The sequence below is a fragment of the Nicotiana sylvestris genome, chromosome 9 (genome assembly GCF_000393655.2).
Source record: "Nicotiana sylvestris chromosome 9, ASM39365v2, whole genome shotgun sequence".
Classification (NCBI taxonomy): domain Eukaryota; kingdom Viridiplantae; phylum Streptophyta; class Magnoliopsida; order Solanales; family Solanaceae; genus Nicotiana; species Nicotiana sylvestris.
This window is the reverse complement of record NC_091065.1, coordinates 30,059,283-30,131,371: the sequence shown is the minus strand read 5'-3', so window position 1 is coordinate 30,131,371 and position 72,089 is coordinate 30,059,283. Positions and strand designations below refer to the sequence as shown.

At 37.4% G+C, this 72,089-nt stretch overlaps 1 protein-coding gene across 8 annotated transcripts; it reads right to left on the bottom strand.

Annotated features, from left to right (window-relative positions):
* Positions 1-20,676: 20,676 nt before the first annotated feature.
* Positions 20,677-47,308, bottom strand: LOC104232996 (uncharacterized). 8 transcript variants are annotated; one of them, XM_070156489.1, is made up of 14 exons: positions 47,111-47,308; positions 46,901-47,013; positions 44,746-44,845; positions 39,010-39,153; positions 27,054-27,184; positions 26,033-26,260; positions 25,273-25,451; positions 24,903-25,003; positions 23,956-24,117; positions 22,771-22,820; positions 22,612-22,669; positions 21,352-21,469; positions 21,157-21,267; positions 20,677-21,077 (listed from the first exon to the last, which is right to left on the bottom strand). In XM_070156489.1, the coding sequence occupies exons 4-14, from the start codon at positions 39,130-39,132 to the stop codon at positions 20,998-21,000; spliced, it is 1,341 nt and encodes a 446-aa protein (XP_070012590.1). In that variant the 5' UTR covers positions 39,133-39,153; positions 44,746-44,845; positions 46,901-47,013; positions 47,111-47,308; the 3' UTR covers positions 20,677-20,997. The 8 variants fall into 8 exon arrangements, 7 of the variants coding, with proteins under 7 accessions (XP_070012590.1, XP_009784594.1, XP_009784593.1 ...); XM_009786292.2 differs by lacking the exon at positions 44,746-44,845 and having other exon boundaries at positions 47,098-47,308; XM_009786291.2 differs by lacking the exon at positions 44,746-44,845.
* Between the last annotated feature and the right edge of the window lie 24,781 nt (positions 47,309-72,089).

Genomic DNA, 72,089 nt, shown 5'->3' with positions numbered 1-72,089 from the left:
GAATCACAAAACGACACTAAATAAGCAAGAAATATAAGTCACTAATGGTCATTGGCCTTATTACATTCATGAAGCGACAAAGTAAATTCCTATATATTTGGTCCCAAAAGGACCTAACCTAGACTCGGTATCCTTGGCTCCTTCGAACAGCTTCCCCAATTTTCAAAGTCCCAGCAACAGGTATACTCTGGATAGATGTCCACAAAGCGGAACACGGCCCTTTCACAATCCCTAAAATAAGGTAGCAGCCTCTATTATCATGTTGTTAGACTGGATCTCCAGGAGGGATGGTAGGTTACCCAGATATTTTCTGACGAGGTTTTTGTCACTAGAATGTAAATCTTCCCAACAACTCAGCAATCTTGGGTGGATTTTGGTGACCATGTCGAATCTAAGGACTTCGTGCCTCATATTTTTGCAAGACAAACAAGGTTAGGCCCTTACCCCCACCAGACTCGACTATTTAACATCAACAATCAGTATGAAGCATTTAGTTCTCCAAATAAATGCACAGAACGTGATGATGTCCGTTTGGGTTTAGGGAAACCCAGTGGAATTTTGGACAAGGCTTTCTTAAAGGGTCATTATGTGGACAACATAACTGACCCAGCTAGGTTTGACCATGATGCATGCAATATTTAAACAGAGTAAGGTTTCTATGGGGTTTTAGACTGGTACCTGTTACGCCCCGCAATATTACGTCGATATTACGCTTTGCAGTATTAAGTTACGATGATGTTGCACCCTGTAGTATTGTACGTTAGATTTGTTGTAAGGTAATTGACATCAGTCCAAGTAAAATATTATTTGGAGATTATAAGGATTATGCTATTTATAACAAGCAATGAATAAGTGTGATGAAGGATAACGTGGTACACGGATTAACGAAAACGAGTTCCATTGGGAATGACCAATTTGGAATAAAATACGGGTCTAGCAATAATATCCGATAATTATAAATTGGTATCATGCAAAGTACCATATGACCACGGTAGTGTAATATATAAAGTATATATGAAGTATTTTAAAAATAAATAGAATTTTAAGTAATTTGTGATAATTCTTAAATTATGCGGGTAATAGATTAATTACCAGGTAATGAAACATTACCCGGTTAACTAATGAGTGGATAAATTTAAAAGAAAATCACCTCCCAAGGAGGTACGTGGCAGCCCCCTCCCTTTATCAAGGTGATTAAAGGTGTCAAAAACTTAACTTGGAAGTCTTATATGGTGAACTTTATCAAGTCAAAATGAGATAAACAAAACATTTCACGTAAAAAAGATAAAGGCCATCATTCTGTCAAGAACTAACAAAAGAAATACTTTGGCGTTTAAGCCAGGAAGTATTCCATTTCGTCCAAAATTTCTTAGGCTCATCAAAATTCTGTCGTGGATTTTAAAATCCAACAACTTCGAACAGATTGTTTTCGTCCAAATTATTTAGCCAAGGTTCGATTGGAAATTCAAAGAACAACAACAATTTTGTTCAAATAAATTCACATGTATGTTAAGGCTATCCTTTCTTTCTTTTGGCATGATCCATACGATACGAACGAAACGTGCAAATGCACAAATTCCACGAATGACTCTATTCATAGAAGTATTAGAGACATCTATGTTCTTGAATTTCCGTGTGTCATAATATTTTATCATTTGTTCATGGGTATCAGAAAAATATAAAAGTTGAAAAGAGTTTACTTTATGATATTATTCAAAGGCTAAATGGTCTTATGAAGCTCCGAAAGATTTTTTTTACGTATTTTTCATGTATTGCATTCATGTGCATTAACCCATGACCAGATGGCGTTATATACGCGTATATATGTAAATATATATATATATATATGGGATATTGGAAAACCTTACGGTGTTATATATGCACCACCACCTGATTAGCTGGTATATGATGATGATGTTGCCCATAGGGCTGAAATATGATTCAAACGGCATTATATACGCATATATATGTATGTATTCAAACGGCATTATATATGCGTATATATGTATGTATATATATGTATATGGGATATAGAAAAGGTTATGGCGTTATATACGCGCCACCACCTGATTAGCTGGTATATGTTGATGATTTTGCCCACAGTGGCAGTATGATATGATGGGATGCCCTCCGAGGCTGATAATGTTACGAGACATGTACCTATGCATGATATGACATTCATACGCATATGCATGATGCTAAAAGTATTTGATGATTTACAGAGTTATTCAGACTTACAGGTTGAGTCATGTACTCTATATGTCTTCCATGTCTCTTATGTATTTATTTATGTGCCTTAAATACTCGGTACATTATTCGTACTAACGTCCCTTTTGCCTGGGGAAGCTGTGTTTCATGCCCGCAGGTCCCGATAGACAGGTCGAGAGCCCTCCAAGTAGGCTATCAGCTCAGCGGAAGATGTTGGTACGCTCTATTTGCTTCGGAGTTGCTCGTTTGGTTAGTATGATTTAGACGTGTATTGTTTGATATGGCGAGACTCTATCCCGACCTTTATGACATTTATGTATTCTTAGAGGCTTGTAGACATATGTCTTGTACGTGAAAGATTGTACGGCCTTGTCGGCCTATGTTTTGTGTATATAAATGATTATGTTGGCCTATTAGGCCCGTATGTCACGTGTATATGATGATGTAATAAGAAAGATACATTACATTGGTACTCGATTGAGTAAGGTACCAGGTGACCGTCGCGGACCATCGGTTTGGGTTGTGACAGTACCCTTGAGCGAAAAACTCAAGGGGGAAGGCACGGAACCGTCAACTGCACCACTGATCGACTAGTTTTACCTCAAATAATCCTTTCAAAATTTAGGGGGTTAATGATATAGGAAGGGCGCAACCACTCATCAAGCGTTGTTATAGTATTTAGTTGGAACGAGTGGAGTATGATGTTGAGCATGATTATGCAATAATTAAAAGCATGTTGACATGTATTTGCACGTTAAGAAAGCGATAAATACAGCAGTTTTATAATTTAAAGCAGTTATAAAGGAAGGAAACAAGAAAGATATGTCAGTTTTGCTTTTGACGAAGAAATTAATCGATTAAAGAAATTAAACAAGTAATTGCACATCAGAGGGTAATAATTCACAAAAACGGTAAGAAATGGTAAAAGCTTAAATATCCCCAGCAGAGTCGCCATGCTGTCGTGCCCCCTTTTTCTCGTGAAATCGGGTTTATGACATTTTTGGTTGGGACAACTCTTTCCTTTTGGAAAGGGGTTTGCATTTTGAAGAGTCACCTCCTAACGATTCAAGATGCGTTAGGGCACCTATAGGGTTCATTTATAACTACGTTTTGTAACAAGAGACAAGGTAAGGGCTTGAAATTATCCTAAGGGGAAGGTGTTAGGCAACCCTCAGGATCCACTAGTGTGGTTCCCGCCCAAACAGTTTTGTGTGAATTTGTACAATTAGCAATCAACAAGTATGGCTCAAATATTAGGGGATTAAATTTAAATACACAGGATTTTGAAAAAAAAATTAAAAAAAAAGCAAGATTTTGAAAAGAATTACAATATAAGCATGTTTGGGAATGTAAAGGGGTATCCTAGGTTTGTTTGTAATATGGATCACATCAATGCAATACCCGGTATGACACTCTTCTAAGAGGGGCTACACGTGGTATTAACGCACCGGTCATTATATCCATATCTACCCTTTCCTGCCTCGTGAAGGTAGTTAAAGCGGGGGTTGGTCTCGGCCCCTATTGCATGATGTTACCCGTCCTTTCCTATAATCCTAGAGGAGTTTAGGACTTTTATCCTATGAGGGAGGTACTAGGCAGACCCTCAGGTTAAAAGGCAAAATACTAGGTGACAAATAAGAACACATAGGACTTTATTTTAGGGGGGAGGACGCAGAAAATAGATAGAAGGCTCAGATATACCTCCACAAATTATGCACATAGACAACACGACTCATACACAGATAAGGTCCACATTTGAACTCATAATCCTAAAGCATGGTATGTAAGTGATTTTAAAACATAATAGAGGCAGATTTGATCTATAATTCAGAAAAGGGGTCCCAATAAGTTTTTCCTACTGATTTAAAACCAGTTGATTATTAAGCAGCATACATAAAGAAGCATGTTTACAGTTTTGACAAATTTAGCACCTAAGGCCTGCCTAGATGTAAAACATTATTCCAGTTATCAGGGTTACTTAGAGAAGACTGTTTGAATTGTATTACTAAACATGATGTTCTAAATGTTTAGAATTCCGAAATTATTACCAGCTGGGTTAATCTATTTTTTATCAATAATTAAACTAGAGATGTCTAAGCGGATGTGAATGCAATTTTAAAGGAATGATATCTAATGCACAAAAAATGCAGAGTGATGTATAGGCAGGACCTGAGCAGGATTTTTTTCAAAATGCATAAGTGATACATACTTTCAGAATATGCATAAGATATGGAAATGACCTGTTTATTAGCGTTGTTTTTATCCTAAGGTAGGATCTCTAAGTGTACATGGCAGCGCAAAACATAATGGTAAAGTTCTAGTTATTAGTAGATTTTTACACATGATTTAATAAGGATGCACACACTGAAACAATAAACATGGGACCTAAGAGCATGATTTCTAATGCATGTGTGAATCCTAAGCATGGTTTCTATTGCAATTAGGAATATAAACCTAATAACATGTTTTTTACCCTTAACAACTATAGCATGCATATTTACCCCATCCGTTTTCACTATCCATCCCTAGAGAGTTTTTGCAATAATTATTACAAACCATTTGCAAAAATTACATAATTGAAATAATAAAAGAAGAAGTTATACTATAGGGAGCATACTGATAGGACCAGAATCTCCAGAATGCCTCAAATGCCACTGGTTTACGGCCTTTCACATGATCCAGGTGTGTCAGAGTTCCCTAAGGATCTCAAGGGATCCCGGGCAGTACTCATACCCAGATTTATAACCAAATTGAGTAAGTGCAGTGTGGAAGAGTCAGCCTTAATGTGTCAGAGTTCAGAGGGAACTCATAAGGATCCCTAAATTAAGGGGGCAGAACCTAGACTTCTAAGAGTATATGTGAGAGTGCTTGACATAGGTTTAAAAGAGTTGAGTTGGAAACAGCTTTGACAATGATTAGTTTGAAATAAGTTTTGGAAAGCAATAAAAGAGTTTGCCTTAGTGAAAACCAGTTTGAAGAAGAAATGAAACAGGACAATCAGCAACTCAAAACCAAATCCACATACATAGTTCAAACACAAATAGGGAAAGGAGGAATCGGGGACAAGTAGTTCATATGTGAAAGCATATTTGCACACAGGTTAACACCAGAGAAGTACTACAGAACTTAAATAGTCACAGCAATAGTCTATCACAAAGTGTTCATGCTAGGAACTTAACAGCATTAGATTAAGGAGTGCTAAACATAGTTACACATTAGGTTTAGGGGGAAGGGTTCAGGATCACATAGTAACTAGGTGTCACGAACATATGCTTATAATGTATTGGGTGTTAGGGGGTAGGGCAGAATAGTAGTAGAAAATGTAAGAAAGCAGTAGACATGTTGAATTACAGGGAAGGGGTAATCACATGGAAAAATAGGCATGCTAAGTGCAAGGGAGACAGCAGAACCACAAGTAGAAGCATAAGAGAAACAAAAGGAAGTGCAATACATATAGAGACATATTGTTTTGGATGATGTAAGTTAAACTGAAAACATACCAGTAAAAATGAGAGAATAAGTGCAGAGTGAGGAGTGAAGAGTAGTACAATGAAGGGAAGTAGAGCAATAGTGTGTAGAGCAGTAGAACAATAGAGCAGTAGAGGAGTAGAACAATAGAGCAGTAGAGCAATGTAATCGCTCAGTTTTGGCTTGCAGCCGACTGAGAATCAAGTAAATAGCAAGAGAGTATGTATGTTGTAAGAGAAAGTTCTGAACAATCTAATTGTTCCTCTGTTATGCTAAAGAGAGGGTAGAGTATTTATAGTTTGAGAACAGGCAAGAAAATAAGGTAATAAGTACTGACTTAGCACAATTGTAGAAATAATACAAATCAGAATCAATTAAAGACCCGGACTCCCTTCAATTAGGGAGTCATAGTTCAAATGGGTACAAGTTGTATCAAATAAGGAAAGGAATTACTTATAAGACTGATTTTACCATAATAGGAGTAGTAAAATCATGTAGCATGTAATAAAGACTAAGTACAGAATATTTTCAAGTAAGGAAAGTACACGTTAAATAACTAATAGCATATTTGTGCACATAAATAGGGTAGAGTACAATTTAATTCTGAAAGTTAGTTCAAAGGATCACGAATGAGATTGAAAATCACAGGGAATCAGCACTAACTAAGGAAAGTATCACAAAAGTAAGGAAGCAATTCGTAAAATCAGTACAGAATTACAAGGAAAATACACAAAGTCACAGATTCATGGAATATATTGCAGGTCTAACGAGATTACACAAAAATCAATTAAAATTATTATATGGACAATCAATAAATCAAATAGTCTGACCTATTAAATAATAAATAACATGTGTTAAACAAAATTAGAGAAACCCTAAGAACAAATTAGAGCAGAAAGCACAAGAGCATATAGAACATACATGAAACCTAGAATGTTCATGAGAGACATGCAAACACACTGAAAATAGACTCAAACTTCATATCAAACCCAGAAGTATTAGGGTTTCTTAACAAAAATGAATCGAGCAAAAGGAAAGACTCAGGTGATGTTTAAACATGCTAAAAATCACAAAGTAATTGCTAAAAATCAGAAAGAAATCATTTTTGCAAAAGGGTTTTGAAACCCTAGTCTTAAAATGAGGAAATCATTTGAAATCAGAGAAATATTTTGAAGAAAACAGGTGAGAACCTTAAAAAACACATAGATCCATCACAAATCTAAAAAGATCGGAGGATTTAAAGCTAGGGTTTCAAGAGAAAACCCAAAGGAGGAGAAGAGAGCTTAAACTATCACCGGCCTTTGGGCGGAAAATGTAGAGATCTTACTCAAACGGCCATAGGTGGCCGGAAAACATGGTTTGAGACCGGAGATGGGAGTGGACCACCTCAGGGTCACTTGAGAGCCTCCACCAGTGACATAGGTGTGAAAGACGGATCCATAAGGTCGATGAGAGGTGGAAACTTCATGGTTTCCTGCGAGGAGATGGCCAGAGAAGGGAGAAACAGAGCTCAGGAGACGAAGGTTCTAGAGAGAGTTGAGAGGATTCAGAGAGACGGGTGAGAAGTGAGACGAGGGAAAAATGAGAAAGGGGGTAGTCGTTTTGGGTTAATATGGTAAGTATTAATCGGGACCGTTAATTTGAATTAATCAAAGGCTCAGATCGAATGAGGGTTGGGCCGGGTAAGATTTTAAGTTTGGGTTGGGTAACTGGGCTAGTTTATTGGGTTAGGGTCTGGGTTAATTAGGCTAGAATTGAAATTTAAAAATGACTAGTTGTTAAATACCCCATAAAATAGATAAATAATTTATAAAAATGGCTAATAATGATAAAAAATGAAATTGATGCTTAATAAACTAAAAATGATTAATTAGTATTAAAAATATAAATGACTAATTATTGGGTAAAACATAGCACAAAATTTATAATTATGCCATAATTGCAAGGTCATTGCAATTATAAGCAGATAGTGCCAATCTGGCTAATTTGTGAAATATATTTGGTCTTAATAGGACCAAAAATGATATATTAAATCAATTAATGCTTTTGAAATTATTTGTAATGTAATTTATAATTAATTATTAGAGATAAAAATATTGGATAAATAAAAATGAATTAGTAAAAATATGAGGAAAATTATAGAAAAATACCAATTGTTATAAAAACCTAATTTTGATGGTCTATATGCAAATTTAAAATAATTTGAGGAAAAATTGGGTATCAACAAACTTGCAAATCAAAAAGAAAATATTATGTAAAGTGCTAGCTACCACATCTCTCAAGAACAAAGCTACTGCAACCTTAAGGACCATATCCAAAGATTGAAGATAGATCTAGAACAATCCTTTCTTGTTTTAAGATGCCAGTCTAAAAATATGTACTTGTTGACTAAAAGACTTTCGGCTTTCTAGCTTGAAGCTTAAGGGCTAAGGGAAATTGATCAACTCGTTCTGTTCCTGTGTAGAAAGGAAGTAACCCGTGGGTATCTTCTATTGATTAATGAACTGGGAATCATAGCTTACTCTTCCTTTGCTTTGGTTCTTCGATAACTGGAGCATCCATAATAAAGCGGGGTCTCTCTTGCAGCTTTGCCTTTTTTCCATATACTAAGGGCCCCCTCTTTTTCCTTATCGCTCTTAAGTCCTTAGGTTTGTTGAGTCTTTGTTATTTTATTCTTCACTTGTAATACCTACTTAGCTTAGTTAGAAGCATTGTGTAGGAAACCCTTTGTAAATCATATACCCTCGTGTTTGTGTCTTGGCTAGAGTTAGTCGAGTTGCGAAGTCTTTGTAATAGAATTATTACAAAGTGTCTTGTAATAGTATTGTTACAAGTTAGTGAGTGATTAAGTCTTTGTAATAGAGTTATTAAAAAGTGGCTTGTAATAGTGTAGTTACAAGTTAGTGATGAATTAAGAGGTTAAAATAGGTTGTAATCAAAAGATTGCTCAGTAGTGAAGTTAAAATCCTACAAGGGTAGGTCATGGTTTTTAATCCCGTTGAGCTGGGAGTTTTCCACGTAAAATTCCTCTATGTTCTTTATTTACTGTCGATTTACTGTGAAAACAAATAGAGAACCTGGTTCCCTATACTGGTTGGTTTTACAGTCTATTGCTTACGGTGGGAATTAGAGAACCTGATTTTCTATACATTTTGGTGGACGTTTAGTTTCTATCACATAGGAACCCACATCATATCGGTTTCTCACATTTTGTGTGTATGCTATCAATAGAGAAAGATGAGAGGGAGACCTTTAGGGGGTGGATCTATATCCACATATTGCACTGTATATAAAGCCTCGTGCATTGCACGGCAAAAACCTCGTGCCAAATCAATAGTAATATCATAATTATCACAATATTCGTATGGCAACGACCTCGTAGCAAATCAATAATAAAATTACACTATCCGCACAGCAAAGACCTAGAACCATATCACTAAAAAGTATCACAGCATCCGCCGGTAAAGTTCTCATACCACATCAATAACAATATCACAATATCCGCACGTCAAAGATCTCATCCCATATCAATAACAATATCATAATATCTGCATAGTAGAAACCTCGTGCCACCACCTCAGTCTATATCCGAGAACCATATGAAGTGATGTATGCCTTTGAATGAGAGATAAGAATATATGTTGCACATGGACTAAGAAAAAACCATGCATGGATTTCCGCATGTATACAAGGGATGCCCCAAATAAGTCATCCAAATAATCAGCATGCCCAAAATAAGCATTAAAAGTCATTTCATAGTCTTTAACATGGATAAGGAAACTCAAATAGTCATACATACATTTAAGGCATAATACAAGAATAACACGTACGGGTGTGTGTTGATTATATACATGTAATTACGCCTAAAATAAGTATAATAATAACCTAAAGAATAGCTCATCTTATTCAAAATAAGGTACCATTAGCATCAACATTAGATTCAGCATGGTCTATCATACTCACGTAGTCAGTTAATTGAGTAAACATAAAATCAAATAGAACACACAACCAAATAAAGCATAAAGTAGTCTAGAATCTACCCTCGATCATAAATATTCATGGCACATGTATATACATTCATCAGCTCATATATACATCATCCCCTCATGTAGCATACAATATCAATTAGTAGGAAAACCCCCCTCAACCAAAGTTAGGAAAGACACTTACCTCATCTGGGCTAGTCCAAGGCTCCAAAATCACATTTCCTTTATAAATCACTTCTAACCGGCTTAAATCTAGCCAAACATCAACCAAGGAATTCAACCAATTCCAGAGAAAATGACCCCAATCTATATAGCTTTGACTTTGAAGAATTTTTAAAAAGTCAATACGGACTCGTGTGCCCGAAAATCGGAATCAATACCAAAATTCTATGACCCATAACTTACTGAGTCTAAATATGTAATTAGATTCCAAAACTGAGTCCAAATCAGTACTCATATTTCTAAAATATACTTTTTTAAAGTGTTGGCATAACTCCAATTTCCATCTCAAAATTTCATATATTGGGTGTTAATAGTTCATGTAGATTCTAGAAATAATACAATAAATGAGTAGAAATCACTTACCCCAAAGTCTTGCATGAAAATCCCCCAAGCAAAATCTCCCCTCTCCAAGTCTAGGGCTCAAACTATGAAAGAATAGGTCAAATCCTGAAATAACATCTTAAATTAGTCTGGCCAGGGGTACCCTTCGAGATCGCGGTAGGGGCCCCGCGATTGCGAAGCACAAAAGCAACTTGTTACACTGCCACATCTTCGTGAACGTGATGACCAAGATATCTAATGCAGAGGGAACATGATATACCTTACACGAATGTGATACCCAAAGTCCCACCTTCCTACACATCTTCGCGAACGCGATCTCCTCACACGAATGCGATGTACCAGTCCTCCCAACACTACACAAATGCGTTCCACCAGACGTGAACACGAAAAACATAGCTCCTCCATCCTACTTCTTCTACGCGAATGTGAGAACTTCCTCGTGGACACGATGCATTACTTGACACCAGCAAAACCAGCAATGCAACCTCAACCGAAATGGTCTGAAACCACCCTGAATCACACCCAAACCCCTCGAGACCCTCTCCAATCATACTAACAAGTTCAAATGCATTATTCAAACTTATCCAAAAGCTCGAAACAACACAAATAATGTCAAAATTAAGAACCAAAGATCAATTCAATCACTTAACTTTTAAACATTCAAACATTCGATGAATGCGTCCGAATCACACTTAACATTCCGGATCATAATCAAACATTGCACACGAGTTACACTCAACAAAACGAGACTATACAAGGTCTTAAAATCACAAAAGGAGTCTAATAACACCGAAGTCAACTCCCGGTCAAACCTAGAAACTCTCCAATTCTTTAAATTGCCAACTTTCGACAAATAGAGTTAAAATCTTCTAGGAACATCCAAATTCAATTCCGAACATATGCTTATGCCAGTAATTACTATACAAACCTATTTAAATTATCTAATCCAGATTGCAAGGTCATTTACTCAAAAGTCAAATTTTTGTCAATTTTCCAACTTAAAGCTTCCAAACTGAAAATCACTCTACCAAATCAATCCTGGACCACTCAAAAATCAAAACTAACCATGCACGCAAGTCATAATACATTACATAAAGCCACTCGAAATGTAATAGGATTGGCCATGTCAAGTAATCGCCCATCTGTTCCCCTAGATTCCTAATGATCTTGAAGTTTCCTCCGAGGAGTTATGACTGTACAAAATAATCATACGAACCTACTGTAATCGTTAAAACAACGATCCAAGGTCATTTAAAGTTGATCTTTGTCAACTCTATCCATTTTCAAGATCAAAAATCAAGCTTTCTTAGAAAAATCACATTTAAACTTTCCGCAAAACAAAATAGACAATACACGCAAATTATAAATCATAAAATAATGCTATGTAAGGTCTCAAATCATAAAATGGGAAACTAAAACTCAAAACGACCTATCGGGTTGTTACAAATACAAACTCTTTAAAGATGTATTCAATCTATTCCAGCAACACTCACTCAAAATAAAGTAAAAATTTGACTTTTTTTTTATAAATAGTTAATTGGCTAATATTTGTAGCATTTGACTAATATTGGCACTATTTTAAGAATCGGCTAATTTTTGTACTAATTTGCTTATTTGCTAGTCCAATCACTTTAGACATGGCAAATAATGGCAGCATGGAGGGTAAATTTCACAAATGGTCATATAACTATGACTTTTTTCCACCCAAAAATCATATAACTATGACTTTTTTCCATCAACGTCACATAACTATGTTTTCTCACACAAAAATCATAAAACTTTTTCTAACTCACACAAAAATCATACTGATCGGAAAAAAAAATTAGTAGTATCTTATAGGTTTTTATTTTTTTTCAATCTAATAAATAATAATCCAGTTAAATAGAAATGATTCAACCCGACCTGGCCCGCCCGACCCAATACTCATATATATAAATTAAAATAATAGTAAATACTTCAAAACATGATACATCTATCTTTAATTTTTTTAATATTTTTATTTAAATTGATAGTTTTTTTATTTCAAGTTCTCTCTAATTATACATTTTGTTTCTTTATTTTCTTGTTAGAATCTCATGCATTTCAAACTAATTTTTTATGAGGGAAGAACTCACTTTTCGTATTATTTAAGTTACGTATATGGGTATTGGGTCATGTTAGATTGGGTTATTCGTATTTTAAGGGAAAAATATAAAATTAAACGGTTGTTCGAATTTGCTAGCCAAAATAATTATAGAATGTGTATGTCACACACACACACACACACACACACACACACACACACACACACACACACACACATATATATATATATATATATATATATATATATATATATATATATATATATATATATATATTTTATGGCTATTATTTTTAGGAGAGACCAAAAATATACTTATATTTCTTCTATTTTAATTGGGTAATTATTTATTAGACTGAAAATAAAAAATAAAAAACGTAAAATAAGAAAATACTACCGAAAAATTTATTTTCTGACCACTATGATTATCATATAAGTTAGTGAAAATTTATGATTTTTTTGTGAGAAAATAAAGTTATATGACTTTGGTGAAAAAAGTTATAGTTATATAACCATTTGTGAAATTTTTCCCAACATAGATTAACTAGTTAGAAGAGGAACAGATAGTATGATCATACATGATAGTAGACGATAATCATGCAATTTAGCTAATATTTACACTCTAATTTCATCGCACTTATCAATGTTTGATTGTAAAAATAACAAAATGCTCTAATTAAGAGTTTTATGCTTTGCAGGAGCCATTCCGAGCTAGGAGGAAGCTAAAAGAGTGTTTTGGAGTCAATATGGAGATGGAAGGCCAATCGGAGGATAACACGATCAAAAACGAGAAGAAAGAGCAAGGACCAAATCCGTCGTCAGATCCGCCGTCGCAGACAGAAGTTGTGTCAATTTCGCGGTCTATCTATGGTCCATCCGCGGCCGCGTACTGGTTGATGTGAGCCAAAAAATGCAAGGTCAATTGTGTAATTTCCAGGACAACTCTCCTTGACCTATAAGAATCCCAGCTCGCCCAAAAAGAGGAACTGGAGGTTTTTGAAGGCAAGAAGCTAGGCGAAAGATTCGGCATAGAGTTTTTACCTTTCTTCTTCTTGTTTTTATCGTTGATCATGAATTCTATCGTTATGATTGTGAAAACAATTTTGCATAGCTAAACTCCTAATCTAGGGTTTTGATGAAACCTCTTGGAGGATGAATTTCTCATTATGATAATATAGATTTTGTTTGCCGTGAAAATGGTAATAACAATTAGATTTAATTATGTGGTTCTAAAAATACGTGATCTATTTTTATGTTAGTTGTTAGGCAATGGATGCTAAGTAAAATATTAGAAAGCAAGATTATAGTTTAGAGACGATATGATAACCAAACCGGACGGCTGGAGATCGGGGCCTCGAGCTGTCGTATACGAGGCCTCGGGGTCGAGTTGGGTGACCAGCTTAGAGCGATCGAGGGAGGACTAACAATTATGAGAGATACGATAATGGATCTTTATGATAAATGATGAACAATAAATAGAACACAATGAATATAAGCAATAAATGGAAGTAATGAGATCAAGAGAATATGTTATTGAACAAAGAGAATGTTCTGGTATATTTAGTATTGAATATCAAGTATCTACAAAATGACAAGGATCTCCTTTACAGAGATATGGGGCTAGTATACCCATTTAATGCCTTGATTTGTTTTTGAACTAGTCCACTAAACTTTGTCAGCTCTATTTATGCACCTTGGGAACTCCCCAATTTTTCACCATAACCGCCGATCTATACTACCCCGAGGTCGGGCATCGATAGCCCCTCGGGGGTGAATTTAGATCATAGCCTCGAGCCTTTAAAAATGTGCTTACGAAACATTGTAATGACGGAAAATTGGACCCTCCGATTTTACCATGTACAGATAATCCTCGCGTTTCTTAGAGTGGAACGATAAGAAACGATTTTGATACCTATCTCTTCGAACTTCCAGCGATGATGTCATACTTATGACGTAGGCCTTTGCGATAACTGAGGCATCCCATCGGTTCATCTTCCCGGAATTATTCAATGCATTGCCAATTCTTATTCTCCAAAGCGATAATATCGCCGCCGGTCTAGCTTCAAAAATGCATCGATTGCACCTGCCGATACGTCTTTCAAAGAGATTGATGGCGCTGTCGGTTATGCTGTTACACTTCCTATAAATGGAAGCCTCTTGGAACCAAGTCTTCATTCAAATGTTCTTCAACAACGTTTCATCCTTTTCTTCTCGTCATCCTTATCCATTGTTATTTCCTATGTTTGAGGCTTGTGGCCTTATGGTCACATGGCGGGTTCTTATCAGTTACGTCATGGCCTTTTTCCAGGGCCTTCCCTTACCGAGCGAGATTGTACTGACTTGTTGTTGTTGTTTTTCACCTGAGATGATGAGAGAGAAATATCAAATTATCCTCGTATTAGAGGATATGTGGACTATGAACTTCCACTCATCTATCTTAACTACCCGGTGCGGCGCCTCACTCCTTTTGCTTTCCGTGGAGTGAGGTGGTACTATCTGCTAACTGTTGCATCCCACACCGGTGAAACGTCTCAAGAAGTGGCTTCACAATAGTAGTGCTGGAAAGATCCATACTCGCCAGATTTTTTGCCCAGCCACTTCTTCATCCCTCTCCGCTCCTTCATATTTTTCTTCTTCATCTTCTCCCTTGAAGATGCCATTTTGAAAGATCGAGACGGAGCCCCCGAGGAGATGGTGCTCGAAGATACTGCCGCCGAGGATGCACTCCGAGAATATATATACTTTTTTGCTTCTTTGTTTCTGTGTAAGGACCCCTCGTGGGATTTTGTAATCATATGTAAGGATCCCTTGTGGGCTTTTGTCATGATGGTTTACTAAAACAAGGATATTTCTTCGACTTGTCTCTGATTTATGTTGAATTCCCTCTTTATTTGAGTTAGTGAAAAATCTGAGCATGAGACTCTACCGGTTGGCCCAAATATCGGATCAAGGCGCATGTATTCCCTCGGTTCTTGATTGGCCGATATGGTTTTCCCTAAAACACTTTTCCGTCTCTCGGACCAAGCCCGGATTAATCTGGTATACACTTAGGCTTCCGAAACCGGCGACTTTGAATCAAGTGAGAATGAGGCCTCAATTCTTAGAACCAACATAGCTTTATTTAGATCCCATTGGTAGTTCCCGAGGGAGAATTTTCTCGAGTGTATGGGAATAAAGATAGCCCCAGGACTTTCACAGACAGTCCCCGAGTGAGATTTAGCCAAAGTTCGGAGGCCCGAAAAAACATGATTTGAACTTAGCGTGAAGGTGGCCCTACAACTTCATCAGTAATTTTTGAGTGCAAACTAGCTCGAGCTCGGGTGGCTCGATGACCAAGGAATCAGGTAAATGACCCGCATTTGCAATAGCAGAAACCCTCAAGGCAGGATGCCACCTCGAGATTGGGCTTTTATATAAGCAACTCTTTTTTATAGCTTAACTTTCATTTTTGTAGGGATCCTCGAGATCGGGCACCATCTCGAGGCCTGTAATGATATTGATAGCTCATTAGGGCCTTTCTTCTTTTTGACGGAGGTCCTCGAGATCGGTTACCATCTCGAGGCTCATAATGATATTAATGGCTTCTTGGAGCCTATCTTCTTTTTGACAGAGGTCCTCGATATCGGGTACCATCTCGAGGCTTGTAATGATATTTATGGCTTATTGGAGCCTATCTTCTTTTGGATAGAAGTCCTCGAGATCGAGTACCATCTCGAGGCTTGCAATGATATTGATGGCTCTTTAGAGCCTTTATTCTTTTTTGACGGAGGTCCTCAAGATTGGATACCATCTTGAGGCTTGTAGTGATATTAATGGCTTCTTGGAGCCTATCTTCTTCTTGACAGAAGTCCTCGAGGTCGGGTACCATCTCGAGGCTTGGTTGATGCGAGGGTCTCTGACCCCAAAACATCGTATGACAGCGTCAAGTGTATGATATGGTTATGAAATGATCGAGGCTATCCCGCTGACATATCTTCCCAAAGAGATGAAGGCTTTAGCCAGTATTTTTAATTGGCCACTGAGGCAGGCAGATAGTCGCCCATTTCTCCATATATAGGGTTGTTTTCGCCCTTTTGAAGGTTCCACTACTCTAAGTAGTTATCATCTTTTGTAGAGTTCCCCTTTCTTGCGTTAGGTCCTCAATCATTTCATTTTGATGCCCTTGCTCAAATTCTCGCTCCAGTTCTCTAGTTTTACCACAGTCATGACTGCTATGTTAGGGTCCGCTCAGCAAGAAGAAGGGAGTTCCGCCTCTGGTTCCCGCTTGCTTGGCAGTGTTCTATCGGTGCTAGGCAAGTCATCCACTACGTATTACTATCACAGACTTGGAGACAATAGTTGATGCCTTGGCCACTCAAAATGCTAAATCAGAGAAGAAAATCATGGGCTGGTTTCATGCTCTAGGGAGGGCATGTCACTTAGACCCCGGCACTATTTCTGATCAAGACTGATCTTCCAGGGAAGTTCCTTTGCCTCGCATTACTTTCTATTTTATGAAATGAGGGCATGACATCTTTTTAAGTATGGGGTGGGGGTTACCTCGTTGGTATGTTGTGTATATATAGGAATGTAGCTTGATTCTAGTTTGATTGTAGTCTTTGGTTAATTTGATTGTAGTCTTTGGTTAGTCTGATTTTGGTTTTTGGTTAGTAGTCTAAATGTGTGAATGTGTGAAAATTTTAAATTTTCGACTTGTCCCGACGACGGATATCACTCGACGGGTTTCTTGAGGGTCTAAGTCGATATAAAAAAAAGTTTTTCTTTTGTAGGTAGTGTATCAATTACCCCTTGATTTTTCTTTTGACCGCGGTTCTTTTCCAAGGGTTTTTGTTTGAACCGGGTTAGTTAGTTTTTATTTTTATTTTTAATTAGGTACTTGTGGACTAAGGGATGATATGGAAGGAGGATCCCTTAACGTCATTATGCCTTGAATATAGTAGATACTTTAGTGTGACGCTTAGGCTCAGTTGTTGATTCTTATTAGAGTTCCTTAAATTGTATGTCCTTAACTTGGCTTAAGTACTCTAACTTGAGTGTTTCGATGATCCAATCTAGAGTGAGTCATGTGCCATGTGTGTGTGAGGATTGTTGTATTATGTGCACTGCATTGGATGCTTAGAACTTACCCCATATGTTTACCAAGTAAAATAGTAGTTTGTTCAGTCTTGGAAATGATATAGGCATTTCTTTGTAAATCCAGATATATATATTTTGCCCGCCTAATTGTTATGTATCGTAGTTAACCCCTTTGAGCATGTAATTATGTTTCTTTTGACAACCACATTACAAGACTTACCCATTTGTTTGAATTAATCATCTATTTAAATCTTTTACCTCTCATGAGCACTTGAATTGGTATGAACTTTGTAAAAGCTAAAGAATGGGGTGGTTGGTTTGGATTTTGAGTAGAACTAATAAAATAAGGAGAAAGTACATTGTTTTGAGAAAGTAAGAGCCACTTGAACTGGAAAAAAATATATAGTTGAATTGTTGTGAAAAATATTCCTTGATAAGTGGTGGCTCTAATTAAGAGTTTTATGCTTTACAGGAGCCATTCCGATCTAGAAGGAAGCTAAAAGAGTGTTTTGGAGTCAATATGGAGCATGGAAGGCCAATCGGAGGATAACACGATCGAAAAGGAGAAGAAAGAGTAAGGACCAAATCCGCCGTCAGGTCCGCGGACAGAAGTTGTGTCAAATCTGCGGTTCATCCGCGGCCGCGGACGGGTTGACGTGAGCCAAAAAATGCAAGGTCAATTTTGTAATTTCCAGGATGACTCTCATTGACCTATAAGAAGCCCAGCTCGCCCAAAAAGAGGAATTGGAGGTTTTTGAAGTCAAGAAAAGGCAAGAAGCAAGGCGGAAGATTCGGCATAGAGTTTTTACCTTTCTTCTTCTTGTTTTTATCATTGATCATGAATTCTATCGTTATGATTGTAAAAATGATTTTGCATAGCTAAACTCCTAATCTAGGGTTTTGATGAAACCTCTTGGAGGATGAATTTCTCGTTATGATAGTATATAGATTTGCCATAATCTTTTCTCTATTTGTTCAACTATATTGTGATTGCTGTTGATTGAAGGGTCCTCAATTGGCTGTACCTATTTAGTATGCATTACTCGGTAGAGAGTGTATATTTAGGTAGTTTTTGAAGAACACGACTCCTAATGTATATGAGGGATCAATACGAAGGGTTTAAAGGTGGGATTAGGGATAACAAAACCTTAGGTGCAATCTAAGTGAGTTGTTACTAAAGCCAACTAGCGTAATTCAGGAGAATATGTTTAGTATATTATTATAATTACTCGCGCGAGAGTTACGACAGTCAAAGTGCTCATGATCGATAGAGAAGACTTAAGCAAATTTATAGCAAACATAACGGAAAGGATTCCGACAAGAGGGGAAATCAGAACCTTAGACCATTCCCAACCTTGTTTACAAACCGAGCTAGTTCTTAATTACTACACTTTTATTACGTAATATTTAGTTAATAAATACCAAATTTGTTACTCAAATATCTCTGAAGATGGAATACGTGAATTTCTGTGAGTCCAATAGCTGTGATTGATAGGTTAATTCCATGTGGGATTCGACTCCGGACTTGTTAACCAAAATATATTTGCAGCGACCTCTTTGTCCATTTTATATGGCTTAGTTGGGCATGATCAATACACATACACTCAAGAATGTACATTAGACAATGAGAAGTATAGCATCAATAAATTTTAGGAAATTATGAAAAGGGCTCTTGCTTCGGAGCGATATACCTCTATAAAATCTGAGAAAATATTTCATTACAGTCAGGCGATAACATATACGAATAAACAACTTAGACCATCTCCAACCCATCGAACAACACGTTGATGCGTACTTCGAGCAACGCGTTGACGCGCTGGGTATTGCTCATCCCGCCCATTATGTTATTCAAGAAAAAGAATACAATGTGGGTTATTATTTAGCTGACGGTATATATCCAAACTGGTCTATTATTGTGCAAACTATTCGTGAGGCACGTTCTCAAAAGAAGAAATATTTTACGATGAAACAAGAATCATGTCGAAAAGAGTTAAACGTGCATTCGGAGTTTTGCAATCTCGTTTTTCAATTATTGTAGGGTCGTCACGTTTTTGGAGGAAAGAAGTGTTCCATGATATATTAACTACATGTATTATACTACACAACATGATAATTGAGGATGAACGAGATCTTAATGCACCAATTCAAGATGCTTGGGAAGGTCCAACTCCAACAGTAAAAATGATAGTAAAGAAAATTACCGATTTGAACAATTTTTAGCTTGGCACAACAACAAAAATTAAGGACAAAGATACTCATTTTGCACTACGTATTGCATTAATAGAGCATTTATAGGAGCGACATACTAATCTTGTAAGTTGAATATTTATGTAAAAATTAAACTAAATTTTACCATAGTGTAATATTTATTTAATTATATCTTATCAATGATTTCATTTTTATTTGAATTATACATTAATATGTATAATGTATAATATTTGCTTATAATCTATATTTATTTAAAAATTAAAGGTATAAAATAATCTTATATTAAATGTTTATATAAGAAAGAAATATGAATTATATGGGATAATATGTAAAAAAAAAAGAAAAAAAAAGGATTTTGTTTTATAAGAAAATAATATAATATAGAAGAGAGAGAAGAATATAAAAGAAATATTTTTTTTTAGTGTAAAAAATAGTGTAATTAGTTGGAGTTAGCACCATTTTGATGTTTACATTATTTTGGTGTAAAAAATGATGCAATGGTTGGAGGTACCCTTACAAAAAAATCTCCGTACGCAAAACCCACTAAGTTTTGGACAATCAACACCTAAAATTTACTTTTTGTTTTTTTCATCTCACTTGGCCCTTCAATTAACTTCTAAAATGCACTCATTTAGACACTTTGATTAAAACCCATTGATATAAATTGGTGCAAAGGTGCATAAAATCCTTTTTACTCGTAAGAGAAGTGAACATTTAACAAACTTTTTAAACTATTCCGTACTGCTCCCGCGTTGACTCAACTTTTTTTCCTTCATCTTTTTTTTTTCTTCTCAAATATAGTCCTCCAACCTAAACTATCACAAAAAGTGAACGCTAAACGAGTTTTTGGCAAAAATCATCCTTAAACTATGGCTCAAACCAAGGGTACATCCTTGTCTTATCCTAGTAAACAAAAAACATCCTTATACTATTTAAAAAGTTGCAAGAATCATCATTCCGTTAAATTTTATCACAAAAACTAACAGCATCGTCAAAAAGACCATGTCCATCACGTGCCAATAATGCTTATAAGCCAACATATACAGCTGCATTTCCAGAAGATATATGATCAGCCAAAGCAACTAAAACAAATTAATCTAATAAACAAATCCGGTAAAACTCTGCTTCAGTTACAACCTACAATCCTGGATTTTTAAAGTTCTAGACGCCTACTCTTCTGTTACATAATATGAGAAGGAAGAAAGTCATTGAGGCAAGCCCAATTCAGTCTCAGCTCCTAATTTCAGCTATAGTCAATTTCATTAATGTCGACGAGCTTCCGTATTCTGTTTGTCAGTTTCCATTCATCTCAGGTGTACGCTGTGCATCCATTCAAAACCAGCTGATAGTCATATGTGCAAACTTCTAAAAATTCCAAGTAAGAAACCACCAAGAACACATGCCTCAAGGCCAGTCCATGAAAAACAACCCTTCTTCAGATCCAAGCCATGCACCTTGCTTATGTCTCCCCACTCCCTGGAGACCTGTCAGAAATTGGACATTTGCTATCATGGGAAAAGAGATGTATTGTTGGAGGGATATGGACGCAAAGACTGGTAATACCTTCAGTGTTTGGCCAGCATACGACTGAGGGAATCGTATCCATGAATTTATCTTCGAATAGCAATTCACCAGATTTGATACTCCATAGCCGCAAATGATAGTCCTCTCCACCTAACAAGAATATCTTCAGAAAGTAGTTCACATTTTTCTCGTACACTGAGAAATAAAATACAAGAGTCATAAAGCCATAGCTACCTGACATGACAATTGTCTCCGATGGGTCAACCCCAACCTGTATTCTACTATGAGAATTTTTATTTCCCTCATAAGATTGAATGGCTCCCCTCATTAGACGATGATCATAAAGCTTTATCTGGACATATGCCAATGTTACAAAATAACCACACATGCAAGACAGACTAATTAAGTGATCCATTACTCATTGCCAAATCACTCAATTTAAATGCACCAAGGCATTGACACGTAGTCGCATAACACACTCTCCTCCTATAATAATCCATTCAGCTTTTGACAAGATATTCAAGTTCTCGCACAAGCAGGAAGTAAATAATATCAATGTTTTAGCAGGAAATGCAACAAAGGAGAGAATTTCTGAAGGAAAACCAAAAAGAGTCAAACAACCACTCAAAGAAAGTCTAAATATAGAACTACTAGGTAAATACTAGCACACCGGGATCCATGACCAGTAGTCTCTCTCTGTCTCTGTCTCTACCTCTAGAGAAACTAAAGAATAATGGATAATAATCATAAGCTTCTTGGCACCTAAGGAAATGTGATAATTTACGATTCAGGAGTGCACAACTACATTATGTGCAAAGAGACTAACTAGTTTCCTGGTATTACCTTATATAAAAAGATCAATTCTTCTGGAGCCCTTTAACACAAACATTTAAGCGACAGGCTTGTGTGGGATTTCAGGCCATCAAGGTACTGAGGAAACCCTTCAAGGATGGTTTCTTAATTCTTCACATATTGCATTAAAGTATGTTTTATTTCACTCATCTGGAGAAAAATTCTGAACCTAGTCAATTCTCTAGTCACACAAATATCAGGAGAAACAATGTCTAATATTACTCCCTCCGTTTCAATTTAGATGAGATAGTTTGACTCGGCACAGAGTTTAAGAAACAAAAAAAGATGACTTTTGAAGCTTGTGATCTTAAAAGCTTAAGCGGTAAAAGCTTTGTGGGGCCATGATATTTGTGTGGTTATAAAGCTTCTCATTAAGGGTAAAATAGGTAAAATGAAGAGTTTAAAGTTAAATTATTTCCAAATTCAGAAATGTGTCATTTATTTTGGAACAGACTAAAAAGGTACCTCATCTAATTTAAAACGGAGTGTTTTTTTTTTACAGTTTGAAAGAGCTAAGGTTGATAGAGAGCAGCAAACTAGATGGGCTCTGGCACTGGAGGATAACAATCAAGTTAAGGATTGGAAAGACAGCCCAGAGAACGAACAAGTACATGGTCAAAGGAATCATGCTAAGACACTAACCGATCCGTCCATAGAGCTTGCCAGGAAACATTGATCATAAAGTTTCAAAGATGCCAAACTGCAACATCAGAAAAGGGACAAATATCAAGAAACGTTGTGAACGAATTAAACAAAGAAATTACAGATGCTCATGTAATATTGCAAAGAAAGCTCACTAACCAACAGACAGATGAAGGCATAGATATTGTGTTGTACATCTTCCCTTTGATCTGCACAGACAAAGATATCCACCAATTTGTATAAGCGTTCATTTACAAAATATGGTGCTTTCGTAAATTCATCAAACATGAAAATCTAAGTGGGCGTTTGGACATAAGAATTGTAAAATTTCAAAATAGGGTGAAAAAAATTTTCAAGTGAAAATGATATTTGAAATTCAGAGTTGTGTTTGGACATGAATATATTTTGAGTTGTTTTTGAAGTTTTATGAGTGATTTGGGTGAAATTTTTGAAAATTAATTTTTTGGAGTTTTACAAATTTTCGAAAATTTCCAAAATGCATCTTCAAGCGAAAATTGAAAATTTTTATGAACAAACGCTGATTTCGAAAAAAAGTGAAATTTTTTGGAAAAAAGGGAAATTTTCTTATGTCCAAACGGGCTCTAAGATTATAGCAAAATACTCATAGCCTATGAGGCCCTTCCTAAATGAAACTGATATTAATACAGGAGTCTTCTTGAAGTAACTGAACAATTCTCCTGTTGAGTACTACCATTACTGCAACATTTGAGAAAACCAATGCAATGACGATGAGTTTGACATGTACAAATGATATAAGCTTTCATGTCACTGCTCGAAGAGTTGGAATATGGATTCATAGACCACAAGGCCCTACCTAAATGAGAACTGATATTAATACCAGGAAGTGATTGGTATCTTGTTGAACTAACTGAATAATTCTCCCCTTGAATACTTCCTTTGCTGCAACATTAGGGACACTTATACCAATTTCTATAATCAAGTATGTTCAAATGATATAAGCTCCTAGTGATGCCTTTACTTTTTTACTTTGTCTTACATTAAGCATTGTAATTTGCTTTGGTTGTCTTGACTTGATATCCCCTTAAAATGACTTTGTTATTTCTCAATGAATGATTGATCACCCAATTATAAAGTGGGATTTAACTTCATGCTTCAGAATTAAACTCGAAACATCCCAACAATTGTGTCCTGTTTCAAAAGGAACTCTCAAAATGCTCATCTTCAAGTGTTAATATAACTTGAACCATGTCCATAACTTGAAACAGGTGATGTTCATCATTGCTCTGGCAAATGTGGAGGGCTGGAAGGCAGTTCACAGAAAGAAAAGAATGTACACACTCTCCTGACAAAAGCATTTGATACCTGGAAGGGATCTCTAGCAGAGCTTCTACCCATAGTAGAATGCCCCTCAGGATGGGACGGAATTCTATTTTGTGGAAGTCTACCAGAAAAATCTCCTGGTTTTTGACGGGTGTCGACGGCCAAAATCGTTCCATTTCTTAGCCCACATAAAACAACATTTTCCTGAAAAAGAAAAGAAATATCCTGAAAACACGATGTAAAAAACATCACCTCCATGATGCATAAGAAATGTCACAGCTGATTCCAAGGGACACTTCTGACAAATTTCACAAAATTCATAAAGTGAATGGCTTGTTGCAGACGACTGACATGTTTGAAGAATCTAGGCATATAACACATTCATAACCGCGGGTACCACAAAAGGAAGGTCATCATAGCCTTACTAATCACGAGTATCCAAGAAGAAGAAAAGGACCTTATTTTCTTTTCAAAGAAAAAGGACGACAGCCAGAGATCCCGAGTCCCCCCCACCCCCACCCCCACCCCCACCCCCAAAAAATAAAAAGAAAAAGAATTTACCTCACTAAGAGGTAAACAGAAAAGAAAAGATAAGGCACTGAAACTGTATGTTTGAAAATCCCTACAATAACCTTGTTCTGAAAGCGACATTCCTTTCTTACTAACTACATTTTCTTAGTGGTTTCTCTATGAAAATACGACAATTTAGTTTCCAACAGATACATAAATGAATGTGACAATGTGCATAGCTATGCATTGACTAATTATGTAACTCTACTCTAGCAACTAAAGTTAATCAGAATTACCTATTTGGATTACTAATTCACTAACAAACAAAAAATTTACGTATCTTCATGTATTTAAAATTTTCTCAAGCGTTTGTCAATATGAAGGTTCGCAAGATTATAACTTCTGTTTTACAACTTATTGCACTTTACGTTGTAATAATAAGTACTTAAAGCACAAAGGATGAAGTCTGAGACATTTACCGAATTATCAAATCGTATGGAGAAAACGTCGCTTTTAGACCGACAAACCCAGGATTTCACTACTGTTTCTATGTCCAATATTGCAGCTCCTCTATTGGTTCCTATATAACATTTAGCAAGATATAAGAAAGTACCTTTTTTTCCTGGAACTTCAAAAAACAAAGCGGGACAAATAAAATAAACAGACACAGCTCATAGTTCTATCTAAAAGTACTACTTTAAATGAGAGAAAAGCATGGTAAACCACGTAAATAGTAAACATGAGAATCGCATTATGAAGACCAATCCTTCTCAAAGTTGGATTTCTGTATTAGCAATGGGGCTTAATAAAGTACTTGCAAAAGAAGGAATAACAAAGTACAGAACTTGCCTACTACTGCTCGTTTCTGATCATGACTACAATCTGCTGTCCAAACTGTATGGTCAAATGAAGTAATCTCAGAAATTCTTCTTCTAAAAGTTGGTATGGTTGAACTAAAATCTAGTGGTTCACTAAGGTTCAGAATGTAGACTGTTCCACCAGATGCTTCAGCTCCCAGCGTAGTTATACTGAGCTCTAGCATTAAGTCTCACAAGTGTGACAAGAACAAATTATTGTTACCTTTCTCCGAAAAAAGAAATAAAATAAGAAAAAAGAAACAGTAACAAGAACATAAGATGTCCATCCCATTTTAGTTGTCCGCACAAATAGGTTGTCTTACTTTGAAAAGGTATGGACTTTAGAACTACTTTAGTACTGCAATATACAAGATGTGACAAAAAGTAAATGGAAAAAATAATATTTATAGAGAGTGAACAACATTTCAAAACAACTCAAAAGGTAAGTAGATAACAACCATCTTTTTGCCGGCCCGAGTATTAAAAAAATGGATCAAAGAAAGATGAAATAAATGCTTTGCACCAGCAAACATTAAAGTACCTTTATTAAATCTACACAAACAGGCAAGTAAAATCTTATATACCCGACTTCAAAGAGTAGATAAACAAATGTGTTTGTATGAGTCACCAAAGACTAAAATCAGACCATCCTACTTACTTTATTATTATTGAAGACGACAATATAACAATGAGCAACCAAACATATTTTATGCGGCTATGTATTATTAATTGCTAAACCCGCAAAAGGATACAAAACATTCTTTGAAGAAGTTTCACTGAAGGATGCAGGATGCTTTTGAGACATCTTTATACAAGATACATTCGATGGCATATGTATAAAAGCTCCTGGAGGTCTCCAGAGATGTCCTGGTGAGTCACAGTATCCTTCTCGGTATCCGACTTTTAGAGGCCAAACACGATCCGGCAAGCATTTTACCCCTTGATTAAATCCTTGTTCAACCTTTCCAACTTCAAATATACTGTGAAAGCACCGGACTTCAAAACAACGCATTGGAAAATATGTTCCATACTTTTTATGAATTTTCAAATAGAAATTATCTATAGAGTAGTGGTTAGAAGTCATGCTCCAAAAGAAACTGCAATCACAAACTTTAACGTACATATCTCATTGTAAAACACTTGGCATGAGAAATTGAACATTATAATTTGGTAAAAGATGCAAGATCGACTTATCAACTGAAGTTGAGTACAGATTTTGCTTTATCATGAGCCACATTTAAGTACTTTATATGCTAATGCATAATCTAGAACATACTGTAAACCTCCCTATGCAAATAATCACTTGTCATAAGGACATCCAGCTTTAAAAAGTCCACTAATTTATATGGGACAACTCAAAGAAATGAAGAAGTGCACAAAGATGGAAAGTATGTGAATGGGAACCCCATTACTAAACGTGAATCATGAACCTTCCAAATTAATTCGACATCAATGTTGATCCAATTAACTAAAAATAAATTTTAAGGCATCACCACTTCCCTGACAAAAGGTGATATTCACATGCAAATCCAGCTCCGTAGCAATTCTTTAATTCTTAGTACAATGCAGCAGCTCAGAAAAAGCATGAAACCTTTTACATATCCTGAACAAGGAAACTGAGAATACGCTATTAGACTCTTCACTCTTCAGACTGATGCATGGTATTATTCAATTATAAAGCAACTCTAAACTATTGGATCCATACTCCTAAATAATACGCATCCAACTCCATTCGGATTACTCTCTTAGCTTCAATCATAACAGAAGACATACCACAATGAGCCATTCATGCCACCTGTCAACAGAATATCAGTGTTCAACAGGCCCTCTGCCAAGTTTATATCAACAGTCAGGTTCTCCAAAGCACTGTCAACTACTCTTTGAGTCCCATCATACTTCGAAATCTGAATGCATAACACATATTTTTAGATAAAAATTGACTGCAGTGCATTATAGCGCATTAATAAACCGAAGACAAGGACAATGAGCAGTTGGAAAAGCGCACGGATACAATATATTTCCCTTACTATTGATTGGCTTAATTTTTAGAAGATTTTTCATTTTGTTTAATAGTTTGGTTATAGGGATTTGATAGTTGTTTTTTTTTTTTGGATGAAGTAAGGTGTTATCATTAAGAAGGCATCAAGAAGACGCATAAGCAAACAAAAGTTACAAAGAGAGGTGATTGTTAGCTCTATAAGTACAAAAAACTATGCTAGGATCAGAGAGCTAACAAAGTCCAAAAAGTGATCAGTGCTATTTACAGGGGTCATGAAGTTACAGCTAAAAAGACTAACCAAACATCTAGCCTTCATGAAGCATGCTGGAGTTAAGACACCATCAAAACATCTGCGATTTCTCTCTGTCCAAATACACCAAAAAATAGTTGCTAGGGTCATTTTCCATATCCTTCTGATGGCCTTATCAGCTTTCCACAAAAACCAGCTATCATAGGCTTCGTTGACTGACTGAGGGGTGACCCAGGATAATCCAAATATGGAATAAAAGAAATTTCATAAGTCAGTTGCAACTGGACAATGAAGGAATAGGTGGTTTATGCTTTCTGCGTTATGGAGACACATGTAGCATCTATTAACTAGTATAATGTTTCTCCTGGTTAGATTATCCTGAGTGAGACATGCCCCTTTCAATGCTGTCCATGTGAAACATATTACCTTAGTAGGCAGTCTGGTCTTCCATATGTGCTTCCAAGGCCAATTCTGTAATATCCCATTTTGAGAGCAAATGAGATTGTAACCGGCTTTGACCGTGTATTTGCCTTCCTTCGAGCTTCCCCGAGTGATTTTGTCTGGTTGTTGTTCTTCAATGTTGTAGCCTTCTAAAGCTTCAAAGAGTGCCAGTAGATCATTGATTTCCCAATACATCTTTCCTTCCAGGATTTCACATGCATTACATTGCCAACTTTAAAAATTACATTCTCAAAGAACTCACTCCAATTTCTGCTAATATTTTTCCATAGGCCAACCCCATGGGGGGTTGAGCTATTTTTGGTACACCAATGGCTTTGCATTCCATACTTGGCATCAATGACATCTTTCCAAAACCCATTCTCCGGCTGACCATACCTCCATAACCATTTCCAGAGCATACATGTGTCGTGAGCTTTTAGGTCCCTGATGCCCAAACCTCCTTGTGACTTTGGTTGAGTGACCTTCGACCACTTAACCAAGGAAATTTTATGGGTTAGGCTATTCCCTTCCCATAAGAATCTCCTTCTGAGTCTATCTAATTGCTTTAAAACTGAGCATGGGATAGGGAATAATGACATGTAGTATATTGGGATGCTATCAAGAACACTATTTATTAATGTGAGCCTGCCACCCATGGAAAGGTACTGCATCTGCCAGGAAGAGAGCCTTTTCTCAAACCTTTTTATTACTCCATTCCATATGCCAACTGACTTGTGTTTAGCTCCCAATGGAAGGCCTAGGTAGGTTGTAGGGAAAGTGCCCGTCTTGCAGCCAAGAATCTCAGCCAGTTCAGCTAGATTGGAGACCTCATTAACCGGATATATGACGCTTTTCAACATGTTAATGTGTAGGCCAGATAAAACTTCAAAGATGAGCAAAGTAAGGTTGAGGTTGAGAACCTGTGACTTCTCTGCCCCACAAAATATTAAGGTATCATCTGCAAACAATAAATGTGAGACTATCACTGAGTTTTCTAAGGTCCTTCCCACTTGAAAACCTTGTATCCATTGCAGCTGCTTTGCTTTTTCAAGCATTTTAGTTAGTCCTTCCATAGCCAATATAAAAAGGAAAGGGGAGAGAGGGTCTCCCTGCCTGAGGCCTTTTTGTGGAGAAAAAAATCCAACAGGACTCCTATTAACCAAAACAGAGTATTTCACAGTGGTAATGCTGAATTTAATCCACCTTTCACTAAACCCCATTCTCCTCAATATGTTGATTAGATAGGGCCAGTTTAATTGATCAAATGCTTTCTCAATGTCTAGCTTGCAAAGAATACTCGTGCCTCCATTTTTGATTCTCCAATCCAAGGTTTCATTAGCAATTAAGGATGCATCCATGATCTGCCTGTTTCTGATAAAAGCATTTTGTTGGCCTGAAACTAGCTTGCCAATAACCTTCTTGAGTCTCTCAGCCAGTATTTTAGAAGTTAGCTTATAAACACTGCTTATTAAGCTAATAGGCCTGTAATCTCTTAACTCAATTGCACCTTTCTTTTTAGGGATAAGTGCAATGAAGGAAGCATTGCAAGACTTCACCATATGGCAATTCTGGTGGAAGTGGCTAAGAGCATCCATAACTTCTAACTTGAGGAAATTCCAAGCTTTTTGGAAGAAGGCCATTGTGAAGCCATCTGGCCCAGGTGCCTTGTTAGGACCACAAGTGTTCAGGGCTGCTAGCACCTCTTGTTCTTCAAAGGGTGATTCTAGCCGATCTTTCTCCTCCTCGTTTAAAGAAGCCAGGTCTTCAAAGTCTGCAGTAGGTCTCCAGGGTTCAAACTCAGTATACAGGTTTTGGTAGTATTCCAGAATTTCTTTTTTGATGACCAATTTGTCTTCAGTAATCTCCTCCCCTATCATGAGTCTATCAATGCTACTTTTCCTCCTGTTTGAACTTGCCATTTATTGAACTTGCCATTTTCTGGAAAAACTTTGTGTTCCGATCCTTTCTTTTAACCATAAGCATCGTGAATTTTGCCGCCAAGAAGTTTCTTCAACAATGGCAATTTGTTCTAGCTCAAGCCTTAGATTGAAGGTCCTTAGTTTCTCAGCTGGGGATTGAGCTCTAGCTGGGGATTGAGCTCTGTTCTCAGCAGCCTGTTCTAGTGCTTGCAGTTCCTCAAGAGCAATGTTTCTCTTTGCTTCCATTTTGCCAAAGGTCTCCCTGTTCCAAGTTGTAATATCCTTCTTCAGCTTCCTTAACTTCTGAGTTAGTATGAAATCAGGAGTGCCCACTACCGTATAAGACTGCCACCATTGTTTAACCATCTCCATAAAACCCTGTACTTGGAGCCACATATTTTCAAATTTGAAATATGATGTGGCTGGCTCCCAATCTCCACATTCTAAGAGAATTGGTTTGTGATCTGACACTGCTCTTGGAAGTGCAATTTGCTTCACATTCTTGAAAGCATCATTCAATTCTGGGGATATTAAGAACCTGTCTATTCTGGAGGTTTGGAAAGGGTCCACCCCTCTTGACCATGTGTATTGTGCACCATGAAGTGGGAGGTCAACAAGTTCCAAATCTTGTATAAAATCTGAAAAACCATTCATAGCCCTGGATATCCTTGAGCAGTTTAATCTTTCATTGACAAATCTACATACATTAAAATCACCACCAATCACCCATTGCTCTGACCATAACCCTCTAATTGCAGCCAATTCCTGCCAAAGTTCGGCTCTTTCTGGATTGGTATGAGGTCCATATACTCCAGTGAAGACAAATTTAAAGTCTTCATGGAGATGCTCAAATCTGCAAGAGATAGAAAAGGTGCCAACTTGAACATCAACACAACTCCGGAACCTTTTGTCCCATAGAACTAATATTCCTCCGCTGCTTCCACATGATTGTAGTTCAGCCCATGAACCCCATCTATTCCCCCATATTTGTCTGTGTAAAGTGACATTCCAATTTTCAATCTTTGTCTCCTGTAGACAATTTATATCCGCGCCCCATTTGCGAATAAGAGATTTGATAGTGCTTCTTTTCTTTCTCCTGTTGAGACCCTGTACATTCCAACTCAAGATCTTGACTTTCATTCAGAAACTGACTTGTGATACCTGCCCCTTTCTTTTCCCTCACTGAGTCCCCATTCTAGCTTTTTGAGTTCGGATTCCCCCTTGTTTTTGGATTTCTTTTGCGCCGGGCTTGCCAATTTTTGCTGCCGTAATTGCAATTGCCTTTTCTGCTCCATTCTTAGGATAATACCCAGGATTTCATGCTCGAACCCCATTGCGTCTACCCCAAAAGCTTTGCATGCCTTGCCCCATGCTATTTTTGTCCATCTGGAGGTCTCATACACAGTGGGTATGTCTACCACTCGTACCTTGAGATCATCTCTGCCATGTCATGGTAGAGGGAGAAAGTCATTCATTGACTGAGAAGAAAAATCAGATTCCGATTCGTTAGCAATTGATGATGTCCGAGGCCCTAAAGAAATCAGAGAAGGAATGTGGCTGTGGGTGGAGGGCTCTACTTCATCATCGGCGTCTGAAAATTCTCTTGAGGGCCCTTCTTTTGCTGGTTGTGCTTTGTAACCCTGTGCTATAATTTCCTCCGAGACTGGGTCAAAATCGTGGACATGTCTGGGTGGTGAAACAGGTTTATTAAGGCATGGATCGATAAATACATTCACCTTTTTCCACTGGGATGTCAATTTGGGCCCCTTCTTTTTGTTCTTTTTTGGGCCTTTGTAATAGAAATTTGACTCTGGGCCCAATATTGCTTTGCCCTTATTACGAGTAGTAGGTTGTGGTTGGATCTAGGCCTGGCCCAACTGCTCCCCCGTTACATTTGAATTAAAGGCTATACCCCCCACGTGCCTATCCTCTGAACGACTGGCAGATGCGACAAGAGATTGTTTCGCTATGTTCGAGGTCTCCGGCAGCTTCCCTCCTACGGTAACGATCCCTGTTCCATCTCCGGTAGGTTTTGGAGCACTTTGAATTTCTGATCTCCGATAGGGATTTGATAGTTGTACTGATTGTACTAATTTATATTGTTACCTTAATTAGCAAATAGGAGTTTATATAAATTCCCTGGCTCATGGGATGTAACATCATACTAAAATACGAGAAGCCTTTTCTTTTTCCTAAAAATCTTCATGGTATCAAAGCCATTACCACCTTTGGAGGTCACTTTTTCTCCCCTTTCACCACTAGCATTTCTTTTTTCGGAAAGAGGTTCAGTTTTTCTCCCTCACTCGAAGCTGTCCGCATTGGTATATTATATTTTGTCAGTGTTATAAAGAAGCTAATACCACCACAAAGTTCCATCTGACGACAGCGACCAAACCTCAGCAAGCCACTGCCTGAAACCACCTCGGATGCGCATTCACGGGCCACTAGAAGCTTTGCTCTGGCGACGCATCACTGTCACTTCCGGCAAAAAAGTTTCAAGATTTCTTCTTGCTTAGGGCTCGCCTACCTGTTCCGAGCATACCCATCCCAGTTCCAACATTTATTTAGCACAAGAAGTGAGATTCCCGTGCGTCAGTCCTTCTAGTCCCCTTTTCCAACGAAGGAATGTTTCTTTCTCCTTTTTGAAGTGAGCTTGCTATTTTTTCTCATCTCGGAAAGTCCAGGTTCAAAAAAGCATTTTCCGAATTTGAAAAAATTATTCTTGACTAGTATTTATTCAATGGGGGACACAAAGGCAATAGATAATACTTCAATCTCAAAAATGTGCTGTAAAATTAGAATAGGCTGGTATGTATCTTGCTTGGTCAAGATTTTATTTGTTTTTTTTATCAAGTCTAGAATGTTAATTGGTTGTATTTCCAGGGAAAAGAAAGCTAAGCACCTGTTGTGACTGGTTAATGGAATTATGATAATTCCCTATCATGACATAGCTTTTGAATTCTATGCACCCTCGAATTTCTAAACAACATTTAATGCTTCATACTACTAAAAAATCACGAATTCAACTAAGCGCACTTACTGTCATAAGGAAAAAGATGCCTAGATCTTTGAAATTCAAAATAAAATTCATGCTACTACGCAAGGTGAGTTGACTATCATAGATTATTATTCTGAGTTGAGTGAGTTATGGCAGGAGATAGACTACTATCAGTTTGGTTGAAAAGGAAAGGGTCTATGATTTTATAGCCTGTTTGAACCTAGAGTATGATAAAATTAAGGTTCAAGTTCTCTGTAAAATTCCCTTGAGGATACATACTCTTATGTTCAAGTGGAAGAGAGCCGACAAGAGGTCATGCTTTATTCAGCACGAACCAAAAAATATGGGTTAACCGTGTCTCATGAGCAACCTAGGGCAATCACTTCTAATAAAGATCAACTGCACTGTGATTATTGTGGGAATGCAAGGAATACAACGGAGACATGCTGCAAATTACATGATAGACCAACTAGAGGTCACAGAGGAAAACATGTAGGTCCCATCAAAGGGTCTGGCTATAGTTCGTTATCTTTGGATGAAGTTCAGCATCTTCAGCGTCTCCTAAACAAACTTAACTCTTCTTTATCTAATTTTGTCTTTAATTTCCAAAATTGGAGGAAAGCTTTTGCATATCCTAAATGGAAGCAAAGCTATAATTGAAAGGCCTTATCAAAAAATGAGACTTGACAACTTGTTACTTCACCATTGTATAAGAAGTTGGTTGGTTGTAAATGGGTCTTCAATGTGAAAGACAAAGCTGATGGTTCGATTGAAAGATTCAAAGGAAGATTGGTGGCTAAGGGATTCACTCAAACTTATGGAGTGGATTATCAAGAAACATTTGTCATTGTTGCTAAAATGAGCACAGTTAGAAGACTTTAGTCATGTGCAACAAATCTTGATTGGGACTTACAATAGCTTGACGTGAAGGAAAGGTGTGCAAACTTAAAGCTTGACGTGAAGAAAGCATTTCTTCACGAAGACTTAGAAGAAGAAGTGTATAAGGAGATTCCTCCTGGATTTGACACCGAAAAAAGTCAAGGAAAGGTGTGCAAACTTAAAGCTTTGTACGGGCTAAGGCAATTCCCTAGAGCATGATTTGACAAATTCTGCAAAGTAATTATCTCTTTTGGTTACCAACAAAGCAATGTCGATCTTACTCTCTTCATAAGACACCAATGTTGATGACATAGTAATGACACGAGATGACAAACAGGAGAATGTCTGACTAAAGAAGCGGTTGGCCCAAGAATTTGAGATTAAGGATCTTGAAAAATTCCAGTACTTCTTAGAAATTGAGGTAGCCAAAAATAAATTTAAAAAAGGAATCTTTATTTCTCAAAGAAAGTATATTCTAGATCTCTTCTAAAAAAATGGTATGACAAGTTGCAAACAAACAGAATCGTCTCCTGTGAATCACAAGTTACAACCAAGAGTTGGAGAGTATTGATAAGGTGAGATACCAAAGGTTGATTGGAAGACTCATTTATCTCTCCCCACACTATACCAGATATAGCCCATTCAGTCAGCTTGGTGAGTCAGTTCATGCAAGATCTTTAGATAAAAGAAGATCTACATCCAGTTACTATACACTCATAGAAAGGAACTTAGTTACTTGAAAAAGCAAGAAGCAAAGTAGTTGCAAGTGAAGGAGCAAAATATAGAATTATGGCACAGGTTATTTGCGAACTTCTTTGGTTACAAAAGTTACTAGAAGAATTGAGATTGTCTGGAAAAAAAAGGAGACTTTCCTTATACTATGACAATAAGTATAGCTCATAGTAATCCTCCAGCATGATCGAACAAAGCATATTGAAATTGATCGACACTTCATCAAAGAAAAAGTTAGGAGTAGTGTCTTGAATTTGTTTCATATGTCATTAGAAAAATAATTAGCTAATGTGTTTATCATAAGGTGTCAACAAACGGACTATTCATACACTAGTTTGCAAGTTGGGCATATGTGACATCTTTGCACCAACTTGACTGGAGTGTTTATCGGCTTTACTTTTTTTAGGAAGACTTTATTTTATTTAATAGCCTGGTTACAGGGTTTGATAGTTATATTGATTGTACTAAAAAAATTGTTTATTTAATTAGCAATGGAAGTTTTGTATAAATTTCATTGCTCATGGTTGTAACTCATAAAGAAACACAAGAAGCCTTCCTTCTTCCTAGAAATCTTCACTTATTTATCAAGAAGGAAATAAATGCCACCCAATGGCCCACCTATGGTGACGGTTAGTACTGAATATAATTCCCATGTTCCCAATCATAATAGAATGGATACAGATCCTATATATCAAAACGAAACTAATGAGAGAATTAATTTCACCCCTACTTCATCAAAAAAAAAAAAATCACCCCTGAAGATGGAAATTTGGCAGGTAAACTCACTCCACTCTACCATCCATCCAACACCAAGCCCAAACAATCAAATATTGTGAAAGAATAAGTTAGAACTTGGAAAAGCAACTGATTAGATAACCCGAAAAAATAAAATTATTTATATTCATGGGATGAAGACATTTTCGGTAGGGAAAGGACAAAAGGCAATTCCTTTCTTATAAAAAAGGGATAAAAGGTAATTGAAATTGTTGAATGCTATGAAGGTGACAAAGCCCCAGGTCCAATGGCTTCACATTGATTCCTTTTCTCCAAATATCAATAGTGAAGCAGGACATACTCAAAACCATGAATCACTATCAACCATTTAAAAATATTAAAGGCACGCGGAAACACACACACACAAAAAGCATACTCATATGTGTATGTGTGCATATATATATATATATATATATATATATAACATGCTAGGTCTGGAAACAGCCTCTCTATCCTCACAAGGTAAGAGTAAGGTCTGCGTACACACTACCCTCCCCAGACCCCATGGTGTGAGATAATACTGGGTATGTTGTTGTTGTTGTTGTTGCTACATGAAGGTAGGATGTTAGCAATGTACCAAATTTTTTAGTTCTCTAAAATGCCCTCGTTGTTTCTTGCCAACATTCAATGCAAACATTCAATGCAGGGATATTTTAGTCCTTTCTCCAAAATTCCTCTAAACCCAACTTATTTCGAAACTCCATTCCCTCTCCGCAACTCGTCCCTCTCTCTAATTGCCTCTGTCGTCCCTCTCTCTTTCCTTCTCTCAATAACGACAAAGATTTGAGAAGTTGAAAGTGAAGGAATATTTCTTCACAATTTTCCACCCATCATACACTGCCTTCCTACCCAAACGCCCCAAAAAAAATGTCTCTGCATTTTGCTCCTAAAGATACCCGTTCTTCTTTCTCCAATTCCAAGAACTTGTGGCTAGGAACAAGGAGCATTATGGTTTTGCAGTATCAATCAAAGCTTCAAAGAAATTAGTCTTTCTTAACAAGGAAAGAATGAGGAAAACATGGACAAATTGATTTACTTTCAAAAAAGACTACTGAAGACAATATTTCATTTCTTCACTTCGGGATGAACAGTAGGGTGGGGATCGGTCGGTTCGGTTCGGTTGTGAATGTTACCAGTTCGACATATTCGTTGTCAGTTTATAAATATGCTAAATTGATAACTGAACTAAATCGGTTCAGTTATCGGTTAACCTGATAAGATAACTTAATTTAGAGGGAAAAGCATAGTGCATAACGCTAATTGATCTTATAACCTTGATCCTTTTCAATTATGTTCTAAAGAGTGAACAAAAGTTTTATGGACACATGTCTACCCTCATCAAAAAGTTTGTTCAATTGCCTACAACAAAATTTGCTCAAATGTACTTCATATATTCATACGAATGGACATAATGAGATTATGAAATGAACGAGAATGACTTCACAATATTAACTTGCATCCTACCAAGACAGTGACGAAAGAACTCAATATTAATTTTTTCATCTAATGCAACAATGTTCTATTGTTTAAGAGCGAAATATCAGATATACTGATACAGTGAAATGCACTTATCCAGCAATTGTAGCAAGAGCAACAACATATTAAAGAAAGGTGGCACACGTGCGCCAGGCTATTCGGGAGGATCAATTAGCAAAATATATCAAGCATTGGAAATACTAGAGGACCATAATTACAAAAGTTGCTTTCATATCAGGAATTTAGAGATTTGCTCAAGTCCACTTGTCCAAACACGGTTGAAACAACACAAAATAGTAGCAATTATACCTTGAAAATTAAGAAGTCCAAACATAGTACTAATAGAGAATGAAGTTCTAAGGTGGTTTTATATACCTAAGATTAAAATTATAATTTTGATAATACTCATTGGATTATCGGTTAAACCGTTAATAAAATTGGGCAAACCGAGACCCGAACCGATAATCCAATAATCAAATAACACAAAACCTTAACCGAATCATTAACCTAATAATCCAATATCGGTAACCCAATAAACTTTTTTCGTTCGGGCTATCAGTTTTACGCGAAATATACCCAGCCCAACAGATACATACTCTTCTCTTTTAGACTGAAAAAGAAAATCAAATTAACTAAACACATTATAATAAGTTATAATTGACATATATCTTTAAAATTCAATCCAGACAGTATATCTTGATTCTTGACTGCAGTTATTACTTGTTTAATGGGGAAAGAGGCCCAGAAGAGTTTTCTGGCAGTGGAGGGAGGAAATGGGATGTGTGGAGTGAAAATTGTAGAGAAGAAATGGGTGGGTTAAAGGACAAAACTGCCCTTGCCTTGGCAAGAAATAGTAAGGGCAAGTATGTTGGTTAACAAGACCATATATATATATACACACACATACCAAAGGGTGTGCCCTAGTGGTCAAAAAAGTGGGTTGAGAACCATGAGGTCTCAGGTTCAAATCTCTACAAAGGCAAAAACACTAAGTGATTTTTTTCCCACTTGTCCAAGCCTTGGTAGACAGAGTTACCTGGTACCTGTTGCTGGTGGGAGGTGGCATGTATCCCGAGGAATTAGTCGAGGTGCGTGCAAGCTAGTCCAGACACCACAGTATATATATATATATATATATATATATATATATATATATATATAAAAGTGGATTTTCTCAAATCTCCTTGGAAAATATAGGAGAAGATCTTTGTAACTCTCCTTAGGACCTTGGTGCTGTTTCTGTCTTTCTGTTCGGTGATTACTGATTAGCAGTAAAACCTTATCTTACTTGTCAAGAAACGATTATCTCTAGAGACAATTATAAGAAATAATGACTTGAATTTGAAAAAACCTAACCTTCTATTTTGGTATTGCAAGTTAGGGAGCTGGGTGATATGGATCTGCACGTGATATCAACCTTTTTGATCTAGCAAATGCAGGAAATCTGTTTATTCTCTTCAGTGAAGCCTGACTTTTATGATATTCAACAAGAGCGCTCCAGTTTTCTAGATTAAATTTTATGCACCAGTTATTCTAGGAAATTGATACAGTGCACTGTCAAACTGTCACCCATCTAATTAACCGAGAGTAGATAGCAGTCACGGCTAGTTTATAAAATAATTAGATCAAAAAGAAAAAGAAGGCAGAACACATCAACTAGTAATACTGTCACTCTTAACTGGAGATGATAACAGTTGCATGGCTTTCAACCTTCAACATTAGGAACATTATAGTTCTGAAGATGAAATGACAATTTTGTCGAACTGAGGGATTGGCAGTGCCAAGAAAGGGAAAAATCAACAGTGAAGTCCCTTGAGAATCAACCAAACAACTCATATTGGGGCTCAATTATGATTTTCTCTGAAGTCAAGTTCCAAATGTTGAACTAAATTGAATGACAGCATTTTTGCTATCTTCATAAATATGAGGACTTGAATATTTTGTTGGACTGTTGATCTGGAAATCTGATTCACGATTTTCAGGTTTGGTTTTTGTATCAAATTCAATATGATCTTTGTTTTATGCTCGAAGGTTAAGGGTGAATAACAAAATGTCCATGACCAACTTACAGAAAACTGAACCAAACCCACTTTTCTCAGCCTTTATTTGTCAATTTTCATGTACAGAAATTCAACTACTGAACCAAAATATAATAACCAGTAAAATGGAAGCTCAACTACGGAGTATTTCCAGACTTATATACAATGTCAAGGACATGCAAAATGAAGTCAACACAAAGATTAAAGATACAGGGAGCATACCAGAGGGTATGATGCTTGTTTCTTCAGGAATTCCCTTTGAAAATTTAATTTCCCTTTTCTGGATGCAATGACTTTACCGCACAACTCCCTAATATGGAGTAACTTATCGCTCCTCGATTTCATGAATTTCCCTTTGTCTTTCTCCTAGCGTGTAAGAAAGGATTGAGTTGATTAGCTAACCAATTTGACAACAGAATTAAACAAATAGAAAGTGCAGGAAGATAGATAGATATATAATTATAAAGAAAGCATAGAATACAATAGAAGAAGAAACTAGTAGAACCACGTAATATACACTTAAACCCACTAATTAGCAATTCTTCTGCAAGAAAATCAATCCAAGGGGAAAGATAAATTGAACTCGTACATGAATCCTTACTAGAAAAATCTAAGAGACATTCAATTGAAGAGGTAAAGGATATTCCCACAAAGGGAGGCTCTCTCAAGAGAATTCTTCATCGGCAACTCATTATAAATTAATGTAAAAACCCTACATTACTCCTATTTATACCACAAGCTAAATAATAGGCTTGGGCCCAAGTCCAAGTGCTTTAAAATAATAAACGTCCTAACATAACTTTAGCAGTTGTGAGGCTAGTGGGGTGTGTGTGACGGTCATCCCAGAAACCATAATGGTGGTCAAGTCTTGGACAACTCGTGGTCAACATTGGTCAAACCTGTGATCAACACTGGTCAAACTTAGTCAACTCTCGATTAACCTTTCATAAAGCCTTTCAGTCTTCTTAATGATATAAGTTCGTCGTCATGTTTCCTCCCCTTCTTATTACCTAACCCAGTTAAGTTTGGGCGGGTTACACAGAATCACATATATAGGTTAAGCCACTTCTACTTCACTCAATCTTCAAATGTACTTCTAGCCCTTATGCTTCTATTTCAGATGTAAGTCAGAACGAGCTTCATCCCCTTCTGATGAAATCTTAGGGGTCGTTTGGTAGCTCATTACGGAGTAAGTTATTCCTGTATTAGAATTAGCATAACTAATACTATGTTTGGTAGCCTTTAGTTGTTGTGTATAAAAATCAGCACAACAAATACAATGTTTGGTTGGCATCTTATAATTCCACATAAATAAAACATGTTTTCTCTGAAACGCTCTCAGCCCAACGGTCAAAAACCACCCCCACACCCCACCCCCCCCCCCCCCAAAGACCCAGACCCAGATCCAGCCGGCGACTTCCCCACGCCGGCGACCACCTCCTCCAACAGGTATCTGACAGTCGTAGCCTTCTCATTTTCCATCTATTCTTACCGTATACATGCCGGATATTCTGTATCTGTCGGTTTGAAATAGTACGAATTTGTAACGATATGCTGTTTGTGCAATTTTTAGTTTTGCTGCACTAGTGCGTTCTTTTTGGATTTTTCTCTCTTCTGCTCTATGTTCATTACTCCAATTTTCTCTGATTTTTCAATTGGGATATTCACAGCTACATTTTTGTTGCTTCTTTAAGCTTTGACAATCATACAAAATCATCAACATAGTTTAATTAAGATATAGACATTTAATTATTGTTACTATCTGTTTTTTATTATTTGGTTTTGGTTTTGGATCTTATTGTTACTATCTTAATATTTTGCTATCTCCAGCTTCTTGTAATTACCTCTTATATACTTGTATTAGACATTTTATTGTCTTCTGAAGTTTTCTTCTCTTACTTACTTTCTCACTCTATATTTTCCTCCTGATTCGTTACTTTGTTAGCTTCCTTTTTCTTGTACAGACTCATTCTATCTTTTCTCCCTGATTCTTCTCTTCCTTTTATTCATTATTGACTGTCTTTAAATCAACATAAGGTTTTATTTCATCCCTTTTTGCGCTCCTTTGCTACGGGTAGGGCCTCACCGGTGGTAGCGGTGACAACCCCTCCCTCCTTTGTTTGGCTTCGTGGTGTTGTGTGTGTATTCCAGGTTAGGGCCTGTGGCTATTAGCGGCGAACGGGACGTGCATGTGCAAACATTAAAGAACAGCCCGAGCGAGTGTCAGCAAGGGGACGGCAGGAGTTGGAAGCAAACGTGCTAGGCTGTCGCAACATCGTCGTATATACCAAGACAATTCCAGGTTCTACTCGCGGGAGTTGGTACCTCCCGTTTTCCTGTTTCCCTTTGTTGTGTTAGTTAAAATGCTGCCATCTTAGTTCATATTAATCTATTCACAGTATTAGTATGCTTGTAGTTGCAGCTTGTCTTCTTCTAGTTTGGTCTGTTGCCTTTTGTGTGTTAGTGATTCCCAGTAGTCTGCCATAGGTATAGTGGTTGTGGTCTGGGATGGTCGAGTGAGGTCATGTCCTCGGGGGGAGCGGGGGATGGGCGGGAGGTAGGGCAGGGGTTAGGGGTTGGGTCAGGAGGCAAGGGAGGTAAAGGGGACAAGGGTGTCTATAGGTTGAGAATTGGGTCATCGAACGTAGGTACATTGACGGGTAAGTCTATAGAGTTGGCGAAGATCCTCCAAAAGAGGAGAATCAATATAGCGTGTGTCCAGGAGACAAGGTGGGTAGGGTCGAGGGCAAAAGGATGCGGACGGGTATAAGCTTCGGTACTCAGGAGTCGAGAAAGGTAAGAATGGAGTGGGTATCTTGGTGGATAGGGGACTTAGAGAGTCTGTGGTTGAGGTTAGACGAGTGAATGATAGATTGATGATTATTAAGTTAGTAGTTGGTAAGTGCACCCTAAACGTCGTTAGCGCCTATGCGCCGCATGCGAGACTGGCTGAGGAGGTTAACTGGCGCTTCTGGGAGGGGTTAGATGAGATTGTACGCCAGGTTCCGCCTGCTGAGAAGCTATTCATAGGAGGGGATTTCAATGGTCATATCGGGTCGAACGCAAGTGGTTATGGCGAGGTGCATGGAGGCTTCGGTTTCGGGGAGAGGATCGGAGGAGGTACCTCGCTGTTGGACTTCGCTAAGGCTTTTAGGTTGGTGATTGTGAACTCTAGCTTTCCGAAGATAGAGAAGCATTTGGTTACTTTTCAAAATGCGGCGGTGAAGACTCAGATTAACTATCTCCTCCTCAGGAGGTGTGACAGAGGGTTGTGCAATGATTGCAAGGTGATTCCGGGTGAGATACTCGCGACGTAACACAGGCTCTTGGTGATGGACGTTCGTATTATGTTAAAGAGGAGGAAGGTCTGCTCGAGGAAGACCGAGAATCAGGTGGGGAACCTTAACTAAACTAAGGATAAAGTCCAAGAGCTAGAAGGGCGGTTATCGGCTATGGGAGCTTGGAGGAGCAGTGGTAACGCGAGCACTATGTGGTCAGCGATAGCAAACTGTATAAGGGAGGCTGCGAGAGAGGTGTTAGGGGTCTCGACGGGCGTCTTTGGTGGGCACAAAGGAGACTGGTGGTGGAGTGAAGTGGTCCAAGGTAAAGTGGAAGCGAAGAATGCGGCGTACCTCAAGTTAGTGGGGAGCATAGGTGAGGAGGAGAGGCGAGCGTACATGGAGAGGTATAAGGTAGGTAGGAAGGAAGCTAAGATGGCGGTCACGGAGGCTAAGATTGCGGCTTATGGTCGTATGTACGAGGAACTGGGGAAAAAAGGTGGGGAGAAGAAGTTATTCAGGCTAGCCAAGTTAAGAGAGAGAAAGGCTCGGGATTTGGACCAAGTGAGATGCATCAAGGATGAAGACGGTAGAGTATTGATGGAAGATGCCCAGTTTAAGAGGAGATGACAGACTTACTTTCATAAACTTCTGAATGAAGAAGGGGATCGAGATATTGTTCTAGGCAAATTGGAGCATCCCAAGAGTCACCGGGACTCTGGGTACTGCAGGCGTATCAAGGTTGAGGAGGTCGTGGGAGCTATACGTAAGATGAGTAGGGGCAGAGCAACCGGGCCAGACGAGATTCCGGTGGAATTTTGGAAGTGTGTGGGGAGAGCAGGTTTGGAGTGGTTGACTAGGTTGTTTAATGTTATTTTTAAGGCGAAGAGGATGTCGGATGAGTGGAGGTGGAGTACGGTGGTCCCATTGTATAAGAACAAAGGTGATATCCAAAGTTGTACCAATTATAGGGGTATCAAATTACCGAGGCATACCATGAAAGCGTGGGAGAGGGTGGTTGAAGCGAGGGTGAGGATGACAGTGTTGATATCCGACAACCAGTTTGGGTTCATTCCGGATCGTTCTACTACAGAAGTTATACATCTTATTAGGAGGTTGGTGGAACTGTACAGAGAGAGGAAGAAGGATCTGCACATGGTGTTTATTGACCTAGAGAAAGCATATGACAAGGTTCCTAGAGAAGTTCTCTGGAGATGTTTGGAGGCAAAAGGGGTGTCGGTTCCCTACATTATGGCGATTAAGGATATGTATGATGTGGCTAAGACTCGGGTTAGGACAGTTGGAGGCGACTCTAACCATTTTCCGGTTGTAATGGGGTTGCACCAAAGTTCTGCGCTCAGTCCGTTCTTATTCGCCCTAGTGATAGACGCGTTAACACACCATATTCAAGGGGAGGTGCCATGGTGCATGGTATTCACCGATGACATAGTTCTGATTGATGAGTCGTGAGCCGGTGTTAACTAGAGACTGGAGGTTTGGAGATAGGCTCTTGAGTCTAAGGGTTTCAAGCTGAGCAGGACGAAGACGGAATACCTGGAGTGTAAATTCAGCGCTAAGCCGGGAAGTGGACGTGGATGTGAGGCTTGAATCACATGCCATCCCAAGTAGAGGCAGCTTCAAGTACCTTGGGTCGGTTATTCGAGGGGTGGATCGACGAGGATGTCACACACCGTATTAGGGTAGGATGGATGAAGTGGAGGTTAGCATCTGGAGTTTGTGCCACCGATACTCAAAGGTAAGTTTTATAAAGCGGTGATTAGACCGGCCATGATGTATGGGGCTGAGTGTTGGCTTGTTAAGAACTCACATATCTAGAAGATGAAAGTAGCAGAAATGAAGATGTTGAAGTGGATGTGCGGGCACACTAGGATGGATAAGATTAGAAATGATGATATTTAGGAGAAGGTGTGCGTGGCTCCCATTGATGACAAGATGCGGAAAGCGAGGCTCAAATGGTTCGGGCATGTTCAGATGAGAAGCCCAGATGCCCCGGTAAGGAGGTGTGAGCGGCTGGTTGTGGAGGGCACGAGAATAAGTAGAGGGCGGCCTAAGAAGTATTGGGGAGAGGTGATAAGGCAGGATATGGCGAGGCTTCAGATTTCCGAGGACATGACACTTGATAGGAAAATGTGGAGGTCGAGTATTAGGGTTGTAGGTTAGGAGGTAGTTGAGTCTTGCCTTACTTCATACCTTTATGAGACTAGTCCGGTAGGATTTTTGTCTAAGATAGCTATTGGCAATATTGTGTCTTACTATTACGTTTTTCAATGCATGGCCTATTTACTACCTGTCGCTTTTGCTTTGCATCTTTCTTCTAAATTTAATATTGTTCTTATTTTTCCTATGATTTATGTGGTGATACTAATATTGTCTCCCTTCTGTCTTTTTGTTTTCTTGAGCCGAGGGTCTTTCGGAAACAGCCTCACTACTCCTTCGTGATAGGGGTAAGGTCTGCGTACATACTACCCTCCCCAGACCCCACTAATGGGATTTTACTTGACTGTTGTTGTTGTATAAGTTATGAGTCAATTTATGTATTATTTTATGCAGGTAAGAAGATGGAATACATAATTCATGTATACACAATTCATTCCACATACATAGATAAAATTACTGAAATGACAAATTTACCCTCTATCACTCCACACTTAAATCTTACCTTTTCAGAAAAACTATCAGATTCATCTATACACAATTCATTGCAGAGCAAGCACGGAGATGCTGATGTTGCTCCCCGTTAGGCTCTTTCTCTTCTCAATCTATTAAACAAAAATTTTATTTTAAAAATTATATAACATATATTAATTTCTAATGTAACAAATCAAAAATCCAAAGAAATAATTCTTGCATTGTAATCTCTACATAACTTATCCCTGCATTACTTATTTCTGCATAACTAAACCTTACATAAGTAATACATGCATTACTAGTACCTGCATAACTCTAACCAGTAACCAAAAGACCCCTTAATGATTGAAAGCTATGAGTCTACTTTTTCAGCCCCCTGCCTGCTTTCCAGATTCTATCATCGGAAACCCCAACAAGGAATCTTCTTTGTGAAAAGTTGTTAGTATATATGATTACTCCATTATCCCTTCTAGTTCTTGTCTATGGAAATCTATAAGGAAAAGTTATGCCTCAACAAAATTAAATGTTTCTCCCCGACAGTTGCAAAAGGAAAATGTCTTACTCTTGATAATCTCCAAAAAAGACACTTATCATATGCAATAGATGATCTCTTTGCAGAAGAAGATAAGGAGGATGTTAATCAGCTATTTCTCCCAAATTCTACTGTTGGATTTTTTCTTGATAAATTCATTGGGCATTTGTTGGTGTATGCCAAATATATGGTGGATTTCTTTCTCTCTATCCTTGTTGCGGTTTGTTGGGTTAATTCGAGAGAAATGGTAGAGTTTTCAAAGACAAAGGACAACCTTGTTAATCTCACACTCAAGTATATTTTGCATAGTTTTTTGTGCAACCTAGTCACAGTAAATGTGTTAAGAGCCGGATGCCATTGTTGACTTTCTCAGTAGTCAAGTTCCTTTCTGAATGTACTTTCCACTAGCATTCCCTTTATTAGCTACCTAAAAAAGTTCACATTTTGCCCTTAATGCCATACTCTTGTAAAAATGACATGGCATATTGAAGACCACAATTACATCAATATATTTAGCTTATGTGTCCGACAACTTTATTTTTTCCGTAAGCCATGTGCCCAACCAAACACTGTCATATAAAATGAAATGGAGAAAGTATGCATCAAATAAACATCTTTAACTCCATACCTAATCAAATAGCAGAAGCAACCTGACAAATCTCTATTCTAGTATAATTAAACAATTGCAATGACCAATTCCAGAAAGACACAATTAAAGGACTTTTAACAACTTCTGCTCTCTCTATATTCCCAAAGATAGCTTTCTTCTCATAACAAATTAGAAACTAAAGCAAAACCAAAACACGTGGTATGTCTAGTTTACATAAGAATGAAGCGAACAACAACTATGCTTTAATCCCACGCAAATTGAGGTTGACTACATGAATCATCAGTGACCAAGTTTCTCACAATCAAGCAAAATACAAGAAAATGGTAGTACTTGAGTTACATTCTGCCATATAACACAACAAAACTCAAATAATGATTGCCCAAGCAAATTTGCATTCTCCCAGTAATAGTATTTGTTTTCAACTTTCTCTGCCTGACAAATTGCTGTTACTGCACTATTATTGCAAATATTAATTGCACCATAATTACATAATCTTTATCACTGGCAATTAAAAGCAAGCCCCTTTTGCCCTTTTACATATATATTAAATACTCCTGCAGCTGTGACATAAACCAGTGTCTGATTTCTTAACTTTTGTCTCTTTTTTTTCCTTTTCCAAATGCAATGCAATATAAGCTAACATCAGCTCTCAATATGACACAAATTGAGTTTGCTGTATTATGCAAATATTGCCGTCCATATTAAGTAAATTCAGGTCATCAAACAGCTCAAACTCTTACAATTTTATTTGGTTTACTTTTTTATAACAGTAGTTAGTAGTGGCACAGTGTCTGTGCCAGCTTCTGCTCACCATCAGGTAAACTCTTCCCACCTGCTGCACTCAAAACAGATGGGAAGAGCATAATTTTTTGTCTTAGTTGAGATTTGAACCGTAGTTTCACATATTCCAAATTCCATCTTAACGAGAGTATCATTACCACCGGAAAAGGAATCTCAATTTGATTTTAGAACAAAATGTAAAGCAAACTACGGGTCTAAAACCCCATAAGAGTTAAAAAAAAAAAAAATAGCGGTAGTAATTACCGTATTGGAGAGAATAGGCCGAGGCGATTTCCGTTTCCTAGAAGAGCCAGGAATTGGACCCTTCATAGGGAAATATCTGTTCTTCCCCGTATCATAGTAAAACCCAGGAAGCTCTGAAAATTTCACATGCAAGTTTGATAAATCAAAAAATCAATTTGTATTAATTAAAACTTAGTAACGGTGAAAAGGGGATTAACTGAAGACATAAACCTTTGGGCATCTCTTATCCACAACAATAGGAACCAATGCACAGAATACGTTATTCTTCAGCTCTGTAACTAACGGTGTTGCCGCCGAATTCTCCAACAGATGTCTACTTTTTGCCACCGGAGGCGAAAGAACAAAGAGCGTGAAAGAGCATCGCGGGTGGGGCAGTTCCGTTACACTGTGTTATGTAAGAATCTAATATAGGTCTAATTTATCTTCTACTTCCTAAAATATTTTATAATTTTACATTTAACATACTTTATACTATTAGAACAAAACACCCCTACTGTTAACAAATTTATCACTAATGCCCCTATCGCCAATGGAACGTCCATCTCCACCTTCCAATTCTTCTCCATCTTAGATTTTATTCCATGCAAATAAGATTTGAGAATTTTTAAAGCTTCGGTTGATTCTCCATTTGAGTTTTTATGGTGTACTAGTTTTTAGTGTACGTGCGTTGCACGTGTCTATCGTGTTAATCAATAAAATATATATAAAAAGAACAAATTTATTCTGCATGTACCCTATACACTCCTATAATTTAGGTAAACCGATCTGTATTTCAGTCATCTTCGTAGGCCGTCAGTCACACACTCCCAATTTAATCCCCTTTTTTGAATCTTATATTTCTTCTCATCTCAAAGATTTTTATTTAACTCTAACTTATGCACCACATGAAAAAGTAGGAACACTCCAAAAGAACTCATTCCACCCAATCCCTTCCTAAATAATTATATATTCAAAGTAAATATATAACATTTCAAAATTTAGCATGTAAATAGAAAAGTTTTTTTTTAAAAAAGGAATAAAGGATTCTACTTTTTGTTTGACAAAGTTCCGAAAAATTGCTCATAAAAAAAGTAGCTAAGAGTTTCCTTTTAATGTATTGTCCTTTTCTATTTGTGCATAGGAAAAAATAGAATTTAAAATAATTTGATTCCTTCTTGAAATATATATTTTCTTTTAATTAACTTAAGATTTTAGGAATCGAAGATACTTTAATTCCTTCTTTAAAACGTACTTTTCTCATTTACTTATGGTAGGAATTTTAGGAACGTGTTTTTCACTTTTCTAAATCAAGGTCCTAAATAAGAAAGTAATTAAATGACTATTTCTAAATATTAGGAAAGTAAATTGAATGATTAATACTATATAAAGAAAAATAATAAAATGACTATTTTGTCAAGTGTGAACTCTATTTTAAAGAGGTAAATAAGACGAACGATATTTCGCTTAGGGTCTTCGTGCTTTTAATATAATATAGATATGGTCAAAATCGGACTTGTGCGGGCCAAGGTTCGACCCCATGTTATATGGGGTTTTGACATAGTTACCCACAAAAATAAAATTATTTACACTTGTGTACCCATTTATTTTTCTACCCATAAACTAATTACATTTCCTACCCATAATAGTTTTTGTGAAAAATTTTCTTTATTCTCCAATTCTTTTTTATTTCTATGCTTCTTTCCTTTTCTTTTTTTTTCTCCTTTTCTTTTTCCTCGTTTTCTTCTTAGTTTTTTCTTTTTTTCCTTTTCTAATTTCATTTAACTTCTTTTTTTATATTTTTTTCTCTTCATAATATAATTGTTTTCACTATTTATTACTAAAGAAAAAATAAATTGTGTACCAATGAAATGTAGCTAATACAATCAAAAAATATTAACTAACATATGATACCAATATAGTATATAGCTATACCAACAGGATATACAATTGTACGCAAAGAGTTAAAAAAAAATAATTCAATTATTAAACTGAAATAATATCAGTTGTCAATAAAATTTTCAAAAAATTCTAAAAGGATCTAATTGTAAGAGTATACCGTTACATTATATAGCATAATATAATATTATTATTATTTTGCATTTTCAATTTGCCTCTCACGCTGGGTAAAAGCTAAAAGCAAATTAAAAGGGAAAAGACAAGTGAATTTACGGGTAATAAGTATACTATTATAGCATATTGTATACTGTTACAGCATATTGTTACAGTATGTTGCATATTATTACAATATACTATAACAATATATTGTATATTATAATAGTATATTGTTGCAGTATAATTATATACTCTATAGTATATTGTATATTGTAGCGGTATATTGCTAGGTAACTGTGTTCTTTTTCGATTATTACAATATACCGTTGTAGTATATTGTAAACTATAATAGTATACTGTTGCAGTATAGCTATATACTCCTACAACGTATTGTATACCGTAGCAGTATACTATTATGTAGTTGTGTTTTTCTTCGATTTTCAACTGAAAAATTCGATCTCAATCACCTCAAATTAGCTCCAAATGCTACCAAATTTCAGTATGAACTTCCAAAAGGTATTATAAGCAATATTTAACAGCACCCAATTTGAATATTCAAATACACATAAAAATTTTGATGGGGAGGATCGACAACACAAGTTTAAAAGGTTTATATTTGTAGCATTTATCTTCAGTAAAAAAATTCTCTCATAGTTCAATTAGATCATAGTTGGTTCTGGAAAATTTTGTCCTCTGACTTGTGCATTTAACTAGTTCTTTTCTTTCTTTTTTTAATTTATAAATTCTTAGTAATCCTTAATGGGAAGATTCTCAAAGGATGATATTAGCATGGGACCATGCAAATCAATTGGTTAGCTCAAAAAAAAGTTAATTAATTTGTCTCTGCGTTTGGGGTTGAGTCAAAAACCCATGTAGAGTTTTTTTTCCCAGAAAGTCGATAAAGAGGATGATTGCCTCTAACTATTCTGTTGTTGACTTAGTAGCATCTGGTTCTTCAGGGTCGCTAATTATATGTGGATTCTTGGAGTCTTCCTATTTCGTTTTATTTAGTTTTTCATCAACTGAGGGGTTTGGATTGCAAATGAACCTTATTGCTTTAATATTATTCATTGTTTCCATCTTTGGCCAAGCAGCGACTGGAATTAGCAGGTAAATAGTTTCGGCCCCATGGGTAGGAGTAGAAAATAGTTTGGACATGGGCATTGAAGGGTAAATAGTTTGGAATTAATGCGTATAAAGTGAGATTTCTTATGTTATATCGGACTGTGGTGTAAAGATAGATTGCCGAGCTCGTGACGCAAAGATTGATCGAGATCGAGGTCGGCCAAGATCGAAACCTGACAAGATAGAGATCGAGCAAAATCGAGGGAAGTTTACCGAGCCAAATAACAGAAAGCTGAAATATCTGCAATCGGACGAGGATCACAACAGAAATCTCGGCACGTATTAAGAAGAAGTCGATTAATTAGCTAATCATGGGATTTCTTACTGTATTTAGAATTGTATCAAGGATAGGACCCCCTACTATAAAAGGGGAGCTGATCATTTGTAAAAGGCATCACATTTACGCAATACAAAGCAATATACTATCTTTCTCCTAAGCTCTCAATATTCTATTACTTTGTTCATATTTTTTCCAATAGAATACTCATTGATTCAAGGGCGGCCTAGCTCGAGGGCCAAAGATATACATTTTCTTTGGTTTGTTTTTATTTCTATTTACAGTTAATATCAATTTACGTATTTTCTCTGTTTGTTCCAAGTAAAATCAGTTGTCCTTAAAACCACGTATAAATTCAATTGTTATCCGTTTTTAGGGTAAACAGTTTGGCGCCCACCATGGGGCTAAGGATAATAGTGATTGCCTGGTACTAACTTTCACGTACTACTTTATACTTGTTCTTGTGAGTATCTTTGATTCCAGGATCAGCATTTCAAATTCTCAAGTAGCACCCACAAACATAGTCCATGGTCTCCATGACGAAAACAACAACATAGCCCCAGGAATGAAGTGCCTCTAGTTGACCTCTATGGAGCCTCGGTCGTTGACCCAATCCATGTCAGTTCCCATGTTGCCATTAATGTAAATTTGGCGGTCGATCCTAAGAGTAGCGTTCGCAGAGACGTTCGATCAGCCGGTTAGAATGCACATGGCGGTAAAGAAGGCGGGATCACTTCTTATACATGTGCGATTAAGAGGAATAATTTGGAGGACGATGAGATCAAGTCCATATTGTTGAATAAATTCGAGGAGACCCTATCGAATGGAGCGATGATATGGTACTATAACTTGCCACCCAACTCCATTAATTCTTTTGCCATTCTTGCAGATTCCTTCGTTAAAGCACACGCCGGAGCTATAAAGGCCGAGACTAGGAAGTCGGACCTCTTCAAGGTAAAGAAGAAAGATACCGAGATACTTAGAGAATTTGTGTCTCGATTACAAATGGAACATATGGATCTATCACCGATCGTCGATGATTGGGCCATTCAGGACTTCACGCAAGGACTAAACATACGAAGCTCGGTGGTTTCACAACAGCTAAAGCAGAACTTTATCGAATACCCAGTTGTTGCCTGGGCTGATGTGCATAATCGGTACCAATCAAAGATTAGGGTCGAAGACGATTAGTTGGGGACTCCTCCAGGTCTGTTTATTATATCAGGCCCATCGACAGAGTCAAAAGGGACATCGACCGAGAACCATGATCGAACAGGGATCGCTACAGCCATACAATAGAGATCGAAGAGGCAACGAACCTGGGCGCAACCTTATTCAAGGTGAAAGGAGAAATGATCGAGTTCGGAACTCTCGGGGGCTCATGAGCAAGAATGGTTTCGACAGGGATGTCGGGCCCAAAAAAGCACATGATCATTGGAGGGGAGATATTCCTCAAGGACCTGTTTTAAAACGCACCAAGGTGTCAATCACAAGGGAGAAGAGAACTCGGGATTACGTACCAGAAGGAACCTTGTCTTTCAATGACGAGGATGCAGAAGGGACCGTACAACCCCATAACGACGCACTGATAATATCTGTACTTATGAATAAGACTCAAGTTAAATATGTTTTAATTGATTCAGGTACCTCGTCCAACATCATTTGATCGAGGGTCATAAAATAGCTCGGCCAACAAGATCAGGTTGTACCCGCGACCCGAGTGCTTAATGGCTTCAACAAGGCATGTGAAACCACCAAATGCGAGATAACTTTGCTAGTGAACGTGGCTGGGACCATCCAAGAAACGAAGTTCCATGTGATCGAGGGCGATACGAGGTATAATGCCCTATTCGGAAGGCCGTGGATCCACAACATGATGGCAATGCCCTCGACCCTTCACCAGGTTCTAAAATTCCCAACACCAGAAGGAGTCAAAATAGTCTACGGGGAGCAACCCACCGCCAAGGAAATGTTTTCCATCGATGAAGTGATACCGATATCGGCGCTCTTATCAACGAAAGGGTCAAATTTGAAGGAGGTCAAATAGCAACAACAGACACTGGCCTCGACCCAATCTGAGAAGTTGGGGACTAATGAGGATGATGACTACGGGGTTCCTCGATCCTTCATAGACCCCGATGATTTCGATGCCACCAAATCAATGGTCGAAGAGCTAGAACAAATCATACTGGCCGAACATCAGCCCGAACGAAAGGTATACCGTGGCACAACGCTAGCCCCCGAGCTCAGGAGAAAACTTATTCAATTCCTTAAAACTAATATGGATTGTTTTGCTTGGTCCCATCTCGATATGACAGGGATCCCACTGGAAATCCCCACTTATAAACTAAGCCTGGACTCGAAGTTTCGTCCGATGAAGCAAAAAAGAAGACCCCAGTTCGAGGTCAAACACACTTTCATCAAAGAAGAGGTAACCAAACTTCTCAAATAGGGTCCATCCGGGAAGTAAAATATCCCGAATGGTTAGCGAATGTAGTAGTAGTCCCTAAGAAGGGAAATATGCTTAGAATGTATGTAGATTACAAAGACCTAAATAAAGCATGCCCCTAGGATTCTTTTCTTTTGCCTAATATCGATCGCATGATCGATGCCACGACCGGCCACGAGATCCTATTCCGGGCACAACCAAGTACGGATGAACCCAGAAGACTAGGAAAAGACCTTGTTCTTTACTAAGTATGGTACCTACTGCTATAATATAATGCCATTCAGATTAAACATTGCTGGTGCAACCTATCAACACCCAGTAAGAATGTTTGAAGAACAAACAGGGAAATCTATGGAAGTTTATATTGACGACATGCTAGTTAAGTCCCTGCGAGTAGAGTACCATTTGAAGTGTTTGCAATAAAATTTCAGTATACTGAAGAAATACAACATAAAGCTTGTAGACATGTGATTTTTGACCCTCCCCAAGATTTTTTATATTTTAGCATGTAAATATTTAGTTTAGACCTAATATCTTTATTTCAAATAATTTTGACTCTTTTACTTTATTTTATCACAAAAAATGAAAATTACAAAAATATTTTAGTTTACGTATCTTTCATAAATTTAAATAAAAAAATACAAAAATAGTACCTTATTTTTATCTTTATATAATCTTGAAAATAAAAAAAATATAATAGTTTTATGTTTTAATATAGTTTAGATTTAATTAATTAGGATTAGTTTTTGCATTGTGTAGTATTTTTATCTTATATTAAAAGGAGTCAATTAAGGTGTTAGACCACAATTTTAAGAGTTTTAGAGCACAATTCTTGGCCCAATTCGAATTAGTCCATTAATCCCAATACCCAATACCCATTAAGCTAACCCTAGGGGCACTTCTAGACTCTTCCTTGGAATAAAAAATAAATAAAAAAACCCTAAGGACCTAAGAGCAATCAGAAAAAGAATACACAAAAATATAAATCTAGATTCTAGACTCCAAAAAGGAGGGGCAACAACAGCGCCGCATAACACAAAAAAAACGACTCCCCTGAACTGTTCTTCCTCTTCGTTACCCCCCATCAAAATACCAGCGCGAGAAACCAAGAACCCCCCACCAAACGATCTCATCTTCTTCATGAAGATTTAATACCACAAAACCATAGAATCTAGCTCCATCTCCATATCAGTCGTCGTCGCCTTCACTACTACTGCCGACAACCACTCAAGTTTGCCGGCATCCTCCTCGTAGAGACTTCTTCCTCTCGAACTCAAACACACGCACACGCTGAAGCAATAAAGAAGCAAAGATAGTGAAAAAAGGGCTAAAAACATTGAGGATCCCAAAAGCTCGTTTAACATTCTTTTCCGGCGAGTCTCGAGTTTTTCTGGCTGAGTTTCGATGACTGAGCTTCAATGACTATTCTACTGGTTCCTTGTCAAGGTTGAATCCATCTTGGAGCTCGTTTGTGGCATTTGTTCGGCGCTAGATATTGAAGTTTCTCAGTTCGTCGAGGTCCGATGCGTCAAGGTCGTCAACCGTAGCTCTGGCAGGATTTTTCTTGTTCATTGTTTTCAAAAAAATATTGCTATATAAAGGTCCATCTCTCTTCTTTTTGTGTTACTAATTTAGTTGACTTAGAGTGATCTTTCCTTTATGGTTGAATATGTTCAATTTATGGTATTGTCACCTAAATCTATCAGATTTTGATGTGAATAACTGAAATTTTTTTTGGTTGCATGATCGTTTCATTGATCTTAGACTATTGCTGTCTCTATTCTCTGTTTGTTCCCCTCTGAAACTTGGAGCTTATTCCCTTTAGCTTGCCTTGTGGTGAGAAAGAGCTTGAACTAATGTTTTGGTGAAATAAAAATTGTTCTTCTGAAATATGGGAAAAGGGATATTCAGTTCATTGTCCTAGATAGTCATGTGGGGCATTTTGAACATATCTTTTAGTGAGATAGTATTCACATTCAGAAACACATAAGGATACTATTGTTTTTATGTCACTACTTTATTAGTTGGTCCGCTAGTAGCATGCTTAGGCCGTCGGCACGCGGGCAGGCAAACTTTTAGGCACGTAATAAAATCATCGCAACTACGAGTATGGTTCCCGTGGAGTAGTTGTGATAACTAATTAGTTTTAAATATAAACATCCATAGTTGAATGCTTTTTCCTTTAATAAATTGAGGTGTGCCATCCAACCACCTAGTATATGGCCCTCATATCGATATCTTAACTAGTGTAAAATGCCATGAACTCTCATAGTTTTCTTGAGGCACGTTACTTAAATAAATTGTCATAGCTACGGGTACGGTTCCCGTGACATAGTTGTGATCCTTAATTTCTAAAATTCATGGGTACATTCATGTGACCCGACCACAATTTAAGTTTTATAAAATAAACACGTTGAGGATCATGGGTACGGTTCCCGTGACATGATTCACAAATGTGTAATCAATAATTAGTTGTACAATAATTGGACTATTAAAAGCGGTTTTTAAAAAAGAGTTTAAAATGCACATAGGTCTCGAAGATGTTTTAAAATCAAATAAATAGGCCAATAATAACAGTTTTTTTAGCGACCGTGCTAAAACCACAGAACTCGGGAATTCCTAACACCTTCTCCCGAGTTAACAGAGTTCCTTACCCCGATTTCTGTATTTCGCGGACTGTAAAATAGTGTCAATCTTTCCTCAATTCGGGATTTAAACTAGTGACTTGGGACACTATAAATTATCCCAAGTGATGATTCTGAATCATAAATAAAATAATCTCGTTTCGATTGTCACTTAAATTGGAAAAACTCCATTATACCCTTACGAGTGTAGTAAAAAGGAGGTATGACAGCTCTGGCGACTCTGTTGGGGAATAAGAACCCAGAACTTCTGGTTCAGGGTTCAAGAATTCGAGCTTAGAATAATTGTTATATTTGGCTTTATTTATTATATGATTTTTATTTACATGATTGGGCCTAATGTGCTAAATGTTGCTTTTTACCGCTCTGATATTGTTGAACTGTATATAAATTATCGCGAAACCCTCCTCTCTCTGAGTCCTCTAAATCATCTAAGAAGGGTGCACTTCGTGTAGCTTCTCTTCTGTTAGAGTCATATCCCAGTTTTAGAATGAGGTTCAGACAAGTTGCAAAGCCGGTGAAGCTTTTGTATTCCCGGTACGCTGCCCCTCCTCCCCTGGCTCGAGCTGTCCGCTCAGGTAAGCCAGGTCTAGAAGAAATAAACCCAGGTTTTCAAACCTAGTATAACATAGCCTCATGCCGGATCCCTAGTAGGAACGCTTGTTTGCATCACGTGCATTTGACTTAGGGGACTCAACACAGGGGTTGGGTCCGTCTAGGACATGTGTACCCAAAAATAAAAGACCATCCTGATGCATCCTAATGTGCTACATGTTGCAATCTTCAAGGGTGAAAGGGGTCATTTGGCGGACCAATGAGGTTTGAGGGTAAATGAGAAAGAAAAGAGGTTGAAGTATAAAAGCGAAGCAAGTGGGGCCCAGTTACAATTTTCTTTCACACTTTTCAAGGGAAAAAATAAAAAAATCCAAAAAAAGAGTTTGCACTTTCCTCGTCATTTATTTAAAAAAAAATTCAAAAAAAGAGGAAAAAGAAAATCCAAAAGATTTTACATGTTTCATCATTTTCAAGGAAAATATAAAAAAAATTCTCTAAATTAGTTTTTTTTTATTTCTCGCCTGTATCCAATCTGTCCGAACTACGCATACCTGATTCTCATCTTTCGGAGCGTGATACGTAGGCAACCCACATAGGGTCCGGTCTTCCTAGTGAGTTTAGGTTCTGGGCTTCGCGGGGTCTTAGCCAAATCTTGCATTTTTAGCCACTTTTAGCCACATAGATTAATTTTAGAAAAATAGTCACAACCATGTCTTGCATGTGTCTAGTAGGGAATATTATTGTCTCACATAGTGTTGGTTTCAATTTTATCATATAAGTGTGGATCTACTTACCGGAGATTGGGCATGACAGACCCCTTAGGACCATCCAGTCAAGATCGATCATTTAGGAGTTGCTTTAGGAGATTTTTTATTTTTATTTTTTATGTTTTGAGTATGTTTTTCCTTCTTATGTCGCCTTTTACTTTCTAGTTTTGTACAGTAATGTCGAGTTTTTGTTATTGCACTTTCTATTTTGTATTTGAAAAAGTGTGGTGTAACTCAAAAATCCAAAAAAAAAGAAAGATATTTCCATTAGAAATTTTCTTTAGAGTACTAATTCTAGAAATGAAAAAATATTTTTGAGGTGGTTTTTCCTTTAGGAAATTAATATCTAGAACTCAAAATAAAAAAAAAATTGCTTTTATATTTCCTTTAGTATATTAAGACTAAAAATCCAAAAAAAAAAGAATTTTTTTAGTACCTCTTCCAAAGTTTTCTTTTAAGATATTAATTCCAAAATCCAAAAAAGATTTTCTTTTGAGATTCTTCTTTGGGAAATTAACGAAAAAAATGAAAAAAAAATTCTTTTATTTTCACTAGAACTGTAGGATATTGTATATAGAAGGAAAAAAAACACACACTTTATCTTTTGTTTATCTTTAAAGTTTCTTCCTTAGGTAATCAAAAACTGAAATCCAACAACATTTTTTTATCTTGTTCATTTCTTATTTCGAAATCTTCTTCAGGGATATCAAATGAAAATTCAAAATATTTTTCTTTGGTTTATTGTTTAGATTTCCTCCCTACAAAAAAAAAAAGAATCAAAAAAATATTTTTCTCTTGTAGGATTTTTTCCTTAATAACCTCCCATAGAGTGTTTGTTTCAAAAAAAAAAACAAAATGCTCGTTAAGCTTGAGTTTAGAGTAGGTTATAGAACATTAAGTTTAGAAAATTCAAAAAAAAAAAGGATTTGCTTCTTTTATTTCTCTTTTCTCATCAGAGTAGTCATTAAAGTAAAAAAAAAAAAAGAGAACGTTAGTTTGTTTACTTTATTCTTGATCTTCCCGAACCACGCAAAGATCTGATTCATGTTGCGTCATGATACGTAGGCAACCTATATAGGGTTCGATCGAATCATTTTTTATTTATTAAAAGAAAAAGAAAAAAAGAAAAAGAAAAAAAAAAGAAAAAGAAAAAAAAAAGAAAAAAAAGAAAAAGAAAAAAAAGAGAATAAGTTATGGGATGTGAGAAATGAAAGGAAGGAAAAGAGTGATAACTAGAAAAAAAAGGGAGGAAAATGAGCAAGCCAATGAGTGCTAGAAAAGAAAGAAAAGAGAAGATTGAAATGACACAAAATTGGGATGATGCCAAGTGACCTTGTGACCCTGGAAGTCATTCTAGAACCGTTAATTGTTGCTAGGTGCATTGCACGCAATGTGATATTTTTAGTTGTTAAATGCCCTAATGCTAACAAGATGACCCCATTTTTGTTCCTTTTGTTATCTTCATTCAGCAGAAGGGTGGTTGGTTTATGGTTTTTAAGTAATTCGTTCATATAACACAAGATCAAAGAGCAAGGTAGTCATGGCTAGCAAAGAGTTGGACAGAAGGGTTATTGATCCACCTAAGGAATTTGTTGAATCAGAATCTGAGTTGAAAGAAGAGATCTTGAAGTTGAAAGGATAGATGTCCGAAATATACCAAGCCCGGATTAGTGGGCACCCTCCACCATCAGTTCCCACTAACTACACTGAAAGCTTTGTCACCATTCCGCCACTATCACAAGTCCAGATTCCTACTGCTGCTAATATATCCCCACAACCTTTTCACACTCCACTCGCCAGAACCACCTCATATCCCGTTCCTTTGACCACTCATGTTTTTGTAGCTCATCCACCTCCTATTTTTCCTCGATCCTCTAGCGAGACTGTGTTCAAAATCCTCGATGCCTAACACTGTGCTCTAGAACCAACTTTCAAGGGCTCGGTTCCATACTCTTACACTCCTCATTTTGAGCCTCCCGGTGAGATTGCAAAGCCTGCTAAGACAGTGGAGCAAGATGAGATATCCAGAAAGCTGAAAGGGTTTAAGATGCCAAAGTTTAATTTGTATGATGGGCGTGGAGATTCAGAAGCCCATTTGAGGGGTTATTGCAATGAAATGAGAAATGTTGGCGGGAAAGATGAGTTGCTAATGGCGTATGTTATTGAGAGCCTGACTGGGGCAGCTTTGAAATGACATACTCATCAAGATGTCGGTAAGTGGCATACATGGGATGACATGGCTCAAGATTTTGTGCGACACTTTTAGTACAATATAGGCATTGTCCCAGACTGCTCCTCCCTATCTCAGTTGGAAAAGAAACCCAAGGAAAGTTTTAAGGAATTTTGGTTCAGATGGAATGAACAAGTTGCTCGGGACAGTCCTCTCATTGATAGAAAAGATGTTGCTGAACCTCGCTAATGACAAGATCCAGTGGGCATTCCTGCTAAACGCTTTCAGCCTCAATACCGATCCCATGAACATCCCCAAATTCCATATAATCCACCCCAGTATTATCCTCTAAACAATGTCCGACCATCTGTCCAACCACTGGGTCATTCCTCATGGCGAGCGCCAGCACCACGTAATGCACTTTTGCCTCCGCAGCATTTTCAAGCATCCAACAACCCTAGAAAACTGGGGCATGGAGGGAAACAAAGGCAAAAAGATAATTTCACGCCCATTGAAGAATCCTACACAAACTTGTTTGAAAAGTTAAAACATTCTGGCCTGATTGAGCCGCTCCTCGGCTATATGCCGGACCCATATGCAAAAGGATTTGATTCTACTGTACGGTGCATGTACCACTCTAATGTCCAAGGGCATAACATTGAAGATTGTCGTGCTTTGAAAAGGGAAATTTAAAGAATGATTCAAGAATGAATAATTATCCAAGGTAGTAATACCCCAAGTGTCACACATAATCATTTACAGGTACATGACAACACACAGATTGTTGGGATGGTTTGCAATGACGAAGGGTTGGTCAAAGGAGTCAATGAGCCACTTGGTGAAGTTAATGATATTGAAATTGGTAATGGTCTTGGTAATTTTAATGTGGAACTTAGTGGCTAAGATGCCGAGCTTGGTAATTGGAAAGACGCTCCTTTCTTGGTTAGCCGGGGAGGAGTCTTGGTGGTTCATTTTGTTGTCATTTTTGTTGTCCGGGTTATTTCAGTGTTGTAATCCGGATATTGTCTTGTGACTCAAACCCTTCTATCCTTTTATTTTGCCTAGTTCTTTTAGTCATAGTAACTCATTTAGTGTTATCTAGGTTTGTTCCAGGGTTGTACCCCAGTTTATTTCTCTTGTTTTGTTGTCCAAATCCTTTCACTGTCTGTCTAATGCAATTTTCTATTTTCTATTATTTCTAGTCATTTTTGTTTAGTTCTCTTCTCCTTTTATAGTTCTTTTCATGATGGTTCTAGCGACATGACATGCACATATAATTCTAGGCATGGTCTTAAAGTTAACCTAATCATGAATCAATGAAACAATTTTGAAGATGATAGGGACATTTGTGGGAAGTAAGTAAAGAGATTTTGAGATCTTAAAACCCGAATTGTGTGAAACTGGGGCAGATAATTTGGAAAGTTAATAGGGTGACAAGAATTCATTAAAGGAGAGTGCATCCCGGATAATTTGAAGCAAGCAACTTTGAGCTCAAGTGCATCTCAAGTTACAAGATAAAGTCAAGAAACTTTTCTCAGAATTGACGGAGGGTATCCATTGTGAAGAAGAAATCACTCAAAGAGAGTTCTATACTTGACATGGCGCTAAAAAAAAGTGGAAAGCATATCAGTGATATCATTGCCGAAGCTGTAAAAGAAATGTTGTGTGTGTTGTTCGTTTTTTCATTTCAAGTTGCATGTGTTGTACTCGGCACTTTTAGAGATTGGGAGGCCCTCTTTCAGCTATCCAAGCACTTTATACCATTTGGAATCCCTTTTGAGCCAGCACCGATTTCTTTGACCTCCCCTCTTTTGGAATCAAGTTAGAGTCATACGAAAAAAAACTATTCATGTCCCCATAGGTTTATTTTAGAAAGTTCATTCCAAAAGAAAAATTCAAAAAAAGAAGAAGAGAAAAAATAGAGATAAAAAAAAGAAGGGAAAAGATAAAAAAAAAAAGAAAAAAGAAAAGAAAGAAAAAGAAAAAAAAGAAAAAAAAAGAGAAAAATAAAAATAGCAACAACAAAACGTATCTTTGTGAACTACGTTTGACCTGATTCTTGTCACCACAAGATACATAGGCAGCCTTATGGTTCGGTCATACCAAATAAAATATTTTGTAATCCCACGAAGTCGAGAGTGGAAAATTCCAAAAAAAAGAGAGGGAAAAATAGATTCAAATTCCCCTGTTTTAGAAATTAGGGCAAAGTTTTTAGAATGAATTCCAAAAGTTGTAAATAAATTAACCTCATTGTCATAGTTACTTTGAGCCTTTATGATATCCTTTCTTTCTAATCCTGTCCAAAAGCCATATTACATTCCAAAAAAGACCTCCCAGATAATCTTTGAGAGTGCTGAGTTTAGACATGCCAAGGGTATATAATGTTTTTACCATGGTTAATGCCTTGTCATCTGCAAAATCAGAAGAAATAAGAAGAAAAGAACAAATTGAGAGTCTTATTGGTGAAACCTTCACAGGCGCCATAAGGCGATGGTGAGTTGAGAGAAAGAACAAAATGAGAGAGGATTGATAATAAAAACCATTCAGGCACTACAAGTCGAATAAGGATCGCAAATCAGAGTGGATAATCGGAGCATTGAAGCCCAGTTTCACGATTTAGGGGTATAACAAGAGTTGAACATCAGACTTGCTTGACAGATTAGGCCACATGTGCATGTCATGATCATTAGAGTTGGTATCCATATCTGATAAGTTTTTACTTTGTAGTTTTCTTGTTAGGAATCATCTCTTTCCATTTTCTTTTTACTCAGTTCCTTTTATCTTGTTCACTTCCTCTTCCTGAGTTTGTTTGGTCAGAATAAGTGAGAAATGACTTCAAAATTTGCCACCAGCTTTCCAATTGCACAAAACGGGATCTAGCTATCACATCAAAGTGGCATAAGTCAGGAAAGAACAGCGTGCGCACTGAGTTGGTAACAGTCAACGTGCTTTGGGATTCATGTGAACTACAAAGGTTTAGTATATGTTAGTTCATGAACAATGAAACAGTTACAGGTTGTTGGGTTTGAACGGATTAAAGGTATTTTCTGTGATAAGGTTGATAGAGAAAGTGGTTAACCAATAACAAGCAGGGTCTTCCAAGTGGAAATCAAAGTTATCATGGCAAGTGAAGGAGCAATAGACCTCAAGGCCAAGGCCAGTGGCATACGTCTGGAAAGATCATCAAGCACACTAAGTGGTGGCAATTGACGTGCTTTAGGATTCATGTGAAACACAAAGGTTCGGTATATGTCAATTCATGAGCACAATGCAACAGATAGAGGGCTTGGGTTTGAACGAATCAGAGGTATTTTCTATGATAAGGGTGACAGAGAAAGTGGTCAGTCAATAAACAAGTAAGGTCTTTCAATGTTGAAATCGAAGTTATCATGGGAAGTGAAAGAGCAATCGCCCTCAATGTCAAGGCTACAAACCAACCACCATGTTTAAACTCACAAGTTTTCTTTGATTGAAACAGAGCCAGAAAATTTCGTTTGTTTCGGAGAAACCCTCCGTAAGGAAATAAAGCGCCAAACAGGCTCGGCAAAAGTGCAAGTACCCTCCTAGATAACAGGATTTAGTAAGCTTTGAGGCCCTCGTAAATGACAAGGTCTAACGAGAGGTCTACTTTTGGGAAGTGAAATTTGGCATTTAAGTTTTTCACCCTTGAGATGAAGCTTGGTTTGAAATTTTCAGGATAAAAGAATTTAGTTTAGAATTTATTTTGATAACAATAATCAGTTAACACTCACAGATGTTCCCAATATCAAACTGGAGCAGAAAAATTTCTTCGTTTGTCTGTTTTGTTGAAATTAGGCACCCACTTGGAGTACAAAGGGAAAGCAACAATGTTCAAAGGAAGACAAGAATCAGGAGCCCACTTGGAGAACAAAGAGAAACAGTTCAAGTCCCAAGGAAAAATAGTGCAGGTGTTGGAAATCAGGCGCCCACCTGGAGAACTAAGGGAAAACAGCAATGTTCAAAGGAAGATAACAATCAGGAGCCCACCTGGAGAACAAAGGAAAAGCAACAATGTTCAAAGGAGTTAAGCAATCAGGAGCCCACCTGGAGAACAAAGGGAAACGGCTCAAGTCCCAAGGAAAAACAGTGCAAATGTTGGTAATCAGGCACCCACCTTGAGAACAAAGGGAAATCAACAATGTTCAAAGGAAGACAACAATCAGGAGCCCACCTGGAGAACAAAAGGAAACGGTTCAAGTCTTAAGGAAAAACAGTGTAGGTGTTGGAAATCAGGCGCCCACCTGGGGAACAAAGGGAAAACAATAATGTTCAAAGAAATACGGTTCAAGTTCAGCAATCAGGCGCCCACCTGGAAAACAAAGGGGAAAAAATTCAAGTTTCAGATGGAAGGAATACAATTCAAATGTTGGTAATCAAGCGTCCACCTGGAGAACAAAGGGAAAGAAACAATGTTCAAAGGAAGACAGTTCAAGTTCAGCAATCAGGCTCCCACCTAGAAAACAAAGGGAAAACAATTCAAGTTTCATAGGAAAGGAAGAGAATTCAAATGTTGGCAATCAGGTGCCCACCTAGAGAACAAGGAAAGCAGTTCAAATTTCAAAGGAAGACAACACATGTTTCAAGGGAAAATAGGTCAAGTTTCGAGGAAAAGCAGTTCAAGTTTTGCCAATCAGGCACCCACCTGAAGAACAAGGAAGGCAGTTCAATGTTCAAGGAAAAACAGTTCAAGGTCAACAATTAGATGCCCACCTGGAGAACAAGGGAAGATAGTCCATGTTTCGAAGGAAGACAGTTCGAGTATGGGCAATCAGGCGCCTACCTGGAGAATAAAGGAATTCACTTCAGAATACAATTCAAGTCAGCAACAAAAGAAGCTCGCGGCAAGAATGCGAGTCAATAGTCCGAGATGATCAACAAAAGTTAGTCACAATCTAGAATAAAAAAAAATAAAGGCAAGAAGTGAATCCAAATACAGAAGTTGATGAGAGATGTCAGCTGCTTAAGACATGACTAAAGTCACAAGCATGGTATGTTCGATTTTGATCCGAAAAGCTGAAGAAGAATGAACTAGCACCTGCAATTAGCAATCGTCAGGGTTCAAATCCAAAGTCTGTATGAAGAACCATTCAAGACTCAAGATCAAGCTTTAGAAGACTTATAGATAAGAATCTTGTAACTGTAGTTGACAGGCTTAGCTAGTCTTTTTTATTTTTTGATTTTTGATGTAATAATAGGACCGTAGACCGGAACCTTGGCGGAATGGAACCTCGACCGGCTCTCCACCTCAGTATACTCCATCACTATTTCTACTTCTGAACTACACGTGGCCTGATTCCTTTATAGCCAAGGATATGTAGGCAGCTCAGATACCAGGGCTCAGTCACATTTCCTTTTCTCTTAGTTTTGGTCTCCCTAAATAAGGGTGTGACCAAAAAACCTGTCTAGTCGTTCTTTGTCTAAAATACTTTATATTTTCAGTCAAAGAGGGACAGTTGTAGACATGTGATTTTTGACCCTCCCCAAGATTTTTCATATTTTTGCACGTAAATATTTAATTTAGGTCTAATATAGCTATCTCAACTAATTTCGACTCTTTTACTTTATTTTATTACAAGAAAATGAAAATTACAAAAAATAGTTTCATTAGTGTTTTGTAGTCATTTTTATTCTTGAAAAATACCAAAAATAGTTTTGTTTTAACGGTCAGTCTTATTTTAATAGTTATTTTACTTAAGTAGATTAATTAATAAATGAGATCGTATTTTTAGTCTCGTTCGTGGGAAAAGAATAAAATTTGGGCTCAAACAACCCATTTTTAAGCCTAATTTTCGGACCTAGTCCATAATTCCCAAGCCCATAATTCTTAGGCCCATACCCCCTAACCTTAAAAAACCCTATAAAACAAACAATACACAAGACCCTAAGAGAAAAATAGACAAACAATAACGTCTAAGAGGACCTAAGACCACAATCAGCCGTTTTGACAAAAAAATGAGGACACAAAAATTCTGACCTCGAGCCTAGACATATACACAAAAAGCAGTGCCGTTCACAAGGAACCCCACTCCCCTGATCGATCATTTTCTTCTATAAAGAAGAAGTAGCCATTTTCGATGGTGGCTGCTGAAGCAAAAACAGCAGCCTTCATCACCAAAACCATCCGTAAACAGTGGCTCAAACACTACTTTTTTCGCCGAGAAACAGTCTTGAAGCAGTCCCAAAAAATAGTTCAGCCGAGATTTGAGGTTGTTGGCGAGGGTGCCATTTGTAGTTTTCTGTCAGAGTTCCTATTGCAATGCTTGTTTTCAGTTTGGAGTCGACTGGGAGGAGTTCGTCGTTGTACTGGTTTACATCAATTTTTAGTTAAACTGAGGTCCAATTTCTCTTCCTTCTTACAAACTTGTTTTCCTTAGTTTGCTGCAGAGTGAAGGACTTTATGAAAGGTTCTGTTGTTTGATTTTATTGTTTGCGTGTTAATATATTCTTAATAGAGTAGTTGCTATGTTGAATCAATGTTTCTTTAATTTAGAACGTGAAAATGAATTGGTTTGAGTTGCTGTGTTTAGTTAGAATAATTAACATCAAAACAATACTTCAATCTTCTTCTTTCCTTTTTTTTCCACGGTGATGTGCATGTTTGCTTTCCTTTATTAATTAATTATTATGGAGATTGACTGTTAGTTAAAGTTGATATCTAATATAGCATGTTATGAATCAATGTTTTTTAAAAAAAAATTAAATTTGTGTTTTATGCACTGTTAGCCTAAACATCCGTTATTGTTAAAATTGGCAATTAATTTATTATGATGTGTTAAGTTGTATTGACAGTATAGTGCCCCATAATCACAGGCCTTTAAGGCATAATCTCAAAAGTAGTTTAGTAAAATTCATAAACCTCGTAGTTTGCTTTAGGCGCGCTATAATAAAATATTATAGCTATGGGTACGGTTCCCGTGACGTAGTTGCGATTTGTAATTACTAAAATCCGGGTGTACATTTCATATGACCCGATTCTAATTTTTAACAAGGTTAAATAGAACGTGTTGTAAACCGTGGGTGCATTTCATGTAGCGTGGCTGACGATGTGTTCTAAATAACCTTGAATTTTCCTAAAGAATATTAAAAGCGGTTTTAAAGTTAAAATATGCACATAGGCTCAAAAGTGTTCTAAAATCAGATAATTAGGCCAATAATAATAGTTGAGCGACCCTGCTAGAACCCGGGAATACCTAACACCTTCTCCCGGTTTAACAAAATTCCTTACCCGGATTTCTATATTCGTAGACCGTAATTAGAGTCAATCTTCCTCGATTCAGGGTTTTAAACCGGTGACTTGGGATACCATAAATTATCCCAAGTGGCGATTCTGAATTTTAAATAAAATAATCCCGTATTGACTATCACTTAAATTGGAAAAAACTCCCTTATACCCTTGTGGTGTAGTAAAAAGGAGCCCACCTGGAGAACAAAGGGAAACATCTCAAGTATCAAGGAAAAATAGTGCGAATGTTGGTAATCAAGCACCCACTTGGAGAATAAAGGGAAAACAACAATATTCAAAGGAAGACAACAATAGGAGCCCACCTGGAGAACAAAGGGAAACAGTTCAAGTCTCAAGGAAAAACAGTGCGAATGTTGGTAATCATGCACCCACATGGAGAACAAAGGGAAATCAACAATGTTCAAAGGAAGATAGTAATCAGGAGCCCACCTGGAGAACAAAGGGAAACAATTCAAGTCTCAAGGAAAAATAGTGCGAATGTTGGTAATTAGGCACCCACCTGGAGAACAAAGGGAAATCAACAATGTTCAAAGGAAGACATCAATCAGGAGCCCTCCTGGAGAACAAAGGGAAACAGTTCAAGTCTCAAGGAAAAACAGTGCGAATGTTGGTAATCAAGCACCCACTTGGAGAACAAAGGGAAAGCAGCAATGTTCAAAGGAAGACAGCAATCAGGAGCCTACCTGGAGAACAAAGAACAACAGTTCAAGTCTTAAGGAAAACAGTGACAATGTTGGTAATCGGTCACCCACCTGGAGAACAAAGGAAAAACAGCAATGTTCAAAGGAAGACAGCAATCAGGAGTCCACTTGGAGAACAAAGGGAAACAATTCAAGTCTCAAGTAAAATCAGTGTGAATGTTGGTAATCATGCACCCATATGGAGAACAAAGGGAAAACAACAATGTTCAAAGGAATACATCAATCAGGAGCTCACCTAGAGAACAAAGGGAAACAATTCAAGTCTCAAGAAAAAATAGTGCGAATATTGGTAATCAGGCACCCACCTGGAGAAAAAAGGAAGAGTAGCAATGTTCAAAGTAAGACAACAATCAGGAGCCCACCTAGAGAACAAAGGGAAACAATTCAAGTCTTAAGGAAAAACAGTGCGAATGTCGGTAATCAGGCACCCACCTGAAGAACAAAGGGAAAACAACAATGTTTAAAGGAAGACAATAATCAGGAGCCCACTTGGAGAACAAAGGGAAACAGTTCAAGTCTCAAGGAAAAACAATGCGAATGTTGGTAATCAGGCACCCACATGGAGAACAAAGGAAAAGAAACAATGTTCAAAGGAAGATAGCAATCAGGAGCCCACCTGGAGAACAAAGGAAAACAGTTCAAGTGTCAAGGAAAAATAGTGCGAATGTTGGTAATTAGGCACCCACCTGGAGAACAAAGGGAAAGCAACAATGTTCAAAGGAAGACAACAATCAGGAGCCCACCTGGAGAACAAAGGGAAACAGTTCAAGTCTCAAGGAAAAACAATGCGAATGTTGGTAATTAGGCACCCACCTGGAGAACAAAGGGAAAGCAGCAATGTTCAAAGGAAGACAGCATTCAGGAGCCTACCTGGAGAACAAAGGGCAACAGTTCTGGTCTTAAGGAAAACAGTGAGAATGTTGGTAATCGGTCACCCACCTGGAGAACAAAGGAAAAACATCAATGTTCAAAGGAAGACAATAATCAGGAGCCCACCTGGAGAACAAAGGGAAATAATTCAAGTCTCAAGGAAAAACAGTGTGAATATTGGTAATCATGCACCCATCTGGAGAACAAAGGGAAAACAACAATGTTCAAAGGAAGACATCAATCAGGAGCCTACCTGAAGAACAAAGGGAAATGATTCAAGTCTCAAGGAAAAACAGTGAGAATATTGGTAATCAAGCACTCACCTGGAGAACAAAGGGAAAGTAACAATGTTCAAAGTAAGACAACAATCAGGAGCCCACCTAGAGAACAAAGGGAAACAATTCAAGTCTCAAGGAAAAACAGTGCGAATGTCGGTAATCAGGCACCCACCTGGAGAACAAAGGGAAAGAAACAATGTTCAAGTGAAGACAACAATCAGGAGCCCACCCGGAGAACAAAGGGAAACAGTTCAAGTCTCAAGGAAAAATAGTGCGAATGTTGGTAATCAGGCACCCAACTGGAGAACAAAGGGAAAGCGGCAATGTTCAAAGGAAGACACCAATAAGGAGCCCACCTGGAGAACAAAGGGAAGCAGTTCATGTCTCAAGGAAAAATAGTGCGAATGTTGGTAATTGGTCACCCACCTGGAGAACAAAGGAAAAGCAGCAATGTTCAAAGGAAGACAACAATCAGGAGCCTACCTAGAGAACAAAGGGAAACAGTTCAAGTCTCAAGGAAAAATAGTGCAAATGTGGTAATCAGGCACCCACCTGGAGAACAAAGGGAAAGCAGCAATGTTCAAAGGAAGACAACAACCAGGAGTCCACCTGGAGAAAAAAGGGAAACTATTCAAGTCTCAAGGAAAAACAATGCGAATGTTGGTAATCAGACACCCACCTGGAGAACAAAGGGAAATCAGCAAAGTTCAAAGAAAGACGATTCAAGTTCAGCAATTAGGCGTCCACCTGAAAAACAAAGGGAAACAAGTCAAGTTTTGAGAAAAAGCAGTGCAAGTGTTGGGAATCAGGCACCCACCTGGAGAACAAAGGGAAAGCAGCAATGTTAAAAGGAAGATGGTTCAAGTTCAGCAATCAAGCGTCCACCTAGAGAACAAGGAAAGCAGTTCAAATTTCATAGGAAGGCAAGAGAAACAGTTCAAGGTTAGCAATCAGGCGCCCACCTGGAGAATAAGGGAAATTAGTCCAAGTTTCAAAGGAAGATAGTTTGAGTATTGGCAATCAGGCGCCTACTTGGAGAATAAGGGAATTCACTTCAGAATGCAATTCAAGTCAACAACAAAAGAAGCTCGTGGCAAGAATGCCAGTCGACAGTCTGAGATGATCAACAGAAGTTAGTCACAATCCAAAAAAAAAGAAAAAGAATAAATGAATCCAAACGCAGAAGTTGATGAAAGATGTGAGGAACTCAAGACATGGCTGAGGTCACAAGCACTGCATGTCTGATCTTGATCCGAAAAAGCTGAAGAAGAATAAACTAGCCCTACAGCTAGCAAGCATCAATGTGCAAATCTAAAGTCTGCATGAAGAACCATTCAAGACTCAAGATCAAGCTTCAGAAGACTTATAGATAGGAATCTTGTAACTCATAGTTAACAGGCTTAGTTAGTCTTTTTCATTTTGATTTTGATGTAATAACAGGACCGCAGACCGGAATCTCGACGGAACAGCACCTCGATCGACTCTCCACCTCGGCATACTCCATTATCTCACTCACTTCTTAACTACACGTGGCCTGATTCCTTTATAGAAAAGGATATGTAGGCAGCTCAGATACCAGGGCTCGGTCACATTCCCCTTTCTTTTAGCTTTTGGTCTCTTTAAATAAGGGTCGGGGTCAAAAAGCCCGTCTAGTCGTTCTTTGTCTCAAAATACTTCGTGTTTCCAGTCAAAGAGGGGCAGCTGTAGACATGTGATTTTTGACCCTCCCCAAGATTTTTTATATTTTAGCATGTAAATATTTAGTTTAGACCTAATATCTTTATTTCAAATAATTTTGACTCTATTACTTTATTTCGTCACAAAAAAATAAAAATTACAAAAATATTTTAGTTTACATATCTTTCATAAATTTAATTAAAAAAATACAAAAATAGTACCTCATTTTTATCTTTATATAATCTGGAAAATAAAAAATATAATAGTTTTATGTTTTAATATAGTTTAGTTTAATTAATTAGGATTAGTTTTTGCATTGTGTAGTATTTTTATTTTATATGAAAGAGAGTTAATTAAGGTGTTAAACCACAATTTTAAGAGTTTTAGAGCTCAATTCTTGGCTCAATTCGGATTAGCCCATTAAGCCCAATACCCAATACCCATTAAGCTAACCCTAGGGACCCTTCTAGACTCTTCTTTGGAATAAAAAATAAATAAAAAGATCCTAAGGACCTAAGAGCAATTAGAAAAAGAATACACAAAAATATAAACCTAGATTCTAGACTCCAAAAAGGAGGGGCATCAGCAGCGCCACATAACAAAAAAAAAAAACCCCTTGAACTGGTCTTCTTCTTCGCCCCCCATCAAAAGACCAGAGCAAGAAACCAAGAACCCCCCAACGATCTCATCTTTTTCATGAAGATTTAACATCACAAAACCCTAGAATCTAGCTCTATCTCCATATCAGTCGCTGCCGCCTTCACTCCTACTGTCTACGACCACTCAAGTTCGCCGACATCCTCCCCGTCGAGACTTCTTCCTCTCGAACTAAAACACACGCACACGCCGAAGCAACATAGAAGCAAATACAGTGAACAAAAAAAGGGTTGAAAACAGTGAGGAGCCCAAAAGCTCGTTTAACATTCTTTTTCAGCGAGTCTCGAGTTTTTTTGGCTGAGTTTCGGTGACTGAGCTTCGATGACTGTTCTGCTGGTTCCTTCTCAAGGTTGAATCCATCTTGGAGCTCATTTGTGAGATCTGTTCGGTGCTAGATATTGAAATTTCTGAGTTCGTCGAGGTCCGGTGCGTCGAGGTCGTCTACTGTAGCTCTGGCCGGATTTTTCTTGTTCATTGTTTTCAAAAACATATTGCTATATAAAGGTCCATCTCTCTTCTCTTTGTCTTACTGATTTAGTTGACTTAGAGTGATCTTTCCTTTATGGTTGAATATGTTCAATTTATGGTATTGTCACCTAAATCTATCCGATTTTGATGTGAATAACTGAAATTTTATTTGGTTTCGTGATCGTTTCATTGATCTTACACTATTGCTGTCTCTATTCTCTTTTTGTTCCCCTTCAAAACTTGGAGCTTATTCCCTTTAGCTTGCCTTGTGGTGAGAAAGAGCTTGAACTAATGTTTTGGTGAAATGAAAATTGTTCTTCTGAAATATGGGAAAAGGGATATTCAGTTCATTGTCCTAGATAGTCATGTGAGACATTTTGAACGTATCTTTTATTGACATAGTATTCACATTCAGAAACACATAAGGATACTATTGTTTTTATGTCACTGCTTTATTATTTGGTCCGCTAGTAGCATGCCTAGGCCGTCAGCACGTGGGCAGGCAAATGTTTAGGCACGTAATTAAATCATCGCAGCTGCGAGCATGGTTCCCGTAGCGTAGTTTTGATACCTAATTAGTTTTAAATATAGACATCCTTAGTTGAATGCTTTTTCCTTTAATAAATTGAGGTGTGCCATCCAACCACTTAGTCTATGGCCCTCACATTGATATCTTAACTAGTGTAAAATGCCTTGAACTCTCGTAGTTTACTTTAGGTGCATTAATTAAATAAATTGTCATAGCTATGAGTATGGTTCCCGTGACGTAGTTGTGATGCTTAATTTCTAAAATCCAGGGGTACATTTATGTGACTCGACCACAATTTAAGTTTCATAAATAAACACATTGAGGATCGTGGGTACGGTTCCTGTAACATGATTTGCAAATGTGTCATCAATAATTAGTTGTACAACAATTGGATTATTAAAAGCGGGTTTTTAAAAAAAGTTTAAAAATGTACATAGGTCTCAAAGATGTTTTAAAATCAAATAAATAGGCCAATAATAACAATTGAGCAACCGTGCTAAAACCACGGAACTCGGGAATGGCTAACACCTTCTCTCGGGTTAACAGAATTCCTTACCCGGATTTCTATGTTTCGCGGACTATAAAACTGAGTCAATCTTTCCTCGATTTGTGATTTAAACTGGTGACTTGGGACACCATAAATTACCCCAAGTTGTGACTATGAATTTTAAATAAAATAATTCCGTTTTGATTGTCACTTAAATTGGAAAAAACTCCCTTATACCCCTT

What these genes read in the sequence shown, in the direction of transcription:
- LOC104232996 (XM_070156488.1), bottom strand. Translation starts at nt 29,889, where the DNA reads ATGGCAAGTTCAAACAGGAGGAAAAGTAGCATTGATAGACTCATGATA.